The sequence below is a fragment of the Miscanthus floridulus genome, chromosome 4, assembly GCF_019320115.1.
Source record: "Miscanthus floridulus cultivar M001 chromosome 4, ASM1932011v1, whole genome shotgun sequence".
NCBI lineage: Eukaryota > Viridiplantae > Streptophyta > Magnoliopsida > Poales > Poaceae > Miscanthus > Miscanthus floridulus.
The window spans coordinates 20,270,593-20,342,681 of NC_089583.1; the positions used below are offsets into that span (position 1 = coordinate 20,270,593).

The following is a 72,089-nucleotide window of genomic DNA, read 5'->3' on the forward strand; positions in this document are numbered from 1 at the left end:
TGAAGGTCATATTGTCCTTCTTCTCTTTGTTTTTCTTCTTGTCCTTCTTCTTGCTCTTTTTGTACTCATCATCATTGTCGCTATTGTATGGGCATTGAGCAACAAGATGATCATTGCTTCCACACTTGAAGCATCTCCTTGACTCTTCTTTGTTCTTGGATGAAGACTTCTTTTTTCTTGCATGGTAGCATTTCTTCACCATGAACTTGCCAAATCTCTTGACAAAGAGAGCCATCTTTTCATCATCATCATCATCCCATGAGCTATCATCTTCACTTGATGTATCTTGCTTGGCCTTCCCCTTAGATGATGTGGCTTTAAATGCCACTCTTCTTCTTGTCATCCTTCTTGTCATCTTTCTTCTCCTTTTTTCTTTCTTCTCATCATCATCTCTATAAGTGTCATCGGTCATCACATCTCCCAACACTTGATTTGGTGTCATGGTGTCCAAACCACTTCTCACTAGCAAGGTAACCAACATGCCAAACCTTGCGGGTAAGCATCTCGAGAACTTATGAGAGAAGTCCTTGTCCTTTACTTCTTCTCCAAATGCTTTGAGATCATTGACAAGCACTTGAAGCCTATGGAACATCTCTAGCACACTTTCATTATCTTTCATCTTGAAACTAGCAAACTTCTCCTTGAGGATGTATGCCTTGGCACCCTTCATGGCTTGAGTGTCCTCAAATGATTCTTTCAACTTCTTCCAAGCTTCATGAGCCATCTTGATGTTCTTGATTTGCTCAAATGTTCTCTCATCTATAGCATCATGAATGGCACTAAAAGCAATGTCATTGTTTTGGAGAAGCACTTCTTTGGACGCGGTGGGATTCTCTGGATCGGCTATCTCAATTTTGGTCTCCACCACCTTCCACACTCTTCTATAGATTGACTTGATATATGTTGTCATCTTAGCCTTCCAATAAGGATAGTTTGTGCCATTAAATTAGGGTGGCTTCTTGGTATTGTTGATTTGAGCCATTTTGACACCGAAGGTTGTTAAGCCTCAAATCACAGTGACCACGGGTTTGATACCACTTGAAAGATCCTAATGGCTAGAGGGGGTGAATAGCCTATAAAAATTTCTAGAATAACACTAAACAAAATGGTTAGACAATTATGAGGCTAAGTAAATATTGCGCTAGCCTACTAAAATGCAAGCCACCTACCACAATTATAGTCTCTATGATCTCTAGGCACACAAAGGCTATGTCACTACACTAAGTTAGTGAGCTCTCAATGACTAACTAAAGAGACTCATTAACCACTAGATACGACACAAGCTAGTTCTCAAAACTAATTATACTAAAGAGCTTAGCTACACTATGAATGTAAATACACAAAGTGGTTGAGATGTTTATACCGTTGTGTAGAGAGGTGTGCCAATCACAATATGAAGCCAATCAATTATAATAGAGTCCCGGTGACAAGAGGTGACACAATGATTTTTCACCGAGGTTCACTTGCTTGCTGGCAAGCTACTCCCCGTTGTGGTGATACACTCATTAGGAGGTTCACGCGCTAATTGGCATCACACCAAACCCTTAATAGGGTGCCGCACAACCAACACAAGATGAGGATCACATAAGCCACGAGCAATCCACTAGAGTACCTTTTGGCTCTCTACCGGGAAAAGGTCAAGAACCCCTTACAATCACCACGATCGGAGCTGGAGACAACCACCTTCCTCCGCTCGACAATCCTCACTGCACCAAGCCATCTAGGTGGTGGCAACCACCAAGAGTAACAAGGGAAATCCGCAGCAAAACACGAATACCAAGTGCCTCTAGATACAATCACTCAAGCAATGAACTTGGATTCACTCCCAATCTCACAAAGATGATCAATCTATGATGGAGATGAGTGGGAGGGCTTTGGCTAAACTCACAAAGTTGCTATGTTAATGCAAATGGCCAAGAGGGTGAGCTTGAGCCGGGCATGGGGCTTAAAAAGAAGCCCCCACGAAATAGAGTCGTTGGGCTCTCACTATAGCCCAACTCGGGACGACCGGACGCGCCGGTCAGATCGACCGGACGCACCAACCCCAGCGTCCGGTCATTGATCGTCGTCCATGTGTCCCCCATGTTCAACGACATCTGCACGATCTCAATGGTCAAGTGACTCAGCGCAATGCCTAAGTCACGACCGGACGCGCAGGGAAGCTGACCGGACGCACCACGCCCGCGTCAGGTCCTCACGCGCCTATGCACCAACACCCAATGATAGGACACAACGATGGAATGACCAGACGCTCCAATAATGTGGAGTCCAGTCACTTACAGAGAGCATCCAGAGCCGCATTTTCTTGATCGGACGCGTCCGGTGTACCTCGACCGGACCTAGCCCAGCGTCCGATGCAATACCCTAGGTTACGCTGCCTCGGCTTCTTCTGACCAGGCTCACCCCTGTTGTGTCTGGTCACATTTTGACCTAGCGTCCGGTCACTTCAACAACAGAGCCCGAGCGGGCCAACTTCATCTATAATTGACCAGACGCTGCTCCCCCGAGTCTGGTCACTACGTGACCTGCGTCTGGTCACTATTTCACAGTGACAATCACCTCCTTTACTTCACAAATTTCTCCATCCTTGCTCAAATGTGTCAACCACCAAATGTATCACCTTGTGCATGTGTGTTAGCATATTTTCACAAACATTTTCAAAGGTGTTAGCTCTCCACTAGATCTAAATGCATGTGCAATGAGTTAGAACATCTAGTGGCACTTTGATAACCGTATTTCAATACAAGTTTCACTCCTCTTAATAGCACGGCTATCGATCCTAAATGTGATCACACTCGCTAAGTGTCTCGATCACTAAACCAAAAAGTTCATATTAAATTTTACCTTTGCCTTGAGCTTTTTGTTTTTTTCTTTCTTCTTTTCCAAGTCCAAGCACTTGATCATCACGATCACCACACTATCATCATGATCTTCACCGTTGCTCCACCACTTGGAATAGTGCTACCTATCTCATGATCACTTAGATGAACTAGTTTAGCACTTAAGGTTTCATCAATTTACCAAAACCAAAGTAGAGCTTTAAGCTGTGGCAAGGGTTTCAGCCTTCCAAGTTATATAAGTTACACATAAAGATGGCAATGAGTACCCACGACCCGAAACCTGATGGGTTTTTAGTCCATTAGGGCATGGGCATGTGTCACTATTCAGACCCATGGGTTTCTTAATGGAAAAGAAACTCATGCCCATCGGGTTTGCCGGTACGGGGTAGGTTTTTGTTGTATCCATACCCGCAATTTTACCTGGCTCTAGCTGCATCTTGGCTGTTCTAACCCATTCAGTCTAGGCCCAACAACACCATATATAAATAGGATTGGAACCCTAGACCACCTGCTTTTCCCACCGCAACACCCGCCACCGCACGGGCACAACCCGACAGCCTCGACCCCACTCCCGTAGTGGTCATGAGGTGAGCCACGAGCGACGAGTCGCGTCGCCGTTGCGTACTCGCGCACTCGCTTGTGGCGTGTGCGTGCTGCGTCCTCCCCTTCCTGTCCCAACTCCTAAGCTCCGTGCGGATCTAGCCTAGTTGTCCACGGCAGTGGCCACCAACGGTGCCAACGATGATCACCATGGCGGTGACCATCGGCGGCACCAATGACGATGGCCATGGCGGTGACCACCGGCGGCACCAACGACGGTCGCGTCTCCCCTTGTCGTCCCAACCCCTTATGCTTCCCCTTCCCATCCCAACCCCCTTCTGCTTCCACTTGCGCCTTCCCAGCGGAGCGGACGGTGACAAATCGGCATCCATCTGTGTTACATTGAAGCCTACAGCTTGCCGGGCACAGGCAACCCGCGGGTACTCGTTACCCGCTTGTTACATGTATGGGCGAACATTTGTACCTGTCTGTGGGCATGGGTTTTTTAACGGGCATGGTTTTTCTTCGCGGACGCGGGTATGGGTTCGTTGTACCCAGCGGGTACATACCCGTGTTGCCATCTTTAGTTGCACATGCATGCAAAGTGGCTGCACTGCTAGTGTCTGGTGCCGGCTGGCTTTCCTGCACTGCACGCCGGCCGAACCACGCTGTGTGGCAAGGGATGGAGCCGTTGAGCTGGGGAGGAGGTGAGCCAGGGAGGGTTGCCCGGGGAGGACTGGCGTGGCGTTGATCGGGGAGAACGAAAGACTGGAGGAGTGAGAAGTGTGCCGGTTCGCGCGCGGCGGTGTCGCGTGTCGGCGTCGTCGCCCAACACGCCGAGACAAAAAAAGAAGAAAAAAACGATTGAAGCTCCATACAGAACTACAGAAAGATAGTAGTACTAAATTTATTATTAAAAGTATATTATTGTTGGATGGACATGTAAATTATGGACTAATAGTTTGTATAAGAAATGGTTACATATATAGTATAGACATAAAGATGATTATATTTCTCCATTATAATAAATTCTGTCGGACGTGTGCACGTGCCACGTGTATATATATACAGTACCATAGTCACTGTGATATGATATGGCATTCGATTCCATGATCGAATTTATATTACCAAAATAATTTAAAAATGACTACTAAATATGACAACATGCATGTGCGATGGGAGGCCGTGTACCAAAATAATATATATATATATAGGGAGAGTATATTCAGTAGCCAGCTACAAAATAAGTTATTCTACAGCCACCTCTATTTACGATAATTTTAAATACTAATTTACGATAATGTCAATACATATTTACGATAGTTTGGTTACTATAACATATGAGAATATTTACCATAACGTTATAGTAAACCACTTATATTATTTTGGTACACTTTGAGTTACGATATATACTATGTTAATTTACGAGATTATAGTAACTTCTTACTAAGTGGTTTACTATAACGTTATGATAAAATATCTTCATGTGTTATAGTATGTATTGACATTATCGTAAATTAATATATAAAATTATCGTAAATATATATATATATATATATATATATATATATATATATATATATATATATATATATATATATATATATATATATATATATATATATATATGATGTTGGTCGTTGGACCACGACGAAGGCGGAGCCAAAGGCTCAGCTCTGAAGGCCTGATGAACACAAAAGGCTAGCTTCCAAGATGCATGCGCACGGAACTATACTCTTCCATACTAGCTAGCTTAGCATACATATTTGTTCCTCGATCGTATACTCCCCACATGACTATCCTTCCATCCTCCAAAACATGCAGTGGACATGGAGGCCTATAGGCATGTTCCTTGCAACGGGGAACGCAACGAATCGAATATCTCTTGTTCCAGATCCCTCTGTCGATGTCCATGTCCACCAGAAACCACAGATCCATTGAGCAATCCAGATTTTTGTGATGTACCGTGACCAAGCAGCCATCCAACACAAAAAACTGGAGGTTCTCCCTCTTTCGACTGAACGTGAGCTCACTGTCCGAATTATTTGGGCCTCCACTCCTCTGTCGCTAGATCGAAAGCGAATATGGCATCCGGCCTTGTACTCTCCGGTGGAGGGCACGTGGCCGATCACAGATGAGGTCGACCAGTTAAACGACGCAGGGTCTGGGACCGGCCCGAGCGGCACTGACTGGAACGAGCCGTCCTGCTGCTGCTGGAGGTCGTAGGCGCCGTTAGGCATGGCGGCGACCACTCCGCCGGTGACTGGATCCAGCACATAGCTGAGACATCCTGTTTCTGGTGAGACGTAGAGCAGGCCGAGGTCCGTGCTCATCAGATCATAGACGCGTTGAGGCACATGTAACCGCCTCACGATGCTGTTGCAGCACGTCAAGTCGAGAAGGTGGACCTCGGTGCTGTTCCAGATGCCGGCGACGAGTGGCAGGTGGCCGGAATCGGGTGCAACTGCCGCGGGGCTCTGCACGCGCGCGAACGATTCGTTTAAATAGACAGTAGTTTTGCTGCTTGGGCAGTCGTTGTCCTTGGAACAGACACTAGTGATCGGAGGCTCGGAGCGGGCTTCAGTTGGGCTTCCGGCCTTAACTGAAATTCTGAGCCGGTTATTGGGCTTGGCGGCCAGCAGGCCAACACTACAGGGGTGACAAGGACGAGGACTCGTGCCAAAGTCAAAGGCCAGCGCACGTAGTGGCACATCCTTTGCTGACAAGGATATATGAGAATTTCAAATGGAATTTTCACGGTAAAATAATCAAACTACCAAGCGCTGATTTGGATAGATGTTCCAAATATTATTAAGAGCAACTCTAAAAGTCTTTTTATATTCTTCCTAATGATAGAAATAGAGATTTTATTTAAAAAATACACCCCAACAGTTTCTCTAATTATATCATCAATTATAGTCATCATCTCTATTCCGGATGTCTTGCTAGCTAAAGGTGAAGAGTAGCTCTAGCTCTCTAGAGTGTGCAAAAGATATAAACAAGTTGTTAGAAGGTGGAAAGATATAGATAGCAAATTTTAAGCTGTCCAAACAATGATTTAGAGAGTGTTTTTTTAAGTTTTTTGAAGATGCTCTAACGAGAGTATTTTGATTTTAAAAGACCCATTAAAAATAAAGTTTTTCTTTGGTACCTCCGAAGATGTGTAATTGTAAGTAAGGATAATTCAGCTAAGCATAATTGGCAAAAGTAACAACTGCTCCCACCCCGATGACCCCGTGGTCATGCTCCATGCCATCCACATGACGTCCACGCCACCCTAAATGCTCTCTCTCTTCCTCGTGCCCCCCAACCACTGCCATTGTTCCCTCGGTACCACTCCCTCACAGTTGTGACCGTGTTGCCCGACTCCGCGCCCACCTAGCTAGCTCGTCTCTTTCCCGCTGCCTACTCCACCGCTTATGTGCCAAGCCTCCGCCCTCGCTGCTCTAGGGGATTGCTCTTGTACGCTCAAAGCACTCGATTCCCACTCGGCCATGGGAGGTGTTCCATGGCATGGTCCACGAGGGACAACAAACATGACACCACCATCGAGCCGCGAGGGCATGCTGGCCAAATGCATGCACCTACACCGTCATCATCACCAATGTGTACTCCCAAATGCACACACCTACATGGTATGACATTTGCATGATGGTTGACTGACAAAAACAATTCGTTGTGGTTTTGCCTATTTCCTTGATGAAGCTTCAACGGTATCAAACTAGCGAATGTGTACTCCAAGAACCCGATGTTTGGGAGGAAGAGGAGCTCTCTCAGTGAAGGAGGAGGTTGGGTCAACAGGGAAGAGGTGGGGTAGAGGTGGCATTATCATCGGCGAGGAAGAGATGACTAATCATCTATTGGTCATCATCGCTTGTGGTCACCGGTAACAACAAAGAGGAAGGAGGATCAGGAGTCACTGATGTCGACAACACTAGGGCACTACACTGTCTAGGGCTTGTTTGGATGCCTATGCATTAACCTCAATCCATATGTGTTGAGTTGGATTAGAGTGAAAACTAAACTATTTTTCACTCCAATCCATCTTAACACATGTGGATTGATATGAATACATGGCTTCCAAACAAAACCTAGATTGAAACTGGTGGACTTCGAAAATTTCTATATGAAATGGGCGAGATGAGATTATTATCAAATATATGGAGAGTTAAAGTGACAGGCAATTAGGAGAAACTGCTACTATTATGTCGACAAAGTGAGGGGCAATGGTAAACCATTACAATTATGTCAGTAAAAAACATTTTATCTATAATCTATAACTCTTATAAAGCAAAACTCCACTACCTTATTTTTCTACAATTTCATGAAGCCATGTCACACTAGGGGCCCCACTAAGCCACCTAAAATCATCCGTTGGGTCTCAGCACCATCTATGCATGGATATGTCCATCTCTTTGCATCCTGTGCACTAATAACCGATGAGCTATAATGACATGGCATTCTTTGCAGACCAATGCAACAGTCTTCGTGAGAGAAACTTCTGGCGTTTTGTTGCCATACCAACATCCATCGCTCTAGCTCCTCCTGTAGTATAAAATCAGTTTGTCTCGCCACTTTTTCCTTAGGCAAGAGTGTTGTTCAGCTTCCATGATGCTTTCTTATGGTTCTCATTTCCATCCCTGATTAGTCTGTAACTATGGCCTTCAGTTGCAGATTGACTTGTCAGTTGTGCTCTTGCAGTCTTTGCTCTCACGTACAGGTCAAGTGCTCCTTCGCAACCAGATCAAGTGCTAACAGAACACAATGTGATGCCTCGCCGGCATTGATACCATCACCGAGAAGTTTCTGCACATCCCAGTCATTGACATTGCACCACACTGGTGAGGCATTCCATCATATCATCGCCGTGAAAGCTCACATGCGTCATCGAAACTGATCGAAAAAGGCATCCAGCATTGCTCAAGGGTTTCTGGGATTCTTTGAGTCTATGAGTAGTGTCACAATGTTCGATACGATTTGCCGCAATCAAGGTGCCCATACTTAGTAGCAGATGCAAGTACATGATGTATATTTAGTAATCAAGCAATATTATCTTTGACTTTCACCATACGGATTGTCTTAACTAGTTTAACATTTGTTATAAAATACACTACGTGAAAAACGATTTGTAGCAACGGGACAAATTTTTTTTTGGGGCGGCTGGTGATGGAGCCGCCCCTACAGTGACGTGCTCGAAATCCACGAGACTAGCCGCCTCTACAAATGGAACAGCAGGGGCGGCTGGTGATACGAGCCGCCCCTACAAATGGGTAGGATTTGTAGGGGCGGCTCACTCACCAGCCGCCTTCGGTGTTGTGATTTGTAGAGGCGGCTCAATCACCGGCCGCCCCTACAGATGCTGCACGTATAAAAAGGCTGCAGTCTCCTTCCTCCCTCCTCGGTCGCTCACTCGCACCCCGCCTCCACCTGCTCGCTTGCTCCCTCCCTCCCACACCGCGACGCCCTCCTCGCCTCCGCCTCCACTACGGCGGCACGGAGCCTCGGCCGAGGCAGCGCATGGGTGCTGGCTGGTGGCCGGCGGCAGATCCGGCCATGGCGGGCCTAGATCTGGTCCCCACCCCCACGCGGTGAGCGGAGTCTTGGAGAGGGGCCCGCCCGGAGCGACGGGATGTAGCCGAGGCCGGAGGACGCCATGGAGGAGGTGGAGGCCGAGGCGGCGCCCAAGGCGGCGGCGGGGCCAGAGCTAGGGTTCTGGCTCGCACTTGCGCTGGGCAAAACCCTAGCAGCGTCTCCTCTCCAGCGCCCGCCGCCACTGCGACCTCCTCTCGTCTCGAACTCCCTCCTCCGGCTGCTCCTCCTTCTGGCCACCAGCTACCGTATCTCCAGCATCCCTCAACCATCTCAAGCTGTTGCAATGGTGGATCCGTAGCTGCCTACTCCTTCCCAGCCTCGGAGAACTCTAGGTCGCAGTCCTATCGGCGTCGGAGTCGGCTCCACCACCTCCCCTCTCCAACCGCCCATTTGGCCACCTCGAGTAAGTGGCAAGTCTTCATTGATCCTTTCTCTGTATTCTCATGTTTAGAGCCGTAATCAGCGGCGGATCTACCTTTTGGGCCAACACTAGGTTTTTCAGTTGTTCTATCTAACTTGGCAACGGAAGATATCTACGGAAATAATGTAAAAATATTTTCAATGTGGAGTACCAGTACTGAGATCTAGTGCATATCTGCATACGAAGTACTTATAGTTTTTGAATCATTGTCTTGAAGAAATTGCACGACTTGTCCTGAATAGTAATATATTTGACTTCACAATTATTTTTATTGATGCTCTTGTATCTTGAGGGTATGCCCCTGCTATAAAAAATACAAAATGCCATCTGTCTTTTGCTTCTAAAAGTGGAATACCTTGCAACATTGCTATCGTGAGAACATTAGGTCGTTGCAAATGTGATTGTATTTTCCTCGTAATTTGTTGTACTCCTACTTCTACTTGATTCTGGTTGTCGTTGGAGAAGATAGTGGGTTCTACTTTAGCAGTTTAGCTTGGCACCATGAGTTCTAAACAAACCTAAGTTAATAATTATAAGATTGGCATGCATATATCGATCTTTTCACAGGTTGTCTGTGATGCCATTTCTTGATGTTGGCTAGCATTATATGAGATCAATTTATCATTTTCATAGGAACTCTAGAGTTCACAAATTTTCTATTATCAAATGCAACTATTTGGTGGGAAAACATTCAGACAATTTCGATGAACACATACATCCTGTGCAACATAATATTTCAGAGACTGACTTCTAACATGTTAAATTTATGGGACGAATTCTTTGCAGGAAGGTGGGAAACTATATATTTTTCTTGAACTTGTTACTCAAGGATCTTTGGCAGCTTTATATCAAAACTACCGTTTGCAAGATTCACAAGTCTTAGCATATACAAGACAGATTCTGAATGGTTTGCACTATCTACATCAGCGGAATGTTCTGCATAGGTGAGTTAGGATTGAATCAGAATGATGTATCAATTTGATTTTCTACTTTATATCTGGATATTGAACATGCTCACCCCCTATGTTACTAGAGATATAAAATGTGCCAATATCCTAGTTGATGCAAGCGGATTGGTCAAATTGGCAGATTTTGGACTTGCAAAGGAGGTATTCACTACGACATTCAAAACACCGTATGATTCATCTAAGTTCTACATCTACATGTTATACTGACTCTTTCTAATTTGCTTTCGCAAGATGTCAATTTTGAACCAAGCAAAATCTAGCAAGGGAACTGTCTACTGGATGGCCCCTGAGGTTAGTATGTGCAGTTGTGGTTCTGCGCTGTTTCTATCTCAATGATCTTAAAATAATCTAAAATATAATTCTAAGTATCTCAAGTGGTTTCAACATTAATGATGTGCCTTTCCGTAGTTCAGTTACTTGACAATGGCAAGTTTGATACTTATGAGCCAGCTTTTGAAAATCAAGCCAGCTAGTTGTAATTGTAACTGAAAAATTTGTAAGCACTGCGACAAACAAAAGCGTGATATGACTTCAAACTATTACTTTACTTTGTCACAAAAGTGATGATAAAATTTGATCTTGCCAGTTGCGACATAATATTGTGGGCATTTCCTGATGGCATATTTTCATTATTAGGTTGCTAAGGCTAAGCCACATGGACCTCCAGTGGACATATGGAGTCTTGGCTGCACAGTTTTGGAGGTTGCTAAATGCGCACACACAAGTAGCACTCTCTTGATTGAAAGCTATACTTTCAAGGTGAATGATATCATATTTCTCCTGTTTTGTAGACACATGCTTTGCTTAAAATTGGTAGGAGAATACCACCAGAAATTCCTAATACATTATCAGAAGATGTGCGTGATTTCATAAAGAAGTGTGTCCAAGCAAATTCAAATGACCGGCCATCTGCTGCTCAGCTATTTGAGCACCCATTTGTGCAGAACCGCTGCAACAATATGGCGCCTGATGTCCTCATTGATTGCTAACATATTTGATTGTACATAGGCTGGTAAGTCTTCCTACCTCCTCTTAAACAAACAGCTGCTTTATAGTTGTCATCAGCATGGCTAATGACAGCTAACATATGGTAAGTCTCCATTTTATCACTCAAGAAAATATTTAGCAGAACTTGTCTGTACTAATGATTTTTTTTTATTTTATAGATTTAACCTACATGCGTGAGCTGTTGCTATAATGAGGATGACCCCTGGCTTGAATTCAGAATGATCCCTCAATCTGAAGGCATTCCTTGCTCAATCACTTTGCATCGGTCGTTGCAGGCACGATGCTAACCCATACACATGCTTTATAAAACAATGCAGTGGGATAAGTCGACATCCTTACCGTCCTTACTCTTGGAGTTTGATTTGGTTATTATACTAATTAGTTATATTTCTCACTGATGTGTATTGGTAGTGTGCAGACGAGTGGACGAGAAGTTCAGCATGGGCTGTCATCGATGCAAGTCTAATGCAATGGCTAAAGATCAGCATAGCTGTCATCAGCCAAACTGATGCTGCGGTCGCTGGTTGCATCTGGTCTGGATGCTTCGAGGCCAAACTACACCACCTCTGGTAATTGTGATTTGCACACACTCTCAGACAGCCTTTGAAGTTTTTTCCCACACAAAAATGATTTCAGGTTTATATAACAATCTGTGTGCTTTAGTTGTATTTGTACATCCAAAACAGTCCAATTTCAGGGGAATGAAATGAAATATTTGTTATAATCTAGTATAAATAAATGTGTATTGTCATTGAGTTTCAGTACAATCACAGAAGAAGATAAGTCATGATGGAGTTGTGCATGAAAAATATATGTTCTAATCGAATTTGAATCGTAAATTTGAATTTTTTTTGGTGAAAAATACACTGTAGGGGCAGTTGGTACTGTAGCCGCCCTAAAAATCGATTTTGTAGGTTACCGGCCGCCGCTACAAATTGATTTGTAGGAGCGGCTGATAACACCAGCCGCCTCTACAAATCGATTTGTAAGGGCGGTTTGGGAACCGCCCTTACAAATGCATGATTTTATAGAGACGGTTTGATAGGGGAGCCGGCTCTACAAACCATCGCCAGTCGCCCCTACAAATGCTTTTTGTAGTAGGGATAATAGTCTTCACTAGATAGTATTCGGTGAATAATTGGGAACAATTTAGAAGAATATATTTTTATTTCCCTGTGTCGTGAAAATATCATATGTGACTATTCAGTGTAGTCGACTTTTTCATATTTTTGTGTAGATGAAATGTATCTGAACATTGGACATTTTTCAATTCCACAACTTTTTTCAGCAAGGTTTCTACCTTCGTCTAACAACCACCTAAGTTTCATCATCTAATTCCCACATAAATAAATGTGTGGGAGTGTTATTAAATTCTATTTATTTTTATTAGAATTTTCAAGGCCTTGCTTAATTTAAATTGATAAGAGACAAGAACATGTAGGTCTAGCACATACATGTAACATTTTAATTTTTAAGAAATTCCCCAAGCAACGCGGGGCATTTTTCTAGTATTTAAAAATTACAAACCATGCAAAAAAACCATATTTATCAGATATATGGTAAAAGCAAATTGTTTGATAAGTCTGATTGAGGCCATTTTTTTCAATATAAACGAGTCCGGAATGCTTGAAGGCATCAAAGCAACGCGCGCAGAAGTAGCTGGGCTTAGGGAACAAAAAGTAACAAGAGGGCCTAGAGTGACCTCTCCTTTGGGCCAGACTGTTTGTGGAATGCCCATCACGGCCCACTTATTAGCCGGTGTACTTCCCCTGGATGGAGAGTTCGGCTCCCACTCTCTCCCGGTCCCAGCCACTCACCGCGGCGGCGGCGGCGGCGTCGTATCAAACACACCAACCGGCGGATCCCAATCTCGCCACCACTGCTCCACCACTCTACGGCGGTTGATCCGCAAGGCCCCAACCTCCTCTCCCGGCGAGGCAACAGGAGCCTCCGACTAGCTCAGTCCGCGCGGCGTCGGTTCCCGGCCGGGAAGAGCGCGACTCTCCTTCACGCCCCTGCCCACACCCTGGTAAGCACTGGCACTCCCGCGCCCTTCCTGATTGCGGCGGAGATTTCTCCTAGATTCCGATTGCTGTCTCTCCCTTTTGCGACCCATCTCGATGCCTTCATCGCCGCCTCAAGGAAGGAAAGAAATAAGAGGCTTTTATCGTTATAAAAGTTGGTAATTATTCACATATCACTAAAAAGTTTGAGCGGCTACAGGTGTCACTGCTCTAGCCCTGCACGCCATTCCGTCTCCGTTCGGTTTTCACGGAGATTAACCCCGGTGGTTGTCTCTCTCCTAACCCTATCTCTCTCCGTGGCCCTTTCTGCCGGCGGCGGCCGTCTCGGCGCGGAGCGTGGACAAGGTCAGGAACGCGCCCGCTGCCCGGCACATCAAGCTGGGCCTCGACCGCGGCCCGCTGCACGCGGCGACGCGGTGTGTGCTCTCTCGGGCGCGTACGTCGGCGCGCTGAACACCTGCAGCCGCGCCGGGCTGCTCGACGGGGGCGGGCTGCGGTGCTTCGACCGCATGCTGCTGGAGTACAAGGTCACGCCCAACGCGCAGCGCTATGGCTGCATGGTGGACCTGATGGCCCGCGCCGGAGGGCTGGCTGGACGGACGCGCGCTCATCTCGGCTCGGTGGGGCCCGTAGGCTGTACGTATGCATACATGATACATGTTCTACAGCACATTTGCAAACAAAACTTGCACTGCAATCAGCAACAGGCGTGCAGTGTATCATCATCGGTCGGTAGGATCGTCGACGTGCGTTCCATGCGGCCTAGCTAGTAGTGACTGCCGGCCGCGGTTCAGCCGCGCGGCGGCGGCGATGGACGCACCTCCGCGCCGCGTCTTCACGCTCCACCTCCTTGTCCGTGCCCAGCCTCGCTGTTGCATCTGCTTGGGACAAACCGATGGGTCACCAGCTTAATTTGACTATCATAGCACTTGCGAGGAAGGACGCGTGGCGAACCGCGAGGACTTGCGCAGCATGGTCTTGTCCGTCTCGCGCTCCGTCTGGACATTAGCGTCCGCGGCCACACGCGCCTGCGCGGTGAGCCCGCCCATCGGCGCCTCATCCAGCCCGGTCACACGCGCCAGAGCACAAGAGGCTAGGCTAGCATCGCAGGACGAGAGAATGGCACAGGAGGAAACTAAAAAAATTAGAAATCCAACTGAATTAGGGGCAATATGGTCATTTCATCCACCTGTTTGACACCGTTATCGACGAAATCGGACGGAATGGCTCAGAGGACAAAAAAAAGTTTAGACCAGTGGCATTTATGACCGTTCAAACTTTTTAGTCTCTTGTAGGTAATTAATAACTTTTATAATGGCACACAGGTAAAAGCCTCAAGAAATAATCCTCTGAACGAAAATTGGATCTCTACCATTAAATCCGAAGTTTAGAAAAATAGCATCGAAAAGATCTAGCTTTAGAAAAACAGCATCAAAAGATCACTCTGTTATCTATTTCTACCATATCTGTTAACTCTCCATTAACTGGAGCTGAGAAACAATTGGACAGCAATAGGATAGCTCGAGGAGATGGAAACTAGGGTTCATACTCAAGAAATGATAGCTCAGGGAGATGGAAACAAGAGATAAAGAGAAGGGGTGGAGAAGGCGTGCACCATGGAGGCCCGAGGAGCTGCAGTACTAGCCGGGGAGACACGCCGCCGGTCACCAGAATCGTCCGGTCTTCTTCTGTTGGATGCGTCATGCGTGCGCGCGAGGTGGGTGCGGTGTGTGTGCGCGTGAGGTGGGCTGCATGTGTGTGTTGGGGCTGCGGGTGTAGGGGCGGAGCCAGGATTTGAGTAGGGGGGGGGGGGGGGGGGGGGGGGGGGGGGCGCAATGGAGAGTAAAGTGGAACCCATTAACCATGACGACTGGTTTTAGTCACATATGAAACTAGATAATGCCCCGCCCGTTGCTGCGGGAATTTCTAAGAATGCATACTATAGTTTATACCATAAATAGGCTGCAATATGAGACATTGCCTAAAATGTCAACGCACCATATTAGCCTGCTAACATTTCAGGGGTAGGAGATGCGCTTTGTGCTTGCGAGATCCTTCACAGAAATAGGGGTAGGCGGTAGGCTTAAATTAATAATAAACTGAAACTGGAAGAAAGTCCATATGCATTTGCTGAGGAAAAGAGCAAGTGTAATGAAAAGGAAATAACTGGTGGAAACAAAAAGAAATAAGAAGACATGTCTTTGCTGAGAGCCCTTCAAACCTCAGGTCTTAGTCAATATACATGCAGCCCATCTTGAGGTTAAAATTTTACTTTAGATGCTTGAAGGATGCATTGTTATCCTTTTTCAACTACAATCTGAAAATGTTCTTTCTGAAAATTTGTCATCTGTTTCTAGAAAGAGGTTCGAAGTTTACAGTCCAATGATAAGAAGCAAAGCAAGCTAGATGAAAGTGTGTTATGTATCTTACATATTGCTATTATATATAGAGAACTATAGAGCTTTAGGCACTCAAAATAATTGGCCAAAAATTGCTGTTGTACGGAAGGGTGGGATGAGGTTTTGACACCTGAAACAGGTAAAACTTCAGCAACATTCAGTTTGAAGTTGGAACTTGGATAGTAATGAAAATAGAAATTTTAGAATATAGGAAAACACTTGTGGACCTAAGCAGATAAAGACATACCAACTTAAACTTTGCCTCTGATCTGAGATAACAAACAACTTTCTCTTCTGCACATAACAGTGGTGCATAGCATGGGAGAAAAAAGGATCTGCAAAAGGCAGTGGTAATTAATGACCTAGCGGTAATAAGCAAGTGAAAGAATCACAGGCCATGCGGAGCAATGATGCTATAATACAATGAAACACTCATTTGTGCTCTTGTAGTAGCATGCCGCCCCGGCACCTCTGGCTCGATCTCGGAAGTCTGGAACGCAAAGGCCCCAATAGCCCATGTGAGGGTGTGCCGGTTCAATGTCCTGTTGAACGCTTCGTGGCTCAAGCTGTGCAAGCGCATGGGATCCCGACGGGACAACACATGAAAGACATGAGAGATCCATGTGCCCCGTACTGGCCCTGTTCGGGGAGCATCGGACCTTCAGACGCGGGGAGGTGACAGCGGACGGGAGGCACGCGGGGTGGTAACGTATGAATGTCTAACAACAGAGAGAAGTGTGTCAGCTACCGAAAGGAGGAGAGGGGTGACCGTGAATTGTCGTGGCAGTACATTAGATAATAACATGTTTCACAAATCTTAACCAAAACAAAATTATATATCTATTAACTTAAATTTAGCTCTAGGACTAGCAGCAAAATCATAGGCTTTAATAATTATTATTGATTGATTATAGCTCTGCAACTACAAATGGTCTTTCTCTTCTTCATATTATCTAAGACAAGAAAGGAAATGTATTTAGATAATAATTATTGATTAGCTAAGAGGACGGACAACAATACTAAAATAATAAGGGAGTAGCGAGTAGCACCTTACCAGCCTGCGAATGTGCGATGCGGCAGGCGGCAACTGCGCAGCGGCAGGTCGGCAGGGGCCGCGCACAGCCGGTGCACAGCGTCTGTCCCATCTCCAGCCTTCGGCAAGTGGGCGGAGGCGCAGTCGTGTCGCGTAGAGACGCCGGACGCGGACTCATGGAGCGCAAAGAAGAAGAGCTGCGACGCTTGGCATTGAACTCGTGACCTTTCGGGCTGTATGTAACTGGGCATCCATCAAGTACACGTAATGTTTGGGCTAAAGCTGAATTAGGAGAGGATACATAACTATTAAAGACATATATTAGATATCTAATAGAGGGATCAGTAGAACACTGGGGGTGCCAGCCCCGCACCCCCCCCCCCCCCCCCCCCCCCCCCCCACCCCCCAATTTGCGGGTGTGTGCGTGATTTCTGAGTTGGCTGGGTGTGTGCATGAGTGTGGGTACTTTTTTTTTTTTTCTTGTCTCAACTTTAACGGACAGTTAACAGATACGGTAGAAATAGGTAATGGAGTGATCTTTTGATGCTATTTTTCTAAAGCTGGATCTTTCGATGCTATTTTTCTAAACTTCAGATCTTTTAATGGTACAGATCTAATTTTCCCATTTCGTTTTTGGTCTCAGACAGAGATGGCGTCGTCGTCCGCGATGCGCTCTGGCCTGGACAGGTGCGTGATGCCCGCTCTGGCCGCATCCAACACAGGCACTCTTCCACTGGACACTATTTACGAGATCCTGCTGCGCCTCCCGGCCCAGGATCTCTGCTGCATGCGCGCCGTGTGCCGGCCGTGGCGGGCCCTCCTCTCCGATCCGCAGTTCGCCTCAGCCCACGCCACACGCCACCTGGGACCGCTTCTCATTGCTGCCTATAGGAATAACGAGAAAAATGACAGCCTTGTGGAAATCATGGATCTGTCCAGGCACAGCCTTAATAAGGTGCCTAAGAGGTATGGCGACTGGGTTGTCAGCATGGCCAAAGATCTTGTTCATTTCAATAATATAAGAATCTTCAACAGCAGATTGCTGAACCCAGCTACTGGAACTATTTATTGCTTCTCAGACAGGAAAGGAGAAGGTGCCTCTTACTTGTTTGGACACAGTGCTAGCAAAGGCGAGCACAAGGTGCTTCGAAGGATTGATAAGATTACTTCAGATGGCCATATTCATCAGCTGATTGAGGTCTTCACGCTCAACAATAGGGGCCATGCATTTTGGAGGGGAAAACAGGCCCCTCCACAGAGGGTTGCAAGCGATAAGTGGACTGATGTGGCCATTGATGGGGTTGCCTACCTTTTGTCTTGGGATGCCTTCTATGAGCTGACCTTCTCTAGGAGAGTTAACAGGGAAGACATGATAATTACATTTGACCTTGAGACAGAGGAATGGGGGACTATCTTGGGACCCAATATCAGCTTTCTTGGTAATGCTTTTCAGGTGCTTCCTGGCTGGCTTACCTTGGCTGACCTGAATGGCTCTTTGGCTGTTGTGTGCTTGTATGGCCTAGTCCCTAGTATGGACATATGGATTTCGACAGACTTGCGAAGGGTGACTGGGTCAAGCGGTATAGCATAACATTTGAACAATATGACAAGCTTTCCTATGTGCATCCTGTGTTGGTCCTAGATGACCAGAGGGTAGGCATATATATAGAAGACAAGGAATTACTACAGATTTATAACCCAAGAAGGAACACTTTCACAAATGTTGTGGAGCTGGAGCACTGCTTTTCAATTAGTTTGTATACAGGAAACCTGTTGAGCTTGAAATGTTGAGAACTAATGATGTCAGTATTCTTATATACTCTTTATTTCTCTCTTTTCCCCAAGATGCATCTATATGAATAAATGTGCTCTTTCCTGTTTACATTATAGGTACTTCTCATTTACTGGTGGGAAGGAAGTGATATACTAGTACCGATGTCGGTCAGGGAGTAAAGTTTAGCCTTTGAAGCTTCTTCCGCTTAAGATGTTAGTAGTGTTTCTGATCATTGTTATCAAGGGTGATAGAGACTATGCACATCCCCTTTTCAGTTTCAGCATGTCAGTTGGTGATGTATGGCCAAAGAATTATTTTTTTCCTTCTAATGTTGGCCTTTTACCCGATGTTTCATATATTCTGCTGGATTGAGTAGGTGTAATGTTTACTGTTTTGCAACAAGGCACATAAGGGATAATGAAATCTTTTACTTGGCTCAAATGTATGCATGTGGATTTTTCTTTTCAGCAAAATGTATGCATGAGGATTGAGGACATGTGGATGCTATGATCCATAATTCATCCTAATAGTTTGATTGCATAGTAATGGAGTTGTTTTGAAGTCGCTGGTTTTCTTGAAAGCTTCAGAACAGGGAATCCACCTCTTTCCATTGTTTGTAGCAAGTGCCATTTTATATGTTTGGCTCCGCCTGTTTTTATTTACATGTCATATTAAGTCTGTCCTAAGTCAAACATTTTTATCTTTGATCATCGATTTTCTAAAAATTATATAGGTTTATGATATAAGATTTATGTTTTTAGATTCACTATGAAGAATACTTTCACAATATATAATCCATATGTTGTAAAGCTATATAGGATTTTTCGAAACGGATGATCAAAATTTGTAATGTTTGATTTAGGACAAACCTAATGTGACATGTAAAAAAACTAGGGGAGTACCGTCCTGTTCGCTTGAACTTATCTGTCATGGTACAGCGTTTTTTTCTCACAACAAAACAACATTAGCCGGTTTATCAACCTTTACTCGTTGAACATTTTTTGGTGTACACAGAGTTCTGCCCAAAGTGCAATTGTAGTCATCTAAGTTGTTAATAGCTGGCAAATGGTTTCCCATACTATGGAAAACATGCAGTTTGGTGATCTCCACGTCGGAACTGATTTCCCATCTGAAACGGCTCTGATTGACAGGGCTCTAACCCCTCTGGAACCTGCTCCGGCTCTTGAGACTTAGCTTTGTTGAAATGAAACCTGCAACGGTACATTGAAAGTGATGTGGTGTTGCCAGCAGACACCAAAAAATCTAGTTGGTTGTTAGAGACTCTGGTTCATCACAAAATTTGCTAAAAAAACGTGCTTATTAATCGGAGTCCATTTATTCGAAAATATCTGATAACATCCATATCTCTAAAGAATATAGTACTGGCTAAAACAATCTAAAAGTTATTCATGCATCTAATGATTATTAGTATTAATTTTATAATATTACTAATATGTACTCCTTCGTTCCAAATTATAAGATGTTTTTATTTTTTAGATACATAGCTTTTGTTATGCATTTTGATATCGGAAACCCTCCTTATAGGGCGTCCGGACGGACCAAGCACTCGCCCACGCTGCTCTCACCCGCTCGCTCTGCTAGCGAGATGGACCTGTCCTCGCCCACGCCGCTACCCACTGTAGGATCGAGATGACGGACTAGAGGAGGGTGAATAGTCTTTTCTAAAATTAATCGTGTCGGCTAACCAAAATAAGTGCGGAATTAAAACTATCGGTCTAGCCAAGACTACACCCCTCTATCTATGTTTTCTAACACCTTGCAAAGATTATAATTAAGCAACTAAGGTGCAGGCTAGCTAGAGCTCACCTTATCAATTCTAGAATCAAGGTCACACAAACCTATGCCACCAGTACTTCAAGCAACGAGGGAGCTCCTACACATGCTAGTAAGTAAAAGCACAAAGCCACCTAAGCTCACTAGCAATGCTCAATAACAAGGCAACCAATGCCAAATTAGAGAGCGCAAATACTTAGCTACACAAACTAAGCAATATGACTAACAAGGTTACAAAAACCAAATTAGCCACGCAAGGGAGTTACTTCTATGCTACACAAGCAAGAAGGTAACTAGTGAGCTACATAAGCTAACTAATTACAAGAGCAACTACACAAACACAATGTATATGAAAGTAATCACAAGCTTGTGTAAGGAGATTGCAAACCAACGGGAAAAACATGGTGACACGGTGATTTTCTCCCGAGGTTCACGTGCTTGCCAACACTCTACGTCCCCGTTGTGTCGACCGCGCACTTGGTGGTTCGGCGGCTAATTGGCATCACCCGCCAAGCTCGCACGTCGGGCACTGCAAGAACCTACCCCGAAAGTGAGAGTAGCTCAATGACACGCTCAACTAGAGTTGCTCTTCGTGGCTCACACAGGGCGAGCACAATGCCCCTCACAAAGCTCATCTCCGGAGCACCGCACAAGCTTCTTACAGGCTTCGACGGAGACCACCACCAAGCCGTCTAGGAGGTGGCAACCTCCAAGAGTAACAAGCACCACCGGCTTGCAACCCAATCACCTAATGCCACTCGATGCAACCCCATGATGCAATCGCACTAGAATCGCTCACTCACTCGATCGAATGAACACTATCAAGCTCAAGTGAGTTAGAGGGCTCCCAAGCACTACCACATAAGCCACCAAGGCTCTAATGTGCTCAGCTCTACTAAGCTAACGGCCAAAGGCTAACCAATACTTCTATTTATAGCCCCATGGGCTAAAATAGCCGTTACCCCTTTGCTGGGCAAAACTCGGGACGACCGAACATGCCGGTCAGATCGACCGAACGCACCCTGCCAGCGTCCGATCAACGGATGGCTGCCACGTCATCCCTGGCTTCAAATATTGAGCATCCGATCTCAACGATTAAGTTGCGATCGGACGCAGCACAGTGCCAAGACCGGACACACCTCTGCTGAGTCCAGTCGTTTCTAGAGAGCTCCCCAAGCCTCTATTTTTGCGACCAGATGCGTCCGGTGCTACACGACTAGACGCAGCACCTGAGTCCGGTCATTCACCGACTGCCATGCATCACTGCTGTTCCTCACGCCACCACGTTAGCGTACGTCAGCACTGACCGGACACAGACCCTGAGCGTCCGGTCACTCTTCGCGCCAGCATCCGGTCATAAGACCGAGACCCGCGCGCACAACTGCTGCCACTGACCGGACGCGCCGGTCATGCTGAGGCCAGCATCCGGTCACTCACAGTGACCTCCTTTCGCCTCAATTTCTTCACCGAGTTGATCCGTTTCAACTCCAACTCCTTCTCCTTTGCAAATATGCCAACACCACCAAGTGTACACCACCATGTGTATGTGTATTTGCTTTTCACAAATATTTTTCCAAAGTATTAGCCACTGAACTTGCCACGCCACTCAATCCTAGCGATGATGCAAAGTTAGATCACTTGAGTGGCACTAGATGACCGATATGCAAACAAGTTTGCCCCTCTTGATAGTACGACCATCTATTCTAAACCCGGTCTTCAACTTCTCTACACACCTATGACCGGTGAAATGAAATGCCCTCGGTTGTACCTTTGCCTTGCACATTTCATTCTATCTCCTCCAATGTCGATGCAACACTTGCACCAACACAATCAACAATGATATGATCCCCTTCATATCATCATGTGATCATATTGGTTCATCGATCTTTACTTCACTTGCTCTTCACCGTTGCCTTCGTCCATCGGCGCCAAGTCTTGCTCAAGCTTCACCGTCACGCGGTCCATCGCTCCAAAGCCTCCAACTTGTCCTTTATGCTTGCAACCGGTCTATCAAGCCAACTCTTGTCTTGATCTTCTCCACCTTGATCACATGACTCACTGTCGTCTCTCATGTGCAATGAGCTCCTTCATCATCACATGTGTGAGCTTTGCAATATTTCTGAGCCATTTTCACCTTCATGGCATATGTTGCTCCCACACATGTACCTGTGGACTAATCACATGTGTATCTCTCACATAAACACAATTAGTCCACCTAGGTTGTCACTCAATTACCAAAACCACACAAGGACCTTTCACCCACCCGCACCCCTGCTATTCGCCCACGCCGCACACGGCGAGCCCGATGCGCTAGGTGCTCAATAGCTTGCTCCTAGACTCGCACCTCCCATCGCGGTTGTGCTCAATCTGCCTGCCCTTGCCCCCTATCGAGGTCCGTGCCACCGACGAGCTCCACACCGGGCGACCTCCGCACCTTCGAGCTCCATGCCGGCGTCGATATCCGCGTCGATGAGCCTCTATTCATCCAAGCATCAAGCAGATGCTACGCTGAAAGCGCATGTTGCAACAATATGTTTTGAGTGTTTCAGATGTTTCCGAGGTATGTTGCAAATGTTGTTTATCGATGTTAAAGTAGATGGGGATGTTCCACATGTTGTAATGGCTATACATGTATGTTTGAAGTGTATGTTTTAAATGTTTCTTCTGTTCCAGATGAATGTTGCAAGTGTTTTGTCTAGATGTTACAAAAGTATGTCTAGATGTTGTATATACATGAATGTTGCAAGCATATATTTCATGTGTTTTCAGGTGTTTCATACGTATGTTTGCAAGTGTTTTGTCTGGATGTTGCATATGTTTGCAATGGTTTTCAAATACTTTTCAGGCGTTTTCGCAAGTGTTAAAGTCGCTTGTTTTAAGTTTTTCATCTGTTTTCTTTTGTATGTTGTAACTGTTGTATCTGGATGTTTCAAAAGTAGATCGGGTGCTGCACATGGGATGCGCGTGGGAAGCGGCCGACGGCGCTAACGATGTCCGAGACGGCGTGGGTGATGTCCAGGGCAGAGCAAGGCGCTTGTTCGCTCCCTTGATCAGACGTTCGGGCGCTAGCAAGTCCGTTTTGATATACACTATGTCTAGATACTTAGTAAAAACAATATATATATAAGAAATTCAAAATGTTTTATAATTTAGAATGAATGGACATATAATTATGTGATTATTGGTTTCTAATTAATATAGTTAATATTATTTTTTAATTATAATTAATATGAAGATAGTATGACTAACAACGTTTATTATTGTTTATCGATGTGCCGAATATAATATACTTATTTTGGTGTCTCATCATATGATTTTGTTTCCCTAAAATTCAAAAATTATTGATCGATGTTTATGACCCAGGGTCCATCCAATTTATTTATTATAATAAGGCTAATGTATATCCGAATGCAAATCTCTATTCAAACTATCCATTTTTGTATTAGTATCTGAGAATATTTGAATACATATCCTGATATCCATATCAAACAAAAAATATGGTAAGCAATAATATTCATATCCAGTTCCATGCGTCAAAGCATCGAAGCGAGCAGGGTACAGCCGTACAGGTACCGTCCCCCTATGTTCTACCTGGCAACAAAGGAGCGGAAGCCGGATCCAATTTTTTTTTTTAAAAAATCCGCTACAGTTCAGGGGTCACTGAGCAGCTATCTTGCTACTTGCTAGGACTGGCGAAAGAGCTTTATGCTAGGCCCTGTTCGTTTCTCTGAAATTTGGGTTATGCTGATGCTTATGTTGATTTGTTGCTTGATGACTGTCCATCACAAATTCACAATGATATCAATGTTGCTCAATGATCTCAGGTTTCTAGTGGACAAGCAATACACATTCTGTAATTCATATCAACTACTATTTCTGATCATGGAAGGATAGCAATATATGCGTAACGAGTTCAAGCCATCTAAGAGTAAGGCCCTGTTTGGTTCCGCGTATACGCGCGTTGGCGACCCGCACAAGCCAATAATCGCACCAAATGGTTCGCGACAGAGGGCTCAACGCGAACGCGCGTCTGCGTTGGACGGTCGCCCGCTGTGTTGGCCGAATCGCGAGCCCAAGGCCGCGATTTGGAAAACGCCCTCGCGTTTCCTACCGCACCCCTCCCTTCTCCCGTGCTCTCGCATCCGCGCAAGCCGCGCCTCACCTCCGCGCGAGATGCCCGGCACCGCGCCTCCCCTCCGCGCAAGCCGCAGGCGGGCCTTCGCTGCTCGAGTCGCCTGGCGCGCCGCCCCTCCCCTCCGCTCGAGCCGGCGGCGGCGGCGCCCCTCTCCTCCGCACGAGCCGCTGGAGCGCCGCCCCTCCCCTCCGCGCGAGCTGCCGACAACGGTGCCCCTCCCCTCCGCGCGAGCTGTCGTCGAGAGGCCGGCTCCCTCCGAGCTTGTGTGTCAATTGAAGAAGAAGGACCAGGATGCAAATAGAAACTCTTATTTGGGTCCAATTGAAAGGCTATAGACTCATAGAAATAGTAGTAAATAGTGCTACGCAGTTTGAGAAAAGTTCAGGGTTCCCAGTGCAAAATGTGCTAGGTCAGCCAAACGCCCCACTTATTTAGACACAGATTTTCTACATCGTGGCTTATTATATAATTCTGCTCAACTTATAAGCGAGACTCCTATAAGCTGAACCAAACAGGGCCTAAGAGTATACGGTCCAATAACAAGCAGGTGGAATCAAGTTTTCTGTCTTCTTCAGAGATGAGCCCTGAACTTCTCAAAAAGCACAGCATGAATCTGTCTCCATTCCTTCATATAGCTTCAGCTTTCAGGATTAAGTTTTCAGCTTCTCCCTCCAGCAAACAACTGCTTCCTGCAAATTTTAGGTGAAAATTGCAACAGATACACCAAGGTTAAAAAAATGATGGAACTGTCTTTGCTAGAGATAGCGTCAAAATGTTTCAAAATATGCAGAAGAAAAGGAGCAAAATAGTGTTGCCAGACAGGTTAAAAGGAAGTAATCCAGTGACATCAATGTCCTCAGTCACCACTTTAGCTCAAAAAAGAAGTACAGGCATATTTGGGTGATTGTGCTATTATTTCCTATACGGTGTTTCCAATTAACTAGGCACAATAATTGTTGACAATGATGTTTGTACCTTGTTATACTGATGCTGCATTTTATACATTTATTTTTCATGGAGAAACTCAGGCGATCAGTATTTAGCTGTAAAAAGTGAGTGGTAATGTGTCAGGTGATTTGTGCGGACTCTTCTCCACTTGTTATCAGGTTGTTGGCTCATTCAGATAAAATCAAGTAGTAATAAAATGGCTGCATTTTAAAAGGCATTGTTCTCAGGACATTTTTTGCAGAACGTTTTCCACTTGTCATAAGATTGATTGCTCATTAAGACTAATCAATTAGCAAAGTGACTACATTGTAAAAACCAAAAAGTTCAAGATTACTCGATATCTACTATGTGACAGTGAATCATAACATTCTCCTATACTGTATGGGTTTTAGAAGTTTGATTTTTCCTGAACAAGATTTCTGTTCCATACCATTTTTATATTTTGCACTACATTCTAGAGTTTTTTTGTAGTATTCTTATGCAGCATGATAAGACTAGAGAAACTCTTCCATTATATTCCCTTTTTGCTGTGGCAGTATTCAGAACAAATTTTGCATGGATATTCAAAAGAAATTGTTGCCATGACATTTTCCCATGCATTTATCTAAATCGAACTAAGTACATTATATAACCCATGATGGAGGACAGTTGATGCGAACTCAAATTCTCAAGTCATCTAGCATTACTCATTTTTACCACATCATACATAGCGTTGCTTAAATGTTGTTTACAAGGTAAAAATTACAGAATGAAGCACATAACAACCTAGAATCCAGCAGCCTTTTGCCAATGTATCGAGACAAAGATATCTGCCTGAACTGGATATATTAGAAGAGCAGGCAATTGCAATACTCACCTCATTAAGTGGCATCATTTGCTATGCTCAATAGGTTTCCCGTGTACAAACCAATTCCAACACGGGACCCCATCTCTGCCACATCTGTATAAGTGTTGGTCCTTGGATTATAAATCCTCAACAATCCTCTAGATCCAATATAAGTAACTATGCTCCCATTCTTCAGTATCACCAAAGGATGTGCAAGGAATTCATCACGGACACTCAAATTGATCTCTACGGCATGTTTTTTTACCCATAAGCTCTTCTTAAAGTCCACCAGCAACCACAGGTCCATTGAAACATGTAACATACAATGGACCGAACTAAGGATCCATTAAGGGCAGCCAGAGAAAGATTAGAATAGTAAGCAGGGATGCTTACAGGTCCTCGGAGAATTGACCTCCACTCTTCTGTTAGAAGGTCAAACGAAGCAATGCCTTTTGGTCGAACATGTCGGTGGATCACATCCTCGTCCAAGAGAAAATACACAACTCCATCGACGACGACTCTACTCAGCGGGCTCATATCAACACGATCCTGAGCGGCCTTCTTTCCCCTCCACCGAGCATCGCCGCTGCCACCGAGTGTGAACACCTCGCACAGCGGCTGGTAGCGGCTGCTGAAGAAGGCATTATCGATCACACCAAGCAACTTGAACTCCCCGTCGAGGCAACCTGTCCCAATGCAACGGAAGCTCTGTAATTCATGAAGTCGAGCTTCCTTGGAGTGTGTTCTTGGGACAATCCTTCAGGCAAGGAAAATCTGTCTCCAGTGACTAGGTTGAGCAACTGGCAGCTCTTGCTTGTCCCTATCGCAATGCAGGCGAGGTTACCCTGGGTGGATATCAGCCACTCGTCTTCCGTCGAGCGGATGATCTGCTTAATGAGCCGGCCAGAGAGGTCTATGATGTCGCAGAGGATGCCGTCATCACGATTCACGATACGATTTGTCGTGCCCTGCGACGATGAGCGGCCGTCGGTGACGGGTGGCATGAGCGGCGATGAACTGCGGGTCGGAGAGGAGGGATCGCTACGGACGACAGACAACACGGAGGCGGCAGATATCCTTGACCGGAAGGCGGATCAGGATCTCATAGAGCGTGTCGATAGGCAGCACGCCTCCCCCTGCTTCTGTCCTGGAGCGCAGAGTCGACGACGACATAGCCGATGCTGGTAACGGCCCACCTGCAACCGCCGGAGAAAGATTTTCCACTTGTGATTGCACGGATCCAACCAAATAACAAGAAGCGCAACCGGGATGGACCGCCGCGGTGCCGCTTCGCTTGACCAGCAGATCGCGACGGATTCGGGCGCCTCGCAGGGGAATTGTTGTTCGGGGGTCGTTCCAGCGGGCACGAGGCGGTGATGCGCCGATTGCGATTCTGCGCTGCGCCGAACTGTTAACCGGAGATGTGGCGGCGAGCGGCTGGTCACGATGCGCCGCGGAGGGGCGGCGCGGTGTGTGACAGTGAGGAACTGTGAGGATGCCGCTGTGGTGAGGAGGAAGGAGCGCTGGAGCGGACAGCGTTACAACAGCATCGAAGGAGTGGGCCGTGATGAAGCTTCTCGACTTCTTTCGCAACTGGGTCAGTGGGCCACACCACTACTGATGCTAGAAGTCCCTTTATGCGTGGATCCACCAGTGAAAAGTGATGAATCAAATGCATCTTTGGTAAAGTGCACTCATTTCATAATAATAAATTAACTTGTCCTCTAAGTCCGTCTGGATCACGCGCAAATGAGGGTACTTACGACCTCCATCCCAATTTAACTGCAGGTCTAGGATAGGAGAGCGAAATTTAATGCAGCTATAAAATTGCAATGCTGCCTCTATAAAGAAGACCTGGCGTCCACAACGAGTAGGCAGAACATGGTTACACTAGCAGTACAAAAGAACAAGTCTGACACAAAACAAATGTGTGGCCAGGAATGAGCACTCAAAGCCATTGCACTTGTGCCAAGACACCCAAAATTTGAATCAGCGACCTGGGCGCCATTGCCCCACTATAAAATGGCTTCACATGCTCCTCATGAACCCAACGCAAGCCATCCAAACACTCCAAATGTGCCAAACTCTATAGCATGCAGGAGAGTTCCATCTTCAACTATGGCCATAGATCTAATAAAGTACCAGGTGGAGAAAGTGAAGAGCCCTCGATAGCCTACAAGGACAGTTTCACCTTCAACCATTGCCATAGATCTAAATAAAGTACTAGGGGAAGGGAGTCAAGAGCCCCTACCAAAGCTAAATCAAGAGCCTGCTAATGATGAAGGCGATCAATTTCATCTCATCAAAGAAGCACAAGTGCATCCACTCAAAGGTCAGTCCCACTATCTCTAGAAAGAGAAACATGGTGGTGTGCATGCCATAGACCTCAATATTGCTTCTTGTGAGGGACAAGAAGAAGAATCTCATGAAGGTAATGTTTCTCTTAGTTTCATTACTAAAAGAAAGTAATTGTACTGTGTAAACACAACTTTCAGCCTTCAATAAAGTCCTAAGCCCCGCCCTATTGCAGTTCTTGCGGTTGAGGACGACCCTATTGATCAACAAGATGGATATTTCAACTTTGATGCTCCACATGTACAAAATGATTTTGACCTCAACTTAGAAGCTGCTGATCACCAAAATGAGCTGCAACAAATGATCAGCAAGCCTCAATGGAACTTGAATTTTTTCTTACTATTTCAATGATCACATCGAGTCACTAGGTTGACATAGTTTTCCTAAATAACAAGACTTGTAGTGTTTAGCATAATTAATTTCAAGATAAGAGCACAATCATGCATCATTCTGCTAGCTGAGTGAAAAATCATTTGGCCACTACGAGCTGCCTTGGTAAACTCTCAATTTGAATAAATGAGAAAGACAATGCATCCAAAGCGTTGTACCCTACAACTTCAGTATGATTGAGGTACCATACCATAGTGATTCTTAAGCACTACAAAATCAACATTACATCTACATGAAACCCCTCGCCACTACCCCACTAGTACAGAAACAGGCTGTACTCCCGGTTGGGAAACCCCTTCAGTCCCGGTTTCCCAACCGGGAGCACGAATCCGGGACTAAAGGGCCCCTCCTTTAGTCCCGGTTTCGCGCCCGGGACTAAAGGTCGGTTGGTAATACCAACCGGGGCTAAAGAGGCCTCCGGCCTGGCCACGTGGGCCAGCCCTTTAGTCCCGGTTGGTATTACCAACCGGGACTAAAGGTTTTCTTTTTTTCTTTTTTTGTTTCTATTTTCAATTGATGATTCGTTTTGGTTTTCGAATAGGTTTTCGAATACGCATTCTACGTTGCTAATAATATACGTATTCTACACGCTTATAATGTTTGAACATTTTGTACAAACTAAAGTATGAAATTAACGTATATATTACATGCATATACATATATTCTACGTTATTTTATGTACATATAATATGTATATATATATATATATATATATATATATATATATAACAAATAAAGCTTGCATTGTATATTCTAACATATCCTTGGGATAACAAATTCACTCTATCTGGTTTGGCTTCCATGTTTCGTTCATGTCATTGTAGAACTCGCCGGCGGGGTTTAAGACCTGGTCATTAAGAAATCCTGCTATGGTCTCTTGAATTGCTTTCAGTTGGTCACGTCGTATGACTTTTTCCTTCAACCCTTAATAAAAGTTAAAGGAAAAGTATTAATATATATATATATATATATGTGTGTGTGTGTGTGTTGGTCACGTGATTACTTATACATATGAGCAATAAAAGAAATTATGAATATATGAATATATTTATATAACGTACTTTGAGGATCTCTTCAGGAGTTCTTTTTGCGTACGCCATGATGAACTCGCAAACATAGTATCCGCAGTAGTTGTTCCCTTGTTCTTGCCTCAGAATCCACTTTTACGAGAAAAAAGATCCGGTGAATTGAAAGCATGCATGGTGTTATATATATATATATATATATATATATATATATATATATATATATATATATATATATATATATATATATATAAATGTAGCTAGTACTTACTTTGTGTGCAATTACATCCAGTGGTGCTTTGCAATGTTTCATGTGGTGTTCCTCAATGAAACTTTTCCAAACACTGCGCCCAATAAAATAAAAAATTAATTTGGCCTTTAATAATTATTGCAGTTAAGAGATCGGGGTATATATAGTTGCTAAAGAGACCAAATTACCCTTGGATAATATCTATCATGTCTTGGTACTCTGTTTGCTCTTTTCTTAACGAGTCTAAGATGCTCAACCGACTATTGGCCATATCGATGACCATCAATATCCAGTGATTGCTGCATATGTTTTTATACACAAATATGATCGACATTAACTAGAGTCAACATATGTATATATAGGAGATAGCTTAGCTAGTAAGCAAATAATTGAACAAATGTCCATATGATCGACATTAATTATTTAACACTTACTTGAAGTTGTAGGGGAAGAGTATGTCCTTGTTTTGTTGGTTCACTAAGAACCTCATGAGATTTTTCTCGAGTTCAGCTTTCCATTGAGGTGGGGGAGTAGGGTGTTTGAATACGACATTTGGATCAACGATACCAATATCATTATCCTTTCTCTTTCTGAGTTCTGTCATCTCATATCTGCATATATAAAAATATAGTGTGAGGATATATAATTTATATATATACATGTAGCTTTATATATACACTTTAATAGTAGAAAATAATCACACTTACAGACAATAGCAGCTAATGAGACTTTTGTCGAGAGAGTCCAGGTGGCATAGTTGGTGTAATTCTAAAAACTCGACATATATAACGTTATCGCCACAGAAGTAATGTTGGTTTCTAACTCTGACAGAAACAAAGGCCTCTCTCCGTTCACACACCGCCATGTACCACTTGTTTAGCAGGTATATTTGTGTACCCAGTTTACCTAAGGCCTCAGGGTTGTATAGACTCTTTTCATGTTCAAATTTCTTCCAAGGATCCACTTTCGGAGCAGATGGTCCTTCAGCGAGCACTTGGGCAAGGTCCAAACCAGTATCCTCGTAAAACCAAACCAGGTCCTCAAAATCGACGTTCTGTAAGTCTAAGTTTGAACCATATTCATTATGAATGACAAGAGGGGGGACTGATTGTTGCGATTGTTGTCCGAGTTGTGCAACACCTCTCCCTGCTCTAGTCTTTTTCTGCACCGCCTCAAATGACTTGGTGAGAGAGCGGTCGTAGTCCGATTTTGGTAGGGTCTTTTGAGATTCCCGCTTTTTCTGGTCCAACTTCTTTCTTAGAAGATCTGGAGATAGGTAGAAGTACGGTTTCTCCGGGTTCTCCCTCGCTTCTCGTTGATTTCTTACTTTTTTGAAGAAACTGTTCATATATTTTTGTACTGCAGCTTTTAATTCCTTTTCACTTTTCTCGTAAGACAGTTTTTGGGGAATAACTAGATTAGAGGAGGCTTTCTTCTTTACCGGCTGGTGGGCCAACGGCTTCGTTTGCGGGGCGGACCTCTTAGGAGCTGGCTGCTTCTTGGTCACCAAGGGAGGCGAGGCAGCCATTGGAGACCTCCTTGGAGGCGTTGGAGACCTCCATGGAGGTGGCGGCGGTGGCGGCATTGCACAATCATTGCCCGGAGCACTATGATGATCTGGAGATTGAATAATTGGACTTAGGTTGGCGGAGGCCCTACTGTGTGAGTACAAAAAAGAATAATTAGGTATAAGAAATTGTTATTATTAATCATGCATGTCAATAGAAAATTAGTAAAAAAATTGTTTCGTTCACTTTTGTCCGCACCTATTGTATGGCAGTTGAGGAAGTGACGGTGGACTAGAGACCCCGGGAATAATGATGTAGCGCTTGTGCCATAGTATGAATGTCTTCTCTGCTTCTCCTAGAGTCTTCTCCCCATCACCTCCTGGAATGTCAAGAGCCAGATCACTAAAACATTTGTTAACTCTATCCACTGAGACGCTAACATATCCAGGTGTGGTATTATTGCCCCATGGATTTTTGGTGTCTTAGTAGGATCTGGAGGAGAAAAAACACCGAGAGCCACCATGATTGTGGCATTCTCTTTTGGAATATGTAGCTCACATGATGTAAATGGTGCAGTGATGTCATCCACGGAGAAACGTAGCATTGCGTCATCTTGATTTGGCAACTCCGTGGAAGCGCAACTGCTTTTCAACTGATCAAGGGGGCTAATATTAATGTTGATTCCTGGATCTGATGCCTGCCTTTGGGCACTCATTGCTATTTGCACTTGCTTTATGATTTCGTCCTGCATTCTAGCTTGTATGTCTTTTTCGCGCTCCTATGCTTGAAGCAACGCCTCCCGTGACTCACGAACATATTCCTCCAACCTGTTGATCCGCGCTGCTTCATCATCCTTCCTTCTCTGCCGGCTTCTGTAGGTATCTCTATCGTTAGGGAAACTATGCTCCCAAGAAATGTTCCATCCTAAACCTCTTGTTCGGCCACTATGTTCAGCAGTCCCGATGGCATACTTCAGTTCAACCTTCTCTCTATTGGGCCTGAACGCACCAATATCTTTAGCTTGTAGAGCATAAGAAAATCTTTGTATTGCTCTTTCGAGTTTTGGGCCATGAACCAGCTTCCCGGTCTCTAGGTCCAGTCTTCCCCCATGAGCGAAAAACTAATTCTTCGTGCGTTTGGGCCAATTGAGTGATTCTGGTGTGATACCCTTGGCAAGAATGTCCGCTTCCATTTTTTTCACTTGGGAATGGCAGTCGCGTAGCCACCTGATTCCATGCCATGGTGGTATACCTTTTGTCGGGCATTCTCTTGGTTCCTTCTCACCCGTTCCTCACCCTCTTCTGATATCTTGTACTATACAAAATTATTCCAATAGGGCCTCAATTTCATGAGCGGGCCCCTAGTATTGAAATTGGGCGTTATGTTCTTCTTGACGTATTTTGTGTATAGAGATTTCTTCCAAGTCTAGAATTGTGTGGCCATCTTCTTCATAGCCCACTTTCGAACTAGCTCCTTCAATTCATCATCGTTGATAGCATCATAATCATCCACTTGCAACATGAAATGTTGAAGGATATCATCCCAAATTAAATTCTTATCAAGATCAGAGACAAAACTAACATGAGGCTCGTTGATCTTTTGCTTCCATTCACGGGCACTGATCGAAAATCTGTCCCTTACAAGGTACCCACAGTGTTGCATGAATTTCCTTGCATGTGGACCAAGTGGTTCACCTGTCTCGATATTGAATTCTAATATTATGTAGCGCCCCTCCAATGGCTTTTTTGGGCCTCGAATATTTTTGCTTTTCGCCGTTGTGGTCGTCGATCCAGAGGGCTACATATAAAAAAAGAATAAATAAATATCATGTGTACACATAATAGATGATAAATATTCAAATATATATAAATATAATATTCAAATATATATACCTCGCCAGTATTTTCTTGCACAATATTTTCTTGGTTATCTTCAAGAGCCAGGTATTGACTCCCGTCATCTACATCCTGCTGGTCACCATCGGCAAATTGAGTGCCGGTGTTGATAATATCTATCATTTCTTCATCCATATTGTCTCTCGGGGCAGCCATCTAGCTTTTACACCACTAGATATATCTGTAAAAAATAAAAACTATATCTATAAAATGTACTCCTGCAGGACGTGCCACCTCGAGGATAGTAACATTTGTAGATGACATTTGTAGGTCTGAAGTTATCAAATATCCATCAAATTCTAGCTCAGAAACATGTTTAAATAAATAACCATCCGTACTAGTTGATCTTGCTTACGCGATCATCTCGGCGAGCATTTCTCCACCGGACGGCACCGTACTTGGCCATGGAAGAGCTCCGATTCTACGAGGAAGGGAACACGGTCTTCCACGACCGTTGCCGCTCTCCCTCATAGAATCAAAGATCCTCCTTGATGTCTGTTACCGCTCGGCAGAGAACATGCTAGCCGAGATGAACACGGTCCGCAAGTTCAACTAGTACGTATTTTCTACAATTTTCTAACTATTTTCTAAGTTTTTTATTTCATGGAAAAATTAATTCTAAAAAATAAAAGGCATGATTTCTAAGTGACCTGCTCGACATCGGCGAGCTCGCGGGCAGTGGCGTCCGTGCCAAGGAGGTGGAGGTATGCCCGCCGAAGTACGAGAACTACGTGCCCTGCTACTACAATGTCACGGACACCATCGAACGTCTCGGATCTGGGGGCCGACGTCGTCATAAGCTACCTCGCAAAAAAGAGGAAATGACGAGACACCGAGCCGCCGGCTGGGGAGGAGAAAATGAGCACCGCCACTGCACACGCGCAGGTGCACCGAACCATCGTGCCGCCTCACCCGTGCTCCACTAAGCTCGATGGCTCTGCGCAAAATCGCATTACAAGATTGCCGACACAAGGGCTCGGCACACGCATCCATCCGATTACAAAAGGGGTAATAAGAAGAAACTTGGACTATGGTGGCGGCGGTGGCTCAGATCCAAGGTGTCAAATGTGAGGTCCAGCTCCTGCAGCCACCGGAGTAGCTCCAGCAACTTGGACTTCAACTGCAACAACATGAGAGCAGAGAAGATTCAGTGCGAGTTACCAGTATGGAACCGGCGGCGATAAAAACAGCGGTGACAGAATGTTGCAGAGGTGAGGAGGATGAGGGACCTTTTCTTGGTCGTTGAGGAGGACGGCCTTGATGCGCTCCATCTCGGCGAGGACAGGATCATCGCAGCGCGGCGCGCTGTCGTCGGTGATGGCCTCGGCATGGTCTGAGCTATAGAGGCTGGGCATGTTGGCGACGCCCTCGAGGTGGAGCTGCGCCGGCGTGGGCGCGGACGATGGCAGCGTCGTCCTCCTCGGGCGTGAAGGGCCGGTGCTCCGGTGAGGACGAGCGAGGTGGGCCAGGGACGAGGACGACGCGCACTCCAGTGAGGACGAGCAAGGCGCGCGGGCCAGGGACGGGGACGGCGGCGAAGATCGAAGCGGAGCATGGCGGCGATGGTGCGACCAGGCCTGGATCAATCGAGCAGCGGAGACAGAGAGGAAGAGAACTAGAGAATGGAGAAGGGCGTGGTTTATAAAGGGGGACCTTTAGTCCCGGGTGAAGCTAGGTCCCGGGACTAAAGGTTCTTTAGTCCCGGGTGATGGTTAGAACTGGGACTAAAGGTATGACCTCTACTCCCGGGTGGTATGACCTTTAGTCCCGGGTGTAGCCATGACCCGGGAGTAAAGGGGATTTTGGCGGGCCGCGAAAACGCTGCCCATCTTGTGTCCCGGGTGGTTGATCGACCCGGGAGTAAAGGTGGGCTGCAGTTTGGCTTCCCGCTAGTTTCAAGCTCCATTTGTTTTTTTATATATTTTTTTCTATAAAATGTTAAAGTCTTGTTAATTGCACAGTAAATTAAATACAAGGCATAAAATTGTTTTAAAAGAATATGTATTTACTTTTGCTTTATTGCACATAGGAAAATTGTGTGACCTAAAGTTTTTTGTTTTTTCTTATAAATATTGAAACATAATGTCATTAATAATTACTATTTCGTTAATGCAAATATGTAGTGTTTAATTTAAATCATTAAAATTTTTGTTTTTGATTGGAAATTTGTTTTCACATCATTTTAATGTAAATCTTTTCATTTTTTCATCACTCATTGTCCAAAAGCGACATGGAAATCCCACCATCAAACACAAATTTAATCTGAACATAGAAAAAAAGGAAACACCTAATAAACATCTCTGAATTCACAATTATTACATAATACCTCTAATACACACTATTAAACATCACTATATATATCAAGCGAGCACAGTAGTGAACTTCTTCTTAACGTATATCCCTTGGTTATGATCGCGCCGTAACCATGGAGTGTCCTCATCATTTAGCTGGATGCTTGGGTCTTTGTTCACTGTGAAGGGTGGAATTCGGTCATCCTTTTCATAATCTTCTGATATGTCTGACTTGTCTTCAATTCCGGCGATGTTTCTTTTCCCTGAAAGAACTATGTGGCGCTTTGGCTCATTGATTAGGTCATTGTTGTTTTTCCCTCTCTTCGATTTTGTAGACATGTCCTTGACATAGAACACCTGATTCACATCCTTGGCAAGGACGAACGGTTCGTCTTTGTACCCAATATTGTTGAGGTCCACGGTTGTCATTCCATACTGGTTGTCGACTGCTACCCCGCCTCTAGTCACCTTTACCCATTGGCACTTGAACAAAGGTACCTTAAAAGTAGGTGCATAGTTTAGTTCTCATATCTCCTCTATGCGGCCATAATATGTTTGCTTATTTCCATTAGGGTCGGTGGCATCTATGCGGACACCACTGTTTTGGTTGGTGCTCCTTTTATCTTGGGCTACTGTGTAAAATGTATTCCCATTTATCTCATACCCTTTGTATGTGAGGATATGCAACGATGTCTGCCTAGCCAACAAATACAGTTGCTCATCAATACTCTCATCACCCTGACATTCTTTTCGCAACCAGTCGCTGAAAGTTTCCATGTGCTGACGCGTAATCCAAGCTTCAGACTTCCCTAGAAACTTGAATCGGAGCAACTCTTTATGTGTCTCGATATACGGATCCACCAAGGAGGAGTTTTGTAGAACTGTGTAGTGTGTTTTATTAAAATAATTGTCCTGCGTACCAATATATGTTTTCTTCCCTAGTGTCCTCTTTCCACTTAGTCTCCCCTCGTGTCGCGATTTAGGAACACCAATCGGGTCAAGGTCGGGAATAAAGTCAACACAAAACTCAATGACCTCCTCTGTTCCATAGCCCTTGGCGATGCTTCCTTCTGGCCAAGCATGGTTGTGAACATATTTCTTTAGGACTCCCATGAACCTCTCAAAGGGGAATATGTTGTGCAGGAACATAGGATCGAGAATGCTAATCTCCTTGACCAGGTGAACTAGGAGGTGTGTCATGATATTAAAGAAGAAAGGAGGGAACACCAACTCAAAGCTGACAAGACATTGAACCACATCATTCTATAGTTTAGCTAGATCCATTGGATCGATTGCCTTCTGAGAAATTGCATTGAGGAATGCACATAGCTTCATGGTGGCTAGACGTACTTTTGGAGGTAGAATTCCTCTTAATGCAACTAGAAGCAATTGCGTAATGAGCATAGTCATGGGACTTTAAGTTTAGGAATTTGTTCTCTGGCACATTTATTATACCCTTTATATTCAAGGAGAATCCATATGGTACCTTGATGCTTGCTAGGCATTCAAACATGCTTTCCTTCTCTTCTTTGCTAAGAGTGTAGCTGGCAGGACTTAAGTAATGGCATCCATCATCTGTCTTCTCGGATGTAGGTTGTCTCGTTCTTTCAAACACCGCAGGTCCTGTCGTGCTTCAAGTGTGTCCTTAGGCTTCCCATACATGCCCATGAAGCCTAGCAGGTTCACACAAAGATTCTTCGTCAGGTGCATCACGTCGATCGCGCTATGAACCTCTAGGACTTGCCAATAGGGTAGCTCCCAAAATATGGACTTCTTCTTCCACATGGCTGCGTGACCGTCGGCATCGTTCAGAATAGGTTCACTGCCATGTGCCTTTCCAAATACTACTTTCACATCCTTGACCATATTGAGTACATCCTCACTAGTTCGATTGCCCGACTTGGTCTGGTGGTCTGTCTTACCTTTAAAATGCTTGCCTTTCTTTCTTAGGGGGTGATTCATAGGAAGAAATCGATGATGGCCAAGGTACACGACCTTTCGACATGTTTTCAAGAATATACCTTTAATGTCATCGAAATAGTGCGTGCATGCATTATATCCCTTGTTTGATTGTCCTAAAAGATTACTTAGAGCAGGCCAATCATTGATTGTTACGAACAACAATGCTCACAGGTCAAAGTGCTCCTATTTGTGCTCATCCCACACACGTACACCTGGTCTGTTCCACAAAAGTAGAAGTTCTTCAACTAGTGGCCTCAGGTACACATCGATGTCGTTGCCAGGTTGCCTTGGGCCTTGGATGAGCACTGGTATCATAATAAACTTACTCTTCATGCATAACCAGGGAGGAAGGTTGTAGATACATAGAGTAACAGGACAAGTGCTATGACTACTGCTCTGCTCCCCGAAAGGATTCATACCATCCGTACTTAAAGCAAACCTTAAGTTTCTTGCGTCATTTGCAAACTCCGAGAATTCTCTATCGATTGCTCTCCACTTGGACCCATCAGCAGGGTGTCTCAACATATTGTCTACCTTACGGTCTTCTTTGTGCCATCACAATAACTTTGCATGGTCTTTGTTTCTGAACAGACGTTTCAAGCGTGGTATTATAGGAGCATACCACAAAATCTTGGCAGGGATTTTCTTCGTGGGACGTTCGCCCTCAACATCACCAGGGTCATCTCGCCTGATCTTATACCACGATGCATGACATACCAGGCATGCATCTAACTTCTTGTACTCCTCGCCACGGTAGAGGATGTAGTCATTAGGACATGCATGTATCTTCTAGATTTCTAATCCCAAAGGGCAGACTACATGTTTTGCTTCGTACGTAGTGACGGGCAATTCGTTATCCTTCGGAAGCATCTTCTTTTGGATTTTCAGTAACTCCCCAAATCCCTTGTTAGATACACCATTCTTTGCCTTCCATTGCAGCAATTCCAGTGTGGTACCCAACTTTTTCTGCCCCGCATCACAAGTTGGGTATAGCAATTTCTTGTGATCCTCTAGCATGCGCTCGAACTTGATCTTTTCCTTTTCACTTTCGCATTCTTTTTGTGCGTCACGAATGGCCTGACCAAGATCATCAGCGGGCTCATCTTCTGCCACTACCTCTTCTTCAGCTTCCCCCATTGCAGTATCATTGAAGGCACTATATTCAGCAATAATGTCATCATCGTCCCATTGTTCTTCTTTACCTTCTTCCATTACAACCCCAGTTTCTCCGTGCTTTGTCCAACAAATATAGTTTGGCATGAAACCCGACTTCAACAAGTGTGAATGAAGACTCCTTGAGCTAGCATATTCCTTCAAATTCTTATATATGGCACATGGGCAGCACATGAAACCATCGCGTTTGTTTGCCTCGGCCACACGTAAGAAAGAATGCACGCCCTCAATGAACTCTTGGGAGCGGCGATCAGCATTGTACATCCAATGCCGGCTCATCTACATTACATGACATACATACCATATTAAAACCTAGAACATAATTAGTTAATTATACGACATGCATGCCACCACACATGGTATTAATTTATGAAAATCTTGCTACAATGTAGACAATCCCAATTACCACTAAAAAACTAAAGCTAAAATGCACTTCAGTAGCATAAGAATTTCGTGACCAATCCCAACTAAAACAGACAGATCATGAGTTTGTTCAACATCTATGGGCTTCTTCCGCAGCATCACTGCCTCATCAGCCGCCGTAGCCGCCTGTGCAAGAGAGTTTTGCACGTGTTCAACATACTCTTCCTCCCAGTACCAGCCTGAACATCCAGTGTCATCCCACTGAAATTAAAATAAAAAATTAGAACTTTAATCACAATCATCATGAAAATAAGTATAAATTAACCATAATCATCAAATGCGACAAAATAACTCACATTGCGATCCGAACACTTGTAGAAGATACGACCCTTGTTGGGACACCCCTTCCTAACCTGGTACTCCATCACAATCTTCTCCTCACATTTGCCGCATACAATGAGAGGGAGATCCGGCCTCAGTCGCTTTGGAACCCGATGAGAGGCCGAGGACCCGAAAGCAGTTGTCATCTACTCTCTATACTCATTTTTAATATAATATAAATTTCTTATTTTATAAACAAATAAAATTAAAAAACTCTAAAATTCTCTATATCTCTAAACCATGAAGTGTGCTATGCATGCTAGAAATAAAAGCTGAATACTAGTTTTGAATAACTACTTTAACCTTCCTTCATCCAAATATGCAAACTTTAAAGTGATTTTGAGCTTAAATGGCTTACAAATAAAAAAATCCACCATAAAAAACCACATATATCTAGTCCACAAAATAAGATATGCTACTGATGAAACATGAGAGTATAAAGTTGGTAACCTTTAGAATCGAAGAATTGGAGGAATCGAAGAAATCTTGTGATTTCTGGCGATGAGGAAGAAGAGAGGCCAGCGATGAAGCAAGAACACTGAGCTCGAAGTGGCTCAGGCTCAGGGAGAAAGAAGGGGTATATAGGAGGGGACCTTTAGTCCCGGTTGGAGACAGCAACCGGGACTAAAGGTACATTTCTAGTCCCGGACGGAGCCTCCAGTCGGGAGTAGACTTCTACACCCGGTTGGAGGGACCAACCGGGAGTAAAAGTTAACCTTTAGTCCCGGTTGGTAGCTCCAACCGGGACTAAATGTCCCCTGCAGCAAAAGCCTGCCACAGTAGCCATTGGGCAGGGACCTTTAGTCCCGGTTGGAGCTACAAACCGGGACTAAAGGTCTCTCTAGTCCCGGGCGCGAAAAATACCGGGACTAAAGCCAAATTTTAAAGTGGATCAAAAGTCGTTTCTCTAATAGTGCCCTCAAAAGTTCCAAACAATCTAATTAATTCCCCACAACAGCAACAAATTTCCTAGTCCTGTTCATGACAAAATTTGCTACAATAATCTAAATCCATTTTCTTTTATTTCTTCTCTATCCAATTTTAAATCTGTATTTGAAAATATCCCATAACACTCATATCCGTGAAGAATATAGCACTAGTTGAAACTATATAAAAGTCATTATCTATGATTTTATAATATTACTAATATATTCTTCCTCTATTCTGAATTGTAAGTCGTTCTGGCTTTTCTAGATATATAGCATTTTGCTATATATGCACCTAAATATATATTATATCTAGATATATAGGAAAGGTTATGTATCTAGAATAACTACAACGACATGCAATTTGAAATGGATGGAATACCATTTAAAATATTTAAAAGTAATGACTAATAATATTATTTGTAGCACCTGATTTTAAGAATAAAACCAGATACACACCATTTGTGAGCCTAGGAAGTAAAATCTCACATATAGCTACAAATAAAGATAATATCAATAGACAATGCTTAATACATAACATACTTAGCATAAAGGATATAACCTTAGACAACAAATAGCGGAAAAACAACTCCGATCTTTGGGTGAAGACTCCAATTCCACAGGGACAACTGACTGTTTGATCACAAGCCTAATTCCTCTGAACTCTAGCAATCTGGTACCCATCCGGGATTTTTCCAAAGATTTTTAAAAAATAAAGCAAGCGTAAGTACATGTCGTACTCAACAAATATAATATAGGGTTCATGAGACTTAAAAGGCTGACACTGGTTTAACTGTGATTAGCTTTTAATGAGTCATCTTTTAGCAATTGGGTGGCAACAAGTTTATTCACAATCCCATATAAACACATGATCAGGTAAACATGAATAATGAATAGCATAAACAATAATCATTAATGAGCATCTTCATCATCTATTCCGTAAGGGTCCAAGGCCGCTCATGATCATGAGCACGGCTGATATACCAGTTTTACACTCTGCAGAGGTTATACACTTTCACTGTGAGTCGTGATTTACCCTTTTGCCCGAGATAGCTAATCTCTTGACCCACTTCCAAGGAAGGTCGGTAGGGTTCACTATAAAGCCTTTTAAAGGTTTGTCTAATAAGTTAGGACCATTAGATTCACTCGGCAAACAAATGTAGAGCCCCCCTTCCCGATGGCACAATGACGCGCAGCCTATACACAAGGGGATAGAGGCCGCACTATACCCGATTCGTCAAGCCATTCTTACGCCAATAAAGGTAACCACTAACAAGCTAAAAAAGTTCTCATACTGAGCTAAAGCCAGTGCCATGTAGCCCTCACAGTTATACTGTAAGTTCCGGATGTTCGCTTACAGATAAGTCCTTAGGGAGAGGAATCTAGAGCACCTTTAAAACAGCCCAATGCTCTAGCCCCCTGATTCCATGTTGCTAAAAAGCATCTTTTAATATTTGTTGCATATACCATTAGTCAAGTTACAAGATCATGGTTGTAGTTGAGCACTAGCATCATACTACCCAATGCAATAACCCATTGGTATTAAGGAACAAGGTACAAAGTACTAGAAAATCTTTAGTGGTAGTCAAGGTAGACACATGCAGTATGAATTAAATGATTAAAAGTGAGTAGGTATCAAGGATGATCCCATGCTATACTTGCCTTAAAACTCTGATATTCTTCTAGTCTAAATCTTTAAAGATCTGCTTCTTGATTCATCACGTATACCTCACCGACTGGACAAGATCATTAAGCACCACACAAGCATCCGAACAAATATGCATAGCATTCAAACATAACTATATTAGAACAATACACCAATCAGTGAAAAAGAATTTGAAATCAAATCTACATGTCACTACGATCACGCAGACGCGAAAAGCACGCTAATCGGAGCTACGGTGAAAAAGATGCATCTACCGATAGATTTACTTCGATAAGAAACTATATGCTTTATTTATTTTAATTATAAAACATATATAAGATACTTTAGAAAAATATCTAAATTGAATTAAGTCCAATTATATTTGTATTAGAAAACCAACATAAGATTAATCTTATTTTATTTACAAAAAGACTACGGTGAAAATCCCTAATTGCTTTTAATTGAAAAACTAATATAGATTAATCAAATTACTATTTTAGTCAAAAGCTTTAAACATGTTAAACGATACCACTAATACGTAGATTACGTCATTACGAATCTATCGCAACTTGAACGGATCAAATCGGAGTTAAAACGGAGAAGATATGGCCTATTGAAGGTAGTGGCAATTTTGTAAATAGATAGAACTTGATTTTTGAATTAAAACAAATAAAATCTTATTCTTAAATCTGGCCGAGGACTACAGGCACTATTTAAAGAAAAGGTAGGGTTCCTTTTGAAAGAAACCAGGGACAGTGGGTTCAAATCTTAAAAAGTTTGGGGTCTCTTTTGTAAAAGAAACCAGCGAAGGGGTACCGGGCTATATTGGCCATTGGATCAGAATTGGATAGTAAAGATTAAACAGAGAAGGGGAGAGACGCTGCTGCCGGCCAAAACAGGGAAGGCGCGGTGGCGATTTGGCCGGCGAAGTCAATTTCTCGCCGGAGAAATTAGGGAAAAGGGGTTACAACCTCAATTAGGCTTGGGTTTTGTACTAGGAGCTAGAGGGAAACACGGTGGACTCAAAATGGCCATCTACGATGGCTAAGATCGAGCAAAGATGGCTAGCGGTGAGCAATGGCGATGGCGGAGCGACGGCGACGTGGGGAGACCAAAACAGAGCGAGATAGAGGGAGTTAAGGGGCTATGTGGGTTCGAGTAGTCCACTCGAAGCTCGGAAATACTCTTACCATGATAGAGGAAGGGCTAATTGGCTTCTTCTCGGTGAGCTCGGATGGTGGCGCTAGGGCACAGGTGGCGCTGCGGCTTGTTCTAGGGCTTGGTGGGAGACGGCACGGGCGTGGAGGCTCGCTATTTAAGGGTCGGGCAGCGTAGGGCGCAAGGCAAGGGAGGAGGCGGCGCGGACGCGGACTCACTGGCGGCGGTGTTTGGCTCGAGCACGAGCGGGAGATAGGAGACATGGCTGACAAGTGGGCTTAGTTCGTCAGCGACTCAGGAGGCGGGGTCGGGATGGCAGCAAGGGAGAGCGAGGGAGGTGCTCCACGCGGACGGCCTAGAAGGAAGCTGGGCCTCAGGGTGGAGCAGGCCGCACGGGGAAAAGGAGGAGCTGGGCCGACCAGCTAGGCTTCATGGAGAAGGGGAAAAAGAGAAGCGGGCCGCGTGGTGAGAGAGCAGGCCGGCTAGGCCACGGGCCAGATTGAGAGGAGAGAGGGTTTTCCATTTTCCAAATCCTTTTCTATTCTGTTTTCAAAACCAAATTCAATTATGACCCAAATCAAATTCAAATATAGTTTCAAATATACTTTTCAATATGAGAACTTTTGAGAGGTTCCCAAAACTGAACTTTTGCAAACTTTTGAAATCTCTTTTATTTTCCAATTCTCTTTTTCTTTCTTTTCTTTTACTTCAAAGCCATTTTTAATTTATTGCCAAAAGCAATTCAAACCATTTTGAATCTTGATTCAAACCACTCAAGCAATAAATCAAATGCGCCGGCATGTATGCGCAACCATGTTGCTACTCCTTATGATGGATTTTAATATAATGAAAAATAATCTTTTTCCTATATTTCATTAGCGCAAAAACAAGTATTAAAGTCAATTTAACTTTATTTTAGAAAAGACAAATTTTAGGGTGTTACATTATTTCTAATATCAATAAGGATATATAAACAAAGCTTTAATTGATTTTTATATAACTAATGAAATCAATTTAATATGGCTAATTATACTAATTTTAGTTAATATGACCTATGATATATAATCACTACTAGAGAACAGATTTTAGAACGATGTCCCAATTTGGCATTAGCCTCGGCATTTTTTGCCCCCGGGACTAAAGGACCCTTTAGTCCTGGTTGGTAATACGAACCGGGACTAAAGGTCCCTGCCCAACGGTCGTCCGCGGGGCAGGGGCCTTTAGTCCCGGCTGGTATTACCAACCGGGACTAAAGGTAAACCTTTAGTCCCGGCTGGTAATACCAGCCGGGACTAAAGCTTTTAGTCCCGGTTTGGGTGATGCCCCGGGAATAAAGATTAATCTTTAGTCCCGGTTTGGACCCCTAACCGGGACTAATAATCCCGGCCTATAATTCAGCTCATTTCTTCCTCCCCGAGCCCGAGCCATTCCATTCAAACTCACTGCCTCTGTTTTTCAGCTTGCTGTTGTTCTTGCTCTCTCCCCCTCCATTGGTGTTGCTCTTCGATTTTAGAGGTAACAAACTTAATCCTCTTATGTTTTATCAGTAGCTTATCTCATTTTGCGATGTAGATGCATGTGTAACTTTATATGTTGGACTTTATTATGATTTTATATGTAAACTTAGAAAATTGTAGAAAATCCGTACTAGTTGAACTTGCGGACCGTGTTCAAGTCGGCGAGCATGTTCTCTGCCGAGCGGTAACGGACGTCAAGGAGGAGCTTTGATTCTACGAGGGAGAGCGGCAACGGTCGTGGAAGACCGTGTTCCCTTTCTCGTAGAATCGGAGCTCTTCCTTGGCCTAGTACGGTGCCGTCCGGTGGAGAAATGCTCGCCGAGTTGATCACGTAAGCAAGGTCAACTAGTACGGATGGTTATTTATTGAAACATGTTTTTGAGCTATAATTTGATGGATATTTGATAACTTCAGACCTACAAATGTCATCTACAAATGTTACTATCCTCGGCAACCTAAACGTCCGCGAGCTCGCCGATATCGAGCAGGTCACTTAGAATTATTTTTTCCATGAAATGAACTACTTAGAAATCATGCCTTTTTTTAGAATTAAAATTTCCATGAAATGAAAAACTTAGTAAATAGTTAGAAAATTATAGAAAATCCGTACTAGTTGAACTTGCGGACCGTGTTCAGCTCGGCCAACATGTTCTCTGCCGAGCGGTAACGGACGTCAAGGAGGAACTTTGATGCTACGAGGGAGAGCTGCAACGGTCGTGGAAGACCATGTTCCCTTTCTCGTAGAATCGGAGCTCTTCCTTGGCCAAGTACGGTGCCGTCCTGTGGAGAAATGCGGGCCGAGATGATCACATAAGCAAGGTCAACTAGTACGGGTGGTTATTTATTGAAACATGTGAAATCCGTACTAGTTTTGTTTAAATATATCATTTTAGAAAATATGAAATTTACACTAGTTTACAAAAATAAGTATAGAAAGTAGATGACAACTGGTACCGGATCATCGGCCTCTTGTTCGGTTGCGAAACGACTGAGACCAGAACTCCCTCTCATTATCTGCGGCAAGTGTCTGCAGAAGATTGTGATGGAGTACCGAGTCAAGAGACAGGGACCCAACAAGGGCCGTGTTTTCTACAAGTGCCTGGATCGCGATGTGAGTTTCTTACGCATTTTATCTTTATGGCTAATTGACCTGCTTTTCTTGAATATTTTTGACTAAATATTTTTTGGCTTTAATTACAGTGGGAGGGCAATGGATGCGATGGTTGGTACTGGGAGGAAGATTATGCTACATACGTGCAGAATTTGGGTGCGCTTAAGGTAGCGGCTGCTGCTGATGAGGCAGTGAGACAGCAGGAGAAGCTTATTGATATTTAACAGAAGAATGATTTGTCTGTTTTAGTTGTATACAATCACGAAATAATTATGTTACTGAAGTGCATTGTAGTTTTAGTTTGTTTAGTGATAGTTGGGATTGCTTACGTTGTCGCCAGACTTAGTTAATTAATCAACCGTGTGTGTGTCATTTATGTTGTGTAATAAAATACTAAATTATGTTCAAGGTTTTCATAATTTGTCGTGTAATACAGATTATGTCACGCCATTGGATGTACAATGCCGATCGCCGCTCCCAAGACTTTATTGAGGGCTTGCACTATTTCTTAGGTGTGGCCGAGGCAAATAAGCGGGATGGTTTCATGTGCTGTCCATGTGCCCTATGTAAGAATTTAAAAGAATATTCAAGCTCAATGAGTCTTCATTCACATTTGCTTAAGTCAGGTTTCATGTCAAACTATATATGTTGGACTAAGCATGGAGAAAGCGGGATCATGATGGAAGAAGGTGAAGGAGAAGATTTAGACATTGATGACATTATTGCTCAGTATGGTGCCTTTGATGATACTACAATGGGGGGAGATGAAGAAGAGGTAGCGGTAGAAGATGATCTCGGTGATGCTCTTGGCGATGCCATTCGTGATGCACAACAAGAATGGGAAAGTGAAAAAGAGAAAGTTAAGTTCGAGCGCATGCTTGAGGATCATAGGAAGTTGCTATACCCGACGGCCGAAGAGGGGCAAAAAAAGCTGGGTACAACACTGGAATTGCTACAATGGAAGGCAAAGAATGGTATATCCAACAAGGCATTTGGGAATTTATTGAACCTCATAAAGAAGATGCTTCCGAAGCCAAATGAATTGCCCACCACTACGTACGAAGCAAAAAAGGTTGTCTGCCCATTGGGATTAAAAATCCAGAAGATACATGCATGTCCTAATGACTGCATCCTCTACCATGGCAATGAATACGAGAATTTGGATGAATGCCCGGTATGTAAAGCATCGCGGTATAAGATCAGGCGCGATGATCCTGGTGACGTCGAGGGTGAACAACGTCCTAGAAAGAAAATCCCTGCCAAGGTTATGTGGTATGCTCCTATAATACCACGCTTAAAACGTTTGTTCAGAAATAAAGACCATGCAAAGTTGTTGTGGTGGTATAAAGAAGACCGTAAGGTAGACAATATGCTGAGACACCCAGCTGATGGGTCCCAGTGGAGAGCGATAGACAGGGAATTTCCAGAGTTTGCAAATGAGGCTAGAAACTTAAGGTTCGCCTTAAGTACAGATGGTATGAATTCTTTTGGAGAGCAGAGCACTAGTCATAGCACTTGGCCAGTTACTCTATGTATCTACAACCTTCCTCCATGGTTATGTATGAAGTGGAAGTTCATTATGATGCCGATCCTCATCCAAGGTCCGAGGCAACCTAGCAACGATATTGATGTCTATCTGAAGCCATTAGTTGAAGAACTTCTAGTTTTATGGAACAAACCAGGTGTACGTGTCTGGGATGAGTACAAACAAGAACACTTTGACCTACGAGCAATGTTGTTCGTAACAATCAATGATTGGCCTGCTTTAAGTAATCTTTCAGGTCAGACAAACAAAGGATATAATGCATGCACACATTGTTTTGATGACCTTGACAGTATATATTTGAAAAGATGTCGAAAGGTCGTGTACCTTGGCCATCGTCGATTCCTTCCGTTGAATCACCAAGTAAGAAAGAAAGGGAAGCATTTTAAAGGTAAGCCAGACCATCGGAAGAAGCCTTATAACCGAACCGGGGAAGATGTACTCGCAATGGTCAAGGATGTGAAAGTAGTATTTGGAAAGGGACAAGGCAGTGAATCTGTTCCCAAAGATGCTAAGGGACACGCACCCATGTGGAAGAAGAAGTCCATCTTTTGGGAGCTACCCTATTGGCAAGTCCTAGAGGTCCGCCACGCAATCGACGTGATGCACCTAACAAAGAATCTTTGTGTGAACCTGTTAGGATTCATGGGTGTGTACGGGAAGCCAAAGGATTCACTTGAAGCACGCCAGGACTTGCAGGGCATGAAAGAACGAGACAATCTTCATCCAGAGAAGACAGATGATGGACATCATTACTTAAGTCCTGCTAGCTACACGCTTAGCAAAGAAGAGAGGGACAACATGTTCGAATGTCTAAGCAGCATCAAGGTCCCATCGGGATTCTCCTCCAATATAAAGGGTATAATAAATGTGCCAGATAAGAAATTCCTAAACTTAAAGTCCCATGACTGCCACGTGCTTATGACGCAATTGCTTCCAGTTGCTTTAAGAGGAATTCTACCTCCACATGTACGTCTAGCCACCGTGAAGCTATGTGCATTCCTCAATGCAATTTCTCAGAAGGCAATCAATCCAGTGGAACTAGCTACTCTACAGAATGATATGGTTCAATGTCTTGTCAGCTTTGAGTTGGTGTTCCCTCCATCCTTCTTTAATATCATGACACACATCCTAGTTCATTTGGTGAAGGAGATTAGTATTCTTGGACCTGTGTTCTTACATAACATGTTCCCCTTCGAGAGGTTTATGGGAGTCTTGAAGAAATATGTGAAAGTCCATTCTAAGCCTGAAGGAAGCATCGCCTAGGGCTATGGAACAGAGGAGGTCATTGAGTTCTATATTGACTTTATTCCTGACCTTGCCCCGATTGGTGTTCCCGAATCACGACACGAGGGGCGACTCAGTGGTAAAGGAACTTTAGGGAAGAAAACATATATCGGCATGGAAGACGATTATTTCAATAAAGCACACTACACAGTTCTTCAGAACTCGTCATTGGTGCATCCGTACATCGAGATACATAAGGAGTTCTTACGATCCAAATTTTCAGGGAAGACTGAAGCTTGGATTAGGCGTCAGCACATGGAAAGTTTCAGTGGTTGGTTGCGAAAAGAATGTCAAGGCGATGACAATATTGATGAGCAACTGTATTTGTTGGCTAGGCAGCCATCGTGGCATATCCTCACGTACCAAGGGTACAAGATAAATGGGAATACATTTTACACAGTTGCCCAAGATAAAAGGAGCACCAATTAAAATAGTGGTGTTCGCATAGATGGAACAGATCCAAATGGGAATATACAAACATATTATGGCCGTATAGAAGAGATATGGGAACTAGACTACGCACCTAATTTTAAAGTCCCTTTGTTCCGGTGCCAATGGGTGAAGCTGACCGGAGGAGGGGTAACAGTCGACAAAGAGTATGGAATGACAACAGTGGACCTCAACAATATTGGGTACAAAGAGGAACCATTCGTCCTTGCTGCCGATGTGACTCAGGTGTTCTATGTGAAAGACATGTCTACAAAATCAAAGAGAGGAAAAAACGAAGACATCAACTCAATGATCAATGAGCCAAAGCGCCACATAATTCTTTCTGGGAAAATAAATATAGTGAGAATTGAAGACAAGTCAGACATGTCAGAAGATTACGAAAAAAATATCCGAATTCCACCCTTCATAGTGAAGAAAGATCCAAACATCATGTTAAATGATGAAGACACTCCATGGTTATGATAAGATCATAACCAAGGGTCATACGTCAAGAAGAAATTCACTGTTGTGCCCGCATGATACAACGATGCATGTTTAATATATTATGTTTTAGAGACGGATATTATGTAATATGTTATGACTTTGACTCTAGTATTATGAACTCTAAATGACTTCAAATTGAAAAGTTTTGAATACCAAGTTTGTTAAACTCAAAAAGATCTACAATTGTTGTTTTGGTCAACTTTCCATTTGAGAAAGTTTGGACGGTTCAAATTTGTGATTTTTAAATTTCGACGCCTACAAACTAGTTTTCGGGACCCTAGATTGTCTCAAATTGAAAAGTTTTGAATACCGAGTTTGTTAAGCTCATCAATATATACAATCCTTATATAGGCCATTTTTTCATTTGAGAAAGCTTGAACAAAATGTAGTTCAAATTTCACAAGTGTGTGACATAGTTTTAGAAAGTATATATGAGATTCAAGAAGTTGTGACTAGTGTTTGATAAAAATTTCTCAAATGGGAAAATGCACTATGTAACAATTGTATATCTTTCTGAGATGATCAAACTTGGTATTCAGAGTTTTTTCATCTGAGGTCATTTAGTGTCTCATTTGAGCAAGTTTGACCAAGTCAAATTTGGTCAAATAAAAAAACAACACTTTGACTCTAGTATTATGAACTCTAAATGACTTCAAATTGAAAAGTTTTGAATACCAAGTTTGTTAAACTCAAAAAGATCTACAATTGTTGTTTTGGTCAACTTTCCATTTGAGAAAGTTTGGATGGTTCAAATTTGTGATTTTTAAATTTCGACGCCTACAAACTAGTTTTCGGGACCCTAGATTGTCTCAAATTGAAAAGTTTTGAATACCGAGTTTGTTAAGCTCATCAATATATACAATCCTTATATAGGCCATTTTTCATTTGAGAAAGCTTGAACAAAATGTAGTTCAAATTTCACAAGTGTGTGACATAGTTTTAGAAAGTATATATATGAGATTCAAGAAGTTGTGACTAGTGTTTGATAAAAATTTCTCCAATGGGAAAATGAGCTATGTAACAATTGTAGATCTTTCTGAGATGATCAAACTTGGTATTCAGAGTTTTTTCATCTGAGGTCATTTAGTGTCTCATTTGAGCAAGTTTGACCAAGTCAAATTTGGTCAAATAAAAAACAACACTTTGACTCTAGTATTATGAACTCTAAATGACTTCAAATTGAAAAGTTTTGAATACCAAGTTTGTTAAACTCAAAAAGATCTACAATTGTTGTTTTGGTCAACTTTCCATTTGAGAAAGTTTGGACGGTTCAAATTTGTGATTTTTAAATTTCAACGCATACAAACTAGTTTTCGGGACCCTAGATTGTCTCAAATTGAAAAGTTTTGAATACCGAGTTTGTTAAGCTCATCAATATATACAATCCTTATATAGGATATTTTTTCATTTGAGAAATCTGTAGAACAAAAAATACTACATTTTCTCTATTTTTATAGGTTCAACAAAAAATTCCTGTCAATTTTGGTCAAAAACCGAGAAAAAATTGAAACATTGACGTTACAATAATGTGATAATAAATTTCCTATCGAATAATATTAGTTTTATTAATTTTAAGTTAGAAATATATTTTTGCATTAACAAAATACTTAGTATTAGTAACATTTATATTCTATATTCATAAAAAAAATTAAAAACTTTAGGTTACAAAATTTTCCTATTTACAATAAATAATTAGTTAATCAATAGTATTTTTTAAAATAAATATTGCAAAGTATTGAAGTTGCTATGGAATTAATTGATTAACCTAGTATTAAACAAAAACAAAATCCCAGACCTTTCCAATTACGCTGGCGGGTTGGCAAATTTTTCAGGGCTTCAGTCCCGGCCCAGACCAAGAATCGGGACTAAAGGGTGGGCGGCAATTTAGGTGCCCGCCAAAAAATACCTTTAGTCCCAGCTGGCAACACGAGCCGGGACTAAAGGACATTTAGTCCCGGCTGGTAAGACCAACCGGGACTAAAGGGTTGGACCTTTAGTCCCGGTTGGTATTACCAGCCGGGACTAAATGCCCTTTAGTCCCGGCTCGTGTTTCCAGCCGGGACTAAAGGGTCGCAGGCTATATATATCGAACGTCTGTTCTGTTCATCTTCGATCTCGCCTCCGTCGCTCAGCCGCCCGCCTGGCCGCGCCATCCGCCGTCGTCGAGCTTGTCTCTGCCGCGCCGCCGTCGTCGTCTACCCCCGCCCGGCCGCGCCATTCTCCAGGCCTACATCACCGCATCCCGTCTCCGCCGCCGCACCCGACCCCACCTTCCGTCGCCGACGCTTCCCGCGCGCCCACGCCGTACGGCCTCCGTCGATCGAACTCGATATGATCTGCGCTGCTCTCGATCGGCTTTTTTTTTAGATTTTTTTTTACAAAGTCTCGGCTGTATGTTAGATTAAAATAAGTACATGTAGTTTATTGTTAGTTTTTTAGTTATTTTTAGATAGTTTTTGATATATTAGATTTAAATGTATTAAAATTTAATTAGTATTTTATTTAGATAGTTTTTTTAGATAGTTTTTTATTATAGTTTTTGATATATGTTAGATTAAAATGTATTATCTTACTAGTTTATCTAATTTCATGTTAGATTTATTTAATTGGATTTAGTAATTATATATTCTATCTCTTTATATATATTATATCTAGAGATAGATTCTATATGTATACATATGTACTTAATTATTTCTATATGTATATATACATGTACTTATTTTCATGTGTTGAGAGAGAGAAAATTGTATCTAGAGAGACATTCTATGTGTATCACATGCATATCTAGAGATATAGATCGACATATGCACTTATTTCTATGTGTTGAGAGAGAGAGAAAATATATTGTATCATTCTATGTGTATATATATACATGTACTTATTTCCATGTTGATGAAATATTATGTGTTATTATATTTAATTGGATTTAGTAATTCTATATGTGTTATCACATGTACTTATATTATGTACCATAGTAATTCTATCTATGTGTTATCTTGAAGATACAAATGGCTGCTCCGAATGATAACTTGAGTGATGACATAATGGCGGATATTATCAACGCCGGCACCAATGTGGATGTAGATGACACGAGTTAGTACTTTGCTGATTATGAGGATATCCTGAATATGCCGATGGTTGAAGATCAACAAATTATCGCGCAAGAAAATACTGGCGAGGTATATTCGATTATCTATCATCTCTTATAGATGCATGCGTACGTATATTTGTTGTTAATCGTTGTGTTTGTACTCATGTAGCCGGTCTCTGGATCTACATCAACCACCAACAAAAGTAGGAAAGTCCGAGGGCCAAAAAAGCTATTAAAGGGCCGTTTCATAATATCAGAATTCGACACCGACACCGGCAAACCATTGGGACCACATGCTCAGACATATGTCAATCAATGTGGGTTCGTTGTAAGGGATAGGATCCCAGTTAGTGCTCGTGAATGGAAGCAGAAGATATCTGCTCCTAATGTTAGTTTTGTATCTGATCGTGACAAGAACCTAGCTTGGAGTGATATCACTCAACATTTCACATTACAAGCAGATGATGCTTTGAAGGAGCTAGTGAGGGATTGGACAATGAAGAAGATGGCAACATTGTTCTAGAGTTGGAAGAAGACATTGTATAAAAAGTTTATCTTGAAGAATGCTACGCTGAATTTCAATGCTAAGGCGTTTGTCAAGTTGGAGTCCCATTGGGATGCCTTCGTAGAATACAAGACATCCCAAGACAGTGAGGAACGTGTGATGAGGAATCGGCAGAATGCCCGACAGAAGCAATACCATCATCGCATGGGATCAGGTGGTTATAAGAGTGCTATTCCCAAGTGGCAGAACCTAGAAGCAGAGATTACTGCTAAGGGAATCATACCTGAAACAATAGAGAAGAACTGGCCTCAACGCGTGAAGAATTGGTTCTACGCTCATGGGGGAAGCCTAGACCCAGACACTGGCAAGCTAATTTTCGGCCAAAAAATTGAGAGAGCAACACAGAGACTAGCTCGTGCTAGGGAAGAAGCTGATAGTGGTGTTTTCAAGCCCAACAGAGAGAAGGATGAATTGACATATGTACTAGAGAATCCCGAACACAGTGGTCGAACAAGAGGCTATGGGGCGGTTCCGTGGCTACACGCATTCTCAGCAGACAAGGATACCTACAGAAGCCGCCAAAGAAAGAAGGATGAGGAGGCAGAACGAATCCGTGCATTGGAGCAATTTGTTGATGAGTCACGACAAGCATTGCTTGAATCACGTGAACGAGAAAAATCTCTTGAGGCAAGAATGCAGGAGGAGATCAAGAGGCAAGTGCAGCTAGCAATGAGTCAAATGCAATCGCAATCAACGCCGGGAGTCACCATTAGCCCCGTTGGTCAGATGAAAAGTAGTTGTGCTTCTACGGAGCTGCCAGTTATTCAAGACGACGCTGGGTTGCGCTTCCCTGTTGATGACATTACTGAGCCTCTAACAACATGTGAGCTGCACATTCTAGATGGTAATAATGCATCAATCATGGTGGCTGTCGGGGTTGTATCTCCAATAGACCGAACGAAGACACCAAGAATCCATGGGTCAGTTATTCAACCTGGATATGCTAGCGTCTCGGTCGATAGAGTGCTCAAAGGTTACAGCAATGTTCCTCTTGACATTGAAGGCGGTGATGGGGAGAAGACACTAGGGGAAGTAGAAAAGACATTTATTCAATGGCGCAAATGCTTCATCATCATTCCTGGGGTGCCACCGCTTCCCCTACCTCACCCTAGGTACGAATGAAAGTAAATGAAATATTATTTTCCATTAATTTTCTATTGGCTTAAAAAATAATTGACACACAACTTGTTTTTGTAGCAGGGTCTCCCCCCAGCCTAGCCTAATCATTCATTCCCCATCTCATCACAGCGTCGCGGGGGGCGAGACGACTTCATCCCCACGGCGATCGTCAACTCCTACACCGGCCCCATCGCCTCCACGACGATCTCCAACTCCTACACCGGCCCCACCGCCTCCACAACGATCTCCAACGCCTCCACGCCGGTCTCCACCAACACCGGCCACATCGCCTCCACGCCGGTCTCCAACACCGCCCCCACCCCCTCCACAGCGACGCACTACAAAGACGTCTAAGGTCCCGGCGGCAAAGAAGACCCCGAGAAAAAGAGTTATTTCTCAAGAAATACTTTCTGAAAAAACTAATGAGCAAATAGCAGCTGAAGAAGACAAAAAAGTGAAAGATTTTTTTATAGATACCAAAAAGAAGAGTCAAGCGAAGCTTAAGGAGAAGCCGTACTTTTACCTACCATGAGAGGAGCTGAGGCAGAAGGTCGATGCTCACAAGAAAAAGATGATTGAACTTCGTAAGCCTTCGCCACTATCAGACTATGACCGCTCCCTCGTGAAGTCACATGATGCAGATAAGAAAAGGAAAAGAGCATCAGGGAAGGATGTCCCACAGCTCGGACAACAGAAGCAACCAATGCAAAATCTTGTTGTTGCTAATCAATATGGTTCCAACATAGAAGTCTATCGACCAGACAACTCTGGAGAAGTGTCGGTTCAAGCCCTTAATGCTTTTTTTCAAGATACTGGTTTAACCTTGGATCAATTGACGGGCAAAGCTCCAATCTAGAACCTGGAAGTTGATACCTGGAAGACTTATAAATATGGCAAAAGTCTGTACAACCCTGCGGCTCTGAATGAATTGGGTACGCAAATGTACTTGCTCAACAAGTGGTACATGCAGGCGTGTGGCAGGGGTGAGCAGTGGATCTTTGTCAGATTTAGAGACCATCATTACTTCCGTGGCGATGACATCTTACATATTAGTTTCGAAGAATTGCATCAACTATACCACATGGACGCTCTGGACAAATCAATCATTAGCTCCTTTTGTTTGTAAGTGATTCTTACTTTTATTTAATAAACTCACTTCCATGCGTACGTGTATATAATTATCCTCACATGTAACTTATATTTATATACAGATTCCAGATGTCAGAGCTCCAAAGAATACAAGACACCAGTGTTGGCTTCATTGATCCTTATATCGTATTCAAAACCGGTATTATTGTCAAGGAGCGATGGGTATCTGAAGCACAGGAGAATATCATGATGTTCTTCGTGAAGCAGCACGACAAGACAACAATACTTTTCCCGTACAACTTTGAGTAAGTGTTAATAATAATGTAGTCTACACATTTTATGTAATATCAATACAACTTATATGCATGTACGTGTGTGTATAAACCAATGCAGTTTTCACTGGATACTCATTGTCATTGAGTTAAACTCAAGTCGGTTACTAATCTTTGACTCGTTGAGAAAAGAACGGGCACTATACCAAGATATGATAGACATTATCCAGGGGTAATTTCGATCTCTCGCGCACAACTATTATTGAATAGACTTTGCCATAATTTATATATTAACGATCGTACATTATTGGTCGCACAGGGTTTGGAAAGAGTTTATTCGACAACATCGTAAGGATTGCAAGGCACCACTTAATGTAGTTGAAATACCAGTAAGTTGTACTATATACACTTCCCCACGTGTTTAATTACTATATCGTACTTCAATTTACGTGTGAGATGATGAGAATAATCTTCTTCTCGTACAGTGGTGTTTGCGGCAGGAACCAGGTAATAACTTGTGTGGATACTACGTTTGTGAATTTATCACTGCGCACATAAGAAGAACTCCTAAAGATGTCCTCAGAGTACGTATATATCAATTTTTATTTATTTTTAAATGAATATATATACATATATGTGTATTAATACTTTTCCTTTTATTTCAAATGCAAGACTGAATGGTTGAAACGAAGGGTCATGCAAAAAGACCATCTGAAAGCAGTTCAAGAGTCAATAGCAGGATATCTTCTAGAAAAAGTGCTAAATCCCAACGGCGAGTTCTACTTTGATCTTAAGGAATAAATGATGTAAATTAAATGTTTATTGATATCGTTATTTTCGAGAACAAGATTATGAAAGTGTTGTATATACATATATATCTATCTATAATATATATAGTTTCATACTTTATTCGAATATAATAATGCTCAAGATGAGAATTAGATGTAATTATACGCATGCGTGTATTTATATTAGCAGCGTAGAATACGTACATAAAAACATATTATATATTAAACAAATACGTGTAACTGAACTGAAAACAAATTAAACAAAAAAAAAGAAAAAGAAAAGGAACCTTTAGTCCCGGTTGGAGTTACTAACCGGGACTAAAGGGTGAACCGTTAGTCACGGTTGGTGTTACCAACCGGGACTAAAGGATGCGCCAGGTTCGCTCGGCTGGAGGGCCTTTAGTCCCGGTTGGTGTTACCAATCGGGACTAAAGGTCCCTCTTTAGTCCCGGCTCGATGACCCGGGACTGAAGGTTCCACCTTTAGTCCCGGGATCGTTGTCCCGGCGCGGTAACCAGGACTAAAGGCTGTTACCGCCCGGGACAACAAGTCCATTCTGTAGTAGTGAATGTTGTTTTAAATAATTTGCATTCCACTAAAATAATGTTGAAACTATTTAAAGTTTTCTATGAGTAATTAGTAGACTGTTGTTTATTTTAAATACTAATGATGCACACATAATTCAAGTGATTATTGATTTATATTCTATATAATTAATATGATTATTGATTTATAACTAATATAGTTACTATGATTATTGATTAACAATTAATATTTTAATCAGTATGACTTATTGTGTTTTATCTATCTGTATAGAATTAAGTATTTTTATTATATTTCGATATCTCGTCACATGATTTTGTTTCTCTCAAATTATGGGAATGATGTCTACATATAAAAAAGTTAAATATATATCCGAATGCAAATCTATATCCAAACTATCAATTTTATATTAAAGTCCGAGAATATTCAGATACGTAATCATATCCGATAAAAAAATATGATAAATAATGATATTCATGTCAGGATCTTTCTTTCACACTGAAAGAAGTCAACTGAATCCACAAGCATGGCAACATTTCTATGGGTCTGTCAAACATTTGGTTCTCACATTGGCCAATTGTTATTCGGTCACTCTCCTGGCTTCAAATTCTCAAGTCATCTAGCATTACTCATTTTTTTACTACATCATACATAGTGTTGCTTAAATGGTTTTTTTTTAAAAGTCAAAACCACAGATTGAAGTACAAATAGCAATATAGAACCCCACCAGTTCTTTGTCAATGTATCCAGACAAAGATATCTGCATCAACTGGATATATTAAAAGAGCAGGCAATTGCAATACTCACCTCATTAAATGGATCATTTGCTAAGCTCAATAGGCTTTCCATGTACAAACCAATTGCAGCACAGGACCCTGTCTCTGCCACATCTGCATAAGTTTTGGTCCTTGGATTATAAATCCTCAGTAATCCTCTAGATCCAATATAAATAACTATCCTCCCATTCTTCAGTATCGCCAAAGGATGTGTAAAGTATGCATTATGGACACCCAATCTGATTTCTACAGTATGTTGTCTGACCCACAAGCCCTTTTCAAAGTCCATCAGAAACCACAGGTCCATTGAAACATATGGCCTACAATGGACCAGAACTAAGAATCCATTAAGGGCAGCCAGAGAAAGATTGTTGCCATATGTAATTTTAGCAAGGATGGATACAGGTCCTCGAAACTGCCCTCCACTCTTCTGTCAGAATGTCAAAGGATGCAATGCCTTTTGGTCGAACATCTTGGGTGCTCACATACTCGTCCAAGAGAAAATACACAACTCCATCAGTAGCCACTGTGCTCAGAGGGCTCATATGAACACGATCCTGAGCGGCCTTCTTCCTCTCCACCGAGCAACCCTGCTGCCACCGTGTGTGAAGACCTCACATAGCTGTTCACTGGGGATTTTGTCAAAGGCATTATCAATCACACGAAGCAGCTTGAACTCCCCCGTCGAGGCAACATGCCCGAATGCAACAGAAACCTTATAGTTCGAGTTCGAGAAGTCGAGCTTCCACGGCGTGTGTTCTGGGGACAATCCTCTAGGCACTGGAAATCTCTCTCCGGTGACTAGGTTGAGCAACTGGCAGCGCTTGGGGGTCCCTTTTGCAACGCAGGCGACGTTGCACTGGGTGGATATCAGCCACTCGTCTTTTTTGGAGCGGATCTGCTTGATGACCCTGCCAGAGAGGTCTATGATGTGGCAAAGGATGCCATCATCACGATATGATTTGCCGTGGCCTGCGACGAAGAGCGGCCGTCGGTGACGAGTGGCATGAGGGGAGATGAACTGCGGGTCAGAGAGGAGGGATCCCCACGGCTGACAGACGACACGGAGGTGGTAGAGCTCCTCGGCCAGAAGGCGGATCAGGATCTCATAGATCGCGTCGATAGGTAGCACGTACGTCGATCCCTGTTTCTGCTTCTGTCTCGGAGCGCAGAGTCGACGACGCCATAGCCGATGCTAGTAACGGCCGACCGGCAATGCAACCGCTGGAGAAAAACAAAATTTTGCACTTGTGATTGCACGGATCCAACCAAATAACAAGAAGCGAGCGTGGGTAACTTATGAAGCAAGCGCGGGTAACTTTTTGGTGACTCCGCTGTGGAAAAAAAGAAGATCAATCTACAATCAACATGCTTGAAGAAAACAACAAGATGGAGAGTGAACCCAGGGATCCGTTCAATCATGCTAACATCATCCCACCTACAACGATTGATGAACTCCCAGAGGAACTCCTCAAGCTAGTGGAGGAGAAGAATGTTGTTAACCTACAAGCCGCTCTAGCAAACTGCTCGATGGATGATCGACAAGTAGGTAATGTGGCCAAGCAATTCAAAGTAGTCAACCTAGTTGGTCCTTCAACCACTTATCAGTGATCCATCTTCTCTAATTACCTTTGAACAAGTGCATGAATCAATAACACAACATGAATAAAAATTGATAGATAGGTTGTTTACCATGAAACATAATGCTGATCTTAAGAACCTTATCGGTCATACGCTTGTTTTACCTAGTGGCCCTATACCGGTGTCATATGCTCCTAAGATCATAGATTTTTCGTATGGCATGCCGATAAACTACCCCAAGGTCAAGTAGGTAATTCTGCAGGTGTTGTGGGTGTAAGGAAAATGGCACCCATCATGGGCCATTACGTGATTTTGGTGTTTGATGAACAATATGACCATTTGAACTAACAATGTTTGCTAGTATACAAGGAATGTGCAAATGGATGCAAGGTTGGCTTTGACTTAAGAGACATGGAGATCAAAGTGATAAACACCTCAAGCAAGACATTAGAAGCTATTTTGAAGACACCAAGAAGTAAAAGCCCGGACGCGAAGACTCAAACGAAATTGTAGCTGAGACAAAGAGGTGGATGAAATGGTGTTGTCTCATGATTCTAGATCTACTCAATTTATATGATATCAGTTTAAAGACGTAAAACTCTTCATTAGCTTTCCAAAAAGTCCAAGATCATAAAAAATCAGAGTTCAGAGTTAAAAGTTATGCCCAAAATATAACAATTTGTGGGCTAAAAATAGTACATCAAAATTTCCAATGAGTTGATTGGAATTTCCGATACACAACGGTCGGCTGACCAAAGGTCAAATTCGAACGGCTTGTTTGCATGGCAGTCATTGAATTTTCGATGAGGGGATCAAATTTTCTGATATCTGCATAGAATGAGTTGCACATTGCCAAATAGTTAGTTTTGGTGTTGGGGGCTATAAATTCCCCCTTGGCCGGCCATTTGAGGAATGTAGGAGTTCTGGAACATACCAAGGAAGTTGAGGCTCCACTTTTGTGCTCTTGCCACCATAGTGCTTAGTGAAATCACTCGGTGATTAGTGTAGGTGTTTTTGTGAAGTGTTTAGACTAGTTAGACCACCGCGAAAAGTGCTTGCTTTAGGTTTATGCCTAGTGTTAGTGAGGTTTGGGTACATCTTGCTCACTCGGTGTTTGCACGTACCATTATATTGTTATACTCGAAGGGGCTTGTAGTCTTGGGAGATCGCACCAACGGCATTTCTGGTGTGGCAGCCACCGGTGTACTTGAGGGAATGAGACCCATGGTGTTTTGGTCAGAAGCCTTGATAGTGAGATGGCCGATAGTGAGCTGGCCAGGAGCAGTCTAGGAGAGGTCATCTTAGAGACCCACTTACGCTTAGGGAAGGCCCAGGGCTATCTAGGGAGTTACCCAATCGGGAACTTGGCCCTTGCAAGGGCATCCTTGCGAGAGGCTACAACGAGGATTAGGGAAAGCATGAGCTTCTTGATACCTTGGTAAAAGTACTGGAGTCATTAACAGTTGTATCTCATTTAAGCTTCAGCATTTATATTATGTACTTAGGTTGTGTGTCGAGCTGGTGTCCAGGAGCGCCAAGAATCGGTGGCCACGGATGTAGACTAGGAGGTGCATGGCGTCCTCTGTACGGATGTTGGTGATCGCGTGGAGGGATACGGCCGGTGCAACGCCGGTGTTGTCGATAGCATCGTTGTCTAGGTAGTCAGTGACATCAAGGAAGAACAACCGGTGGCACATGTGTCCTCGAACGTACTACTCATCACAATTGTAGCAGATTCCATGCCATAGCGCATGGGCAGGTGCTGCTGGTGTGCCTGTGGCGCCAGTGGCCACACGCGACGGAGGGGGCAGCACCAAGGCCGAGCTAGGCACTGTGTAGGTGCTGGCGGGGTCACCTCAGCATGGTGCTCATACGCCCGTGTGAGGTGCATTGTTGTCTGGAGGTCGCGTGGATCGCAAAGCTCGACGTCGATCGTGATGTGTGCTCTGGAAGGCCACTGATGAACAGATTGGCCTTCTGAGCCCGTGACAAGTTTGGCATGTGGCACAATAGCTTGTTGAAGCGCTCTTGCTACTCCTTTACCATGGAGAGGGAGGGTGGCCATGCTAGTTCAGTGAGGCGGTTGGTGCGGATGGCTAGGCCAAACTAAAGATGGCAGAGCTCCTTCAACCTCTCCCACGATGGCATGCCTTTGTCTTGCTCTAGGGCATAGTATCATGTCTAGGCAGCGTAGACAAGGTGGTTGGAAGTGAGCCAGACACGGTCCAAGGCGAGCATGCGCTTACCACGGAAAAACTACTCATAGTGGTTGAGCCAATTTAGGGATCCTTGTCGTCGTATGTGGAGAGTCCAACTTGCTGGAGCGAGGAACGCCTAGGCCCGCGTGTAACACCCTCGGTGTTATATAGTAAATCATCTACTAAAACATGTTATAAGCATCATGTTTATGTGTTAATGCATGTGATAAAGTGTGTAGATCAATTCATGTAACTCGAAATGATCAACTAAAATGTGAAACGAAAGTTGATTCAATAGTTCATACACATCAAGTAGGGTTTAAAACAAATTTTTATTAAGCAAAAATGCTATAGAACATGTATGTGATACTTAAATAAGGTTTGAAGTACAAACTTTGTAGATGACAATAAAATACTTGCTGTAGAAAAATAATGTTACTAGCGAGTATTTCTAATAGTCTAGAAATGGAACTTCGAAAGCAAATCCACCTCAAAAACTTAGAAATTTCCAAATCTGTCAACAGGTAGACATTGCTATGTTTAGTAATTTATTATGAGAGACTGGGTTAAGGAGTGGTGTAGTGTTATAGCTCGATTTGGTAGTCTCATGTGCCATCTTGAGTGTAGTGAAGCCGGTTTAGGTTTAGGAGCAACGGTTTGGTCGTGATCAGCGCTTTAAAATTCGTGCGCGTAATCAGTCTCGGGCCGCCGGGTTCGGACGCGTGGTCACCACGCATGGCCGTTCTGCATCGCTGCGCAGCTGTGCTGTGCACGCGCGTGCATGGCTATACACTGGCTGGTCGAGGCTGCCCTTGGTCTAGCCGCACCGCTTGCAGCCAGCCATAGGTCGCCGTGCCCCGCTAGCCCTCTCTACGCCCGACCACCACTGCCACCGTGGCTGCCGCTGATGCTGCTGCCGCCCTCCATGTTGTGTGTCATGACACAATCGTGGTCACAGTTGCAGCGCTGTCGCTGCTGTCGTGTCACTCCTGCACTCACGTCTGCTCGCTGCATCGCGCTACGTCCTCCCTGGCCCGGTTGGGTGCCGTCCGCACGTGGCCGTGCACGCCGTCGTCACGCCATTAATGGCGCTATGGCACGCAGTCCATGGCCGGTCATGGACGCTCGCGCTCATCCCCTCGTGCTTGGACATAGGTCCCTCGGTCGTGTCAACCACGCCCCGCCAAGGCTTGCCTCAGCGAGCCCACTACCACGCCCTGTCTCTCTCTCTTTCTCTCTTTCTCCCTTTGTTTTCCACCGTCGTCGAGTCACGGTCATGGTGAGCCAGAGAGTGAGCACCACTCATCAATTCCTCGTGCCCACATCTTTGCCTTTACATCCTCTTGCCGACCGCCCCCACCCCGCCTTGATTACGGCTCAGCGGAGCTCCAGTTTTTGGAGCTTTGCTCCCGCTGCCGCGCCATTAAGGCCCAGCCCGCCTCGCCATGGCCAGCTCCAACCTCACCATCTCACATCGAATTGACTACACCACTAGCCTCGCCTAGAACCCCTCTTTGTCGTGCGCACCCAAGTCACAGCCCTATAGCCGCCTCCACGCCACCGGCACGGCCGTGTCGCTGTGGTTCACCGTCGAGCTCGCCGAGCGCACGCGGCTAGACTTACTCAGGGCGTCTCCGGCCAGGCCACCGCCACGGGTAGGATCATGGTGCATCGCTGATGCTTACCCATCACCTCTATTATCTGTTGTATGCTGTGGCTCACTGGAACACGGTTGCCGCCGCTATAGGTCGCCACCGCCAGGGAGAGCCCGCTCTGCTTCACCCCCGTTCGTGCAACCACCGCCCATCGTCGCACGTCGGCCCATAGGTGAGCGATGGTCTCCTAGCTAGGTCTACAAGGGTCCTGGGTGGTCGGCGTACCGCCTAGTGCCATCGCTCGCTGCACGCAGCGAGCGTGGGGCATCTTGAGGACCTCTTCGGTGCGAAGGTGAAAAGATACGAGGGCTCCATTGCAAAGTCGTTGTCTATAGAAATAGTACGTGTAGTGTTTGCTCTATTGTCTGATAATGCGAGGGTGTTTTTGCAAGAATGCCAGTGCACGCGCGGGCTCCCTGCCATGGGCCACCTCCTCGCCTAGCCCGCACCTCGCGTGGGCCGCGTTGGACCGAAATCGTTTTACCTTTTTGTGGAAAATAGAAATAGATTTTTATTTTAATTCTGAGCTGAACTTTGGTAATTAATATAAAATAATGTAGATATCTAAACATTATGAAACAAATTTTGTTAGGTTCCTAAAATTGTGCTCTATCTATTAGTGTATTTAGTTCATATATGTGCTTGTTGATACCAGGAGCTATTAAATCATTTGAGAGTGCTCAATATTATTAAGTTGATTATTGTAAGAATTTTTGTGGTTGATTGGTGATTACTTTAACTCTGAAATTTCTGTAGTAGCTTCATGGCATTATTAGGTGCTTGCTATAATTTTTGTAGGCCTAAAAAAGACTAGTTAATATGGTAGCTAAATACCCATTAAGGCTAAATGAATAATGGCATGATATTGGTTTATAAAAGTTAAGCACTTGTAGGGTGAGCTTGGAATCTATTTGGTAGAGATAATGATTAGCTTAGTATCTTAGTCATTAGAGCTATCTTAGTAGCTTAGCATGTGTATTCTTATTTTAAGAGTTGCTGTTGCCAAAATACTAAGTATTGCATCATCATTGCATGCATGTAGAGAACGAGTTGGTGGAGTTCATACCCGCCGGAGAGCAGGAGTACGAGGAGGTGATCGAGGAGTATGAGGAGGAGGTCCTCGTATAGGAGGAAGCCCCACAACCACTGACTGACTCAGCTGACACCGTGCCTGCCCAAGGCAAGCCCGGTGCATAACCCTTATTTTGAATGATCACTAGATATATATGTGTGTGATGTGCATTTACGTTACATGATTTATATTGAAACTACATGCATAGATAAACCTACCTATGAGTCCTACTAGCATAGGTCGAGTAGCTGCTATGCTTAGGCTATTAGTAGCGTGAGTAACCTGCCGTTACTCATAATAGGTGATTATTATTACTCTCATGATAAAATGTTGAAAGGAAATGGAGACCGGGCAAAGATATTGTAACAGAACCGACCAAATCATAAGAACGTAAGTACAAAAACAATCACCGAAGCGATCAAATTCCTGTACTTAAGCTCCCATAATCCCGGTAGTCCGAAAATCACGAAGGATTTCAACCAACTCTCGACATACAAACCAAGATCGTAATGATTCAACACAACACATCATCTGTTACAACATTTCACAAGTAGCATTCGGATTACATCCATCAGAGTTGAATTAGAATATTACAAACCAAGTTTGAGTGTGCGGAAGCAACATAGTTTAGTACAAAACATCAAGGTTTTCAAATACATTGCCAAGTCTGAGTCATGTCCCACAAAAGCATTATCAGGTACGAGAACTAGTAGAGACCGCGCCCAACGGTCTAGTCTTCATCCCCAGCTGGGAGAAGGCAGTACTTGCAGCAACCAAAGTAGAACTGGTCATCTGCAACAGGTGGGAGATAAACTCTGAGTACGAGAAGGTACTCAGCTAGACTTACCTGATAAAAACAGAAATAAAGACACCAAGGATCATGCAAGGCTTTTCAGGTGGGCTAGCTTGACACAGTTGCAGAAAAGAGCTTAAGATTATGGTAACCAATTTAAACTTAGCATCAAGCTTATCATTATTTACCTGTCCACTAGATTAGCACCTGTACTAGAGCACTCACTTATTAGGAGCAAACAATATTAACCATAGCAGGTATAATAAGACTGTCATCATCATATCATCATTTCCGAACCATTATGTTATTAAGTGTATCTACATTGGAGATAAGCCCGTCAAGTTCTCACTAACCGGGAGAGACGGCGATTCGAATCGAATTACAACTCAGCTGAGGGGGTATTCCTAACTCTCACCCTGGCATACTTAGCAAGGGTAGCCGTGGGTTACCTTTGGTACAACTCAGGAACCAAATTCACAGGTTCGATCAGCGCCAGCGCTCTCAGGGATTACCCTTCTGCCAGGACGATCAGGACTTTTAAATCACCTGCCCTTGGACTCACGCCTATGGCTCCCTTCCAAGGCATACTTTATACTTATCGACTCTCGGCCTGAGTTGAGCTACTCGGCTTCACGGTCGGTCTCCAGACCCGGCCAACTAAGAGAGAGGCATGCGTTCAACATGAACAGGAAAGGCTCCAAGAATCAGTCCTTAAGCGACGCAGACGGAGTCACTGCAAACAGGCAAGCCTCCGTCCGGTCTTCATTTCAAATTAAGACTGGTTCTTTTCCACGATAGCAAATATAGCCAACCGTGCCACATGTATATTCCTATATCTCGTAGGTGACAGGAAATCACCCGACTTCTACCGCGTTTAAGCAGGGCTAAGCACTACTCGAGCCTGAGCTACATAGGATTTAGGGTAACAATATCTGGACAAGGAATTGGGTAACCAATGCAGCAAGTGTTTGCATCCAACACCTAAACTTAATGCAACAATATATATATATGTAACAATAATACTGTACTGCATTTCGGAAATTAGGAGGCTTAATATGCTCTGGGGCTTGCCTTTCACAAAGTTGCAAGGACGGTGATCCGGGCACTCAACGACGACCTCGTCTGGCACTTCTCCTGAAGGCTGCTCCTCCTGAATCTCCGGTGTCGGCTGCTGCTGCTCGCTCAGTTCCTCGAATTCCAGTAGGGTTACTCCTTCCGGTACACCTATTGCATGCTGATGCAAAAGATAAATATCATAGATGCATGAGGAATGACATGATGCTCATGATGAATGGACCACAGTAAGTGTTTACGAAAGTATCACTGGACACTCGTTTACCGAGTAATTGGCTCTATTCAAATCACTTTAAGCATGTATCTACTTAACTTAAAGACAAGATCAACTTACCTAACTTGCATAACCTAAGATAAAGATGCTCATCTTTAGTTAAAGGCCTAACACCTAGGAACATTGCCACAACTTAGAAATAATAAAGGTATACATAATTTAACATTTAAGTTTCATATGCATACAAGTAGTCCCTTAATTAAATCACAACTAAAGTTCTACAACTCCAAATGACTTGCATGAGGACATTCTGGAAAGCTTATGAAATTCTCTACAAAACATTTGTAAACATCAAAGCATGATTCTTATGTTAACTAAATCAATTTCCAGCAAACCTAGAATCTGTCCAGAATGACGGGGTTACTAACTTAATTATTTAATGATTGTGCAAAAGCATACTTTGATCAAACCAAGTTTACCAACTTGTTTTGCATACCTAATAAACATCAGAAAGTATAGTGTCAACTTCTAAATAAATTATTTAATACCCTTTTCTAATTTATCTAGTTAATTAGGTGATTAAAGCAATATATAGTAAAACTATTTATAAAAATCTACAAAAATTACAGTAGCTATCTCATGCTGCACATAGACCATCATAAAAATTTCAAAGCCATTGAGTAAGTATAACAGTCTACACAAAAATGATAAGGCATACTGGCTTAAAATGGCATAATTAAGAAATCCTAATGAAAAGTGTCAAGCCATAGATTTCACATTTTTCCTAGCATCATTCTAGCATAAGAATAGTACCCACCAAATTTTACCTTTACTGGATCTATAGAAAAATTATGAAAATTCACACAAGATCCACCCATTAATAAAAGGAAATTCTATAACTTAAAAACTACACATGCACTAGCTCTGAAATTTTAACCAGAGACTCTACTAAACCAAAATAGAGGACCCACAAAATTTCATAGTTTTTGGGCCACACAAACTCAAGATAAAATTCAAACAAGTTTGCATGCTTCTAAAAACACATTTCAAACTCCTATTTAATTCATCCTATTTTTCTAAAACATGTGCTCATATACTATTTTTGTTAAATACTAGACAATACTAGGAACTCAACAAAATTAGAACCATGGCATTTGGATCTATATACTAAGAAATACAAATTTTTGAATATTAATACAAATCTGTGAAATAATAAAACAAAATAAATAAGGAAACAAAACTCAGCCACAGCTGGGCCGGCCCGAAGAATCACGGCGGCCCGCGACTCACACGCTGGCGTGGCCCAACGCGCACGGCCCACGTTGGGCTCCCGCCTCATCCACGACGGCTGACAGGGAGGACCCATGCGTCAGCGAGACAGGCAGGGGAGGAGAAGGGGACGGCGGCGAAGCTCGTCGCCGGTAGCTTCTTCGGCGAAGGCAAGGGTGTCTACGTGCTCGCCTCATCCTAGCGGACCTAGGGGAGCCCTTAGTCGTAGCTATTGATGCCGCTAGCGAGGGTGGCGATGGCCACGGTGGCGCTCGGCCACGGCGTGGCCGGCTCCGACGACGATACGGCGTCGTAGCCCTAATAGGTGGCTCAAGGAGCTTCGGTGGTGTTCCTATGACCTAGCGCGAGCCAGAGGAAGGAATGGGAAGACGCGGGGAGAGCTGGCCGCGTGGAGCGTCATCTCCGGCGAGAACAGCCACGGCAGCGGTGGAAGGGAATGTCGAATTTGCCCTTACCACGGCACAATCGACCTGGTTGAGGGGTGGGGGTGGCAGAGGGGCTCACGACAAGGCTACAGGCGGACGGTGCAACGCGTTTTCGCGGTGGCGTGCGCGTACGATGACGGCGACGCTCGGCCGGTAATGGCGGAGGGCTGCTGTGGCGTGGCGCTGCGCGCGGTGAAGGCGAGAGGGGGAAATGGCGAGACGCAGAGAGAGTGGCGAGGCGTGGCTTTCATCTGGAGCTCAAGCACACGACGTGGAGACCTTGGCCGAGCATGGACGCCACGCGGCGAGACGCTCCTGCGCCGGTCGGCCATGACGGACACTGTCCGTTTTCTGAAAACGGTGATTCAGTACTTGATGATAGTGACTGTCAGCGACATTTCAACGTGTCAACACGGCTAAACCATTGATCTATTGCAAAAACAGTATACATGAAAAATGTAGGTCTATCATCCATCTACACTTTTGCTTCAAGGACCAACACCTAATTCGTCGTGGATCCGAAGTTACATGAAGCCAAAGTGAGCTTGATGCAACTGAAAACGTAACTATGACTTAGAAAAATTTCTAAGTGTGGAATCAGCATGAAATACTGACTTGTGGGCCATGTTTGAGCATGTTCCACACATTTTCATGAGTTGGCCATAAAACAACTTTTGTTCCTTGATAATTTAGCTACAACTTTGGTAAAGAGTGCACAGCCATGCGAAGTCTCTAAGTTGGACTTTTGAATCAGTCAAACAGTGAGACTCCTAGGGTCAATTCTAGTCAAACATGCAATTAAGGGCATTTTGGTCATTTTGATCTACATGAACAATGTCCAAACAAGTAACCTAAGTGTAGTTAAGGTGTAATAGACCATGATCAACCATTTTACAAAATTGTTATACCACTTCTAATGATCACATGTGATAAAGAAAGTAAAACAAGCAATTCATTCATATGTTGCAATGAAATGTCTCACATGTTTCAAGACCTTGTTGTCATTTTATAATTGCCACATTACTACCATGTTGCCATGTTTCAAGGTATGAGAGTTTCATGTTGCATTCCCATGTTGCACTACTACCACTCTAAGCAATCAAGCATGAAACACATACAATTTAAAATGTTGCATACGTATGTTTCAATGATAATGGCATGATGACATGGATAATGCACATGTTTATGAAATGACATGCAATTAGTAGAAGCCAAACACCTAGGGTGTTACAACCCTCCCCCCTTAGAAAAATCTCGTTCCGAGATTTGGAAAGCGTACCATTTAGTATAGAAAGTTGGATGATTTTCCTTTAAATAATCTTCTCGCTCCCAGGTTGCATCCCGTTCACTATGATTACTCCAAACTACCTTGTATAATTTAACTACTCATGTACGAGTCACTCTTTCTTGAGTATCTAGGACTTGCATGGGCTTTTCTTCATAAGAAAGATCAGATTTCAAGTTGACTTTCCTTGTTGCTATTCTCTTGGCGTCAGTATCGACGAACTCAGGAGCATATCTTGCCAGGTTGTTGAATGCCTGGAGGTACTCATTGAGACTCTTATTGCCTTGGGTGAGCTTCATAAACTCAGTATGCTTAATGGCCATGAGACCAGGAGGGATAAAGTGTCCCCTAAAGGCTGCCTGGAACTGGTTCCAAACGATCTCAACGTTAGCAGGGAAGGTGGTCCTGTGATGGGTCCACCAGATGCCTACAGGGCCTTGGAGCTGGTGTCCTGCATACGTAGCCTTCATGCCTTCAGTCAAATGGAGCAATCCAAATCTTTGCTCTATCGTGCTCAACCATTCATCCGCTTGTAAGGGTTCTTCTGCCTCACGAAAGATAGGAGGCTTTGTGTCCATGAAGTCCTTAAAGCTGCTGTACTGGTTCGGCTCGGGTCCCTGGCGGACATGCCGATCCTCACGGTTAGCCATCTGGTGCATAGCCTCAGCTAGCATGCGCTGACTTTCCACAACTATCTGCATTAGCTCAGCTGGTGTGGGTGGTGGTGGAGGTGGTTGTTCCTCATTTCCCATGCCACGACCGCGACGAAGGTTATGAGCCATCTGCAAAAGGTATAGCCAATGAGCACTGACGATGTGGAAATTTTTGTAGATGAACTGTATGATTATGCCAAACTGAGTCCATTAGAGGGAATGCATTTAATAATCAACAGAGGCACAATCATTCATCACAATCACCCAACTCATCAAGCGCATCAATTGACATATAAATGCGATGAACTTAACCAACAACGAGATCCATAGACCGCAAAAGGCGAAATTCATCAAATGCTCACATACATGGAGCATAATACGTTCGATAGGTTACATCCAAGCCATAGTGGTTCCAACTTACATCAAAGGTAACATAGGGTTCGATATTACATCCCAACGATTAACTTGCTACAAAGTTACTCGTTCATGCATGAGGAGCAACAAAAGACTAGATCTAGCGCATTAGCTCAGTAGTAAGCTAAACTACGCATCATCCTCGAAGTCAGTGTCGAGGATCTCTCCTCCATCTTCGTCACTAGGAGGCTCTAACTCCTCATCAGGTGGAGCGTCCTCAGGTCCATTGACTTCCATGTCATCATCACCTTTAGCCATGATGACACCAGAACCCATCTCATCCTCATCAGGTGGCAGGATGGGGTGAAGTTGATTGTGCAGTAGGTGAACCTCCTCATGGAGATTGTCATTGTACTCTTCTGCAGCTGCCAACTGCTGCTCTAGCTCAATCTGCCTCGCTCTCAACACATTCTCCTCGGGCCAGGCTTCATTCCATTGGTTCAGCATGTGAACCAACATACGCTCACAGTTGCGGTGAGCAACTATCAACCTCTGAACCTCCAGGTTCTCTTGATCCCGTTCCTGCGTGACTTGCTCCAAACGCTGCTGAACTGCAGTCCTTTCAGCAGTCACCTGAGCCAGCTCTGCCCTCAGCCTTTCAGCCTCAGTAGTCTCAGGACGGGGCTCACGAGGAGCTAAACGGTGATGAGGCACCCTACCTCCAGCGGACTTACGAGCAGTGCGTTTTGTGCGCGCCATCTGTAGCAAAAAGTTACAATGTAAGGGGAGAATCATTTAAGGGATACGAAATTTAATTATTCGGGACCATCAATTTTAAAGGAGGGAGTAATGCAAGAAATGCCATGTATGCTTGAACATGATGCATGCACGATCCGTACGTCCTCACAAACCTAGAAAAATTTAAAGGCTAGCGAAATATACGGTGGCATACATACGTTCTCTCGTATACGGTAGCTAGTCGATCTACAACGATACGTTGTTAGTGTACCTGCAGAAAATTTCATTTCAGCCCAATAATTTCCCAAAAAGCATAGAAAACAAGCAGTAAACTAAATACTTTCATACATACATCCCCTGATGCATATACTCTAGTATCACAGCTACCCGTCAGAGATACCCATAATTAAGTACTCTCATAGATACATGATTAAACATGTAAGTATGCGAGCAACCACAACTACTCTCCCCTAGACCGATGGTTGGACGGTCATGCTCT

The 72,089-nt window shown here is 43.7% G+C and overlaps 1 protein-coding gene and 3 pseudogenes across 1 annotated transcript; 2 read left to right on the forward strand and 2 right to left on the reverse strand.

Annotated features, from left to right (window-relative positions):
* Positions 1-10,293: 10,293 nt before the first annotated feature.
* On the forward strand, positions 10,294-11,350 carry LOC136548198 (mitogen-activated protein kinase kinase kinase 1-like). The gene is made up of 5 exons (XM_066539807.1): positions 10,294-10,337; positions 10,427-10,502; positions 10,593-10,652; positions 10,998-11,063; positions 11,153-11,350. Exons 3-5 carry the CDS (start codon positions 10,593-10,595, stop codon positions 11,348-11,350), a joined length of 324 nt encoding a protein of 107 aa, XP_066395904.1. The 5' UTR covers positions 10,294-10,337; positions 10,427-10,502.
* Positions 11,351-15,057: 3,707 nt separating this feature from the next.
* On the forward strand, positions 15,058-19,040 carry LOC136551095 (F-box/kelch-repeat protein At3g23880-like; annotated as a pseudogene).
* A 5,891-nt stretch (positions 19,041-24,931) lies between these two features.
* On the reverse strand, positions 24,932-27,810 carry LOC136551096 (F-box/kelch-repeat protein At3g06240-like; annotated as a pseudogene).
* A 6,912-nt stretch (positions 27,811-34,722) lies between these two features.
* On the reverse strand, positions 34,723-59,445 carry LOC136548199 (F-box/kelch-repeat protein At3g06240-like; annotated as a pseudogene).
* Between the last annotated feature and the right edge of the window lie 12,644 nt (positions 59,446-72,089).

Excerpts from the sequence above, each read along its gene's own strand:
- LOC136548198 (XM_066539807.1), top strand. The coding sequence starts at position 10,593 with ATGTCAATTTTGAACCAAGCAAAATCTAGCAAGGGAACTGTCTACTGG. Across the intron at positions 10,653-10,997 it reads TCTACTGGATGGCCCCTGAG|GTTGCTAAGGCTAAGCCACA; the intron begins GTTAGTATGTGC and ends TTTCATTATTAG. Across the intron at positions 11,064-11,152 it reads TTGGCTGCACAGTTTTGGAG|ACACATGCTTTGCTTAAAAT; the intron begins GTTGCTAAATGC and ends CCTGTTTTGTAG.